The sequence below is a fragment of the Hibiscus syriacus genome, unplaced genomic scaffold (assembly GCF_006381635.1).
Source record: "Hibiscus syriacus cultivar Baekdansim isolate YM2019G1 unplaced genomic scaffold, ASM638163v2 tig00002840_pilon, whole genome shotgun sequence".
Taxonomy (NCBI): Eukaryota; Viridiplantae; Streptophyta; class Magnoliopsida; order Malvales; family Malvaceae; genus Hibiscus; species Hibiscus syriacus.
This window is the reverse complement of record NW_024061947.1, coordinates 10,240,627-10,308,548: the sequence shown is the minus strand read 5'-3', so window position 1 is coordinate 10,308,548 and position 67,922 is coordinate 10,240,627. Positions and strand designations below refer to the sequence as shown.

General features: G+C 32.4%; 1 long non-coding RNA gene across 3 annotated transcripts; it reads left to right on the top strand.

Annotated features, from left to right (window-relative positions):
- Positions 1–22,825: 22,825 nt before the first annotated feature.
- Positions 22,826–36,763, top strand: LOC120153872. Of its 3 annotated transcripts, none has more exons than XR_005518828.1 (3): positions 22,826–23,000; positions 23,342–23,400; positions 36,541–36,763. It is a non-coding gene; the product is annotated as an uncharacterized LOC120153872 (long non-coding RNA). The 3 variants fall into 3 exon arrangements; XR_005518826.1 differs by lacking the exon at positions 36,541–36,763 and adding an exon at positions 31,412–31,487; XR_005518829.1 differs by lacking the exon at positions 36,541–36,763 and adding an exon at positions 23,483–23,640.
- The last annotated feature ends 31,159 nt before the right edge of the window (positions 36,764–67,922 follow it).

The following is a 67,922-nucleotide window of genomic DNA, read 5'->3' as shown; positions in this document are numbered from 1 at the left end:
ATAAGTATAGGAATTAATATGAATGGTCTATATGATTGCATGGGAATGTGAAATAGGTTATATGATAAGTGGCCATACATGTTAATAGTATAAGTGATCAATTATAAGAATTTATATAATAGATTTATATGACTACAGGAGAAAGGTGATGAGTTAAATAAGATTAGACTATAGAGTAATATGAGAATAATATATTAGTGAAGGGAATTGAGTATAAATGATGATACCAAACCATAAGATAAGTATTTACTTATAGGATAATATGATATTATATGAATATAATATATAACTTTATGAGGAAGAATTGGGTGTTATATGATTTAGGTATGAAAATGATCTATGCGTAAGTATATTACGTGATTATGTGACTATGTGTGAAATAGAGTAAACTAGGTAAGTATAAGATATGTAAATATGGCTATGGAACAAAGTATGTAATAATACAATGTTATTTGATTTATGATTTTGATATGCATGGATACATGAAATGGATATAGGTTATTATATATGTTACATGATTATATGCATGTGTGATATATGCTATGAGACATGCCCAATGTGAAATGAAATAAGCCAAGTGACTATATGAAATATGTGAGATATGAATAAAAAATCATATGAGAAGTGAAAAGAATTACATGAAAATAGACTAAGTGATTACATGTATATGTGAAAGAAGCTATGAGATTATATGAACATGTGATATGATATGGAATACATGGTTACACATACATATGGTATGTGACAGAAGAGAAATGACAAGTAATGTGAACTGTTAAATGACAATGCCCATGTTATGTGTCATGAGAGCCAGGGGTATAGTTGGCATGCCAAGAGTCGAGGGTCTATGTGGTCATTCGGGACATATATGTATTCTTTGGAACATGTGTGAAGTCTGGTGAGACACATACTTGATCCCTAGTATATATATATGATTCTTAAGGAATGATATGTGGTCCTTCGGGACATTGTGGTCCTTCGGGACATATATGTATTCTTTGGAACATGTGTGAAGTCTGGTGAGACACATACTTGATCCTTGGCATATGTATATGATTCTTAAGGAATGATATGTGGTCCTTCGGGACATTGTGGTCCTTCGGGACATATATGTATTCTTTGGAACATGTGTGAAGTCTGGTGAGACGCATACTTGATCCCTAGTATATGTATATGATTCTTAAGGAATGATATGTGGTCCTTATGGACATTATTATATGGCACTACGGTGCAATTCTACGCGGCACTACGGTGCAATTCTATGTGGCACTTCGGTGCAATTCTATGAGCTGTGGTGACAGCATTAGTGCACAACCTCCATAAACTCACATATCTATAGTTCTCACATATGTACATGGGCTAATCCAGAGATATGAAAAAATATATGTTAGTGGTATGATAAATGTTATAGAAATGATATGATGTTGAGTGTGTATAGTGTTTGATTGAAAAGGTTAAGCATAAAAGTATGTGATTACATGATAAACTGTTAATGATGAGTTATGTGTATGTATGTATTTACTGTAATTAATCTGATATGATTTTATATGATACGAAGAAAGCATGTAATTTGGTATAACATGATAGAACAGAACATGCATGTATTAATATATGTTATAAAGTGCATTATAAGTTTTTATGTCTCACTAAGTCTTCGACTTAGCGTGTGATTGTTTCACACGTAGGTTTCGAGAAGAGTAAAGAGTAATGCGGAGCAAGACAGGTCAGTTCTCCTTACCAAATGTCAGATCAGAAAATATATGTACTGTTTATAGAGTGTAGTTGGCATGTAGTCTAAAGATATAAATTGTATGAACTCTGATATATTTTGTAAACGTTTTGAATAAGTTAAATGTTATCAAAGTTTTTAAATTACTCACTATTTTATACGAATAAATGTTTGAAAAGTCAATGTGACACTTCGGACTCGTATCCGGGTCGGATACGGGTTGGGGGTGTTACACCTTCTCTCTAGGATTCCCTCACCGGAGGGAATCCGATCACCGGCCGGCAGCCGTCTGCCGCCGCCGGCCACCATACATGGTTTACGACCACCAAATGCCCCCAAATTAAAGATCTGAGTATCTTAAAAATGATTCCGACCCCCGTTTTCCCTAAAGATCTTCATATTTTAGTAGATCTACAGAAATACCTTCGGTATTTTGACTTTAACGGTGGCGCGTATGGATGCGTGGGATCTCTGGTGGCGTCACAACTTCCTCGGTAAGGTTTTCTCGTTTTTTTATCTTGGTATTTTAGTGGTATTTTGTGGCCGTGTTCTCTGGCTTGCTTCGTCTGTTCCGTTCTACTCCATTTTTTTTATTTTGCAGGTTATGGTGGCTTTTATAGCCACCACCGAGGCTCTCGTCAGACCGGTCCCAAGAGGGATTTTCTGGTGAGTCACTATAGCTATGGTGGTGACTCACCATAGAGCTTTGACGAGGACAGGCAATTGGCCTCTAGATTCTTCGGAGAAGCATCGGTGTGGCACTGTCGGAGTGTCGGCAACGGCTGGATGAGGCATCTGGCAGAGGTGGCGCCGCGTGGCCCTAGGGTATCATACCCTAGGGTTTTCATCTGGAGGGTTCTGGATCGTTGGATCTTGCCAGATCCAACGGCTGCTGATGTTAGCGGCTCAGATATAAACCCTAATCGAGTTTAAGGGTTCTTTTGGGCTTCTGGATCTGGGACGGTCACTGTTGGGCTTTAGGTTTATTATAAAATGGGCTTCAGGGTTTGTATTTTTTATTTAATAATAATATATAATAATAATAATAATAATAATGTATATTCTTATTAATAATAATAATAAAAAATAATAATAATAAAAGCAATATGAAAAATTAGTGTCTACAGCTGCCCCTCTTTGTTCATTCTTGTGTTAACAAGAATAGAGTGAAGACGAAAAAAACAATAATTTTCATTTGGCTTCTTTTGAGTAGGATGAAAATGTTGAAAACATTTTGCCCAGAGGTCTTATGAATGGCCCTGAGGTCTTATCATCTTGCACTGTAGGTCTTACAAATGACCCGGAGGCTTTGAAAATATCAAAAAACTCCCGAAGGCTTTTTGAAAACATCCTGTACTATAGGTCTTATGGATGGCCCTGAGGTCTTATCATCTTGCACTGTAGGTCTTACAGATGACTCGAAGGCTTTGAAAATATCAAAAAGCTCCCGAAGGCTTTTTGAAAACATCATGTACTGTAGGTCTTATCATCTTGCACTGTAGGTCTTACAGATGACCCAGAGGCTTTAAAAATCAAAAAGCTCCTAAAGGCTTTTTGAAAACATCCTGCACTGTAGGTCTTATGGATGACCTGGAGGTTTTAAAAACATCATGCACTGTAGGTCTTACAGATGACCTGGAGGCTTTAAATATCAAAAAGCTCCCGAAGGCTTTTTGAAAACATCATGCACTGTAGGTTTTATGGATGACCCTGAGGTCTTATCATCTTGCACTGTAGGTCTTACAGATGACCCGGAGGCTTTAAAAATCAAAAAGCTCCCGAAGGCTTTTTGAAAACATCCTGCACTGTAGGTCTTATGGATGACCCGGAGGTTTTAAAAACATCATGCACTGTAGGTCTTACAGATGTGGGAAATAGTTTACTAAGTAAGAAACTATGGAAATCATTTTCTTACTATTCAATAATTTCATTTTTAGAAAAGATTAAATGAGAAATTTTGGAAATCGTTTTCTTATTGAAATAACTTGTTGATTGGGTAACATGCCCCATTTTAAAAGAATGTTTCATTTGTAGATTACGTCCATATATTCTTTAGATGTTTACGTGATTCTTGTATTTGAGGTTTTGAATTCTACCTGCTTCTTGTAAGGTATTGTTCATCATGAATCTTCTTTTTCATATGAAGATCTGCAAAACCTTATGTTTGAATACAATTAAATGTAGCAATGTAATGCATTTTCTGTTACGCAAATGATGTTCTTATGAATGCATGAATGTTGATGCAATCTTTATTTGACTTCAAAGTGGCGAACTCGGTCTTCCTTCACATGATCATTTATTTCCAAGGTTACCTTTGGATACCAGTGTAGCAACTTATGCTATATTTCTGAAGAATCATATGATCAATCTTGTATCTTTGTGGATTCTTCATTTTCATGAAAGTATTAGAAGAAATGTTTCATTTATGGAACTCTTGTCGTAATCAGAATTATGACATTGATGCCCCATCTTTGTCTTTGATAACATCGGCTTTCTTTGCTTGGACTTGTGTAAAAATCCAATAAATCTTTCATCTTTGAAAAGAGAATCTATCATCTTTGAAGAGAGAATCTATCATATTTGAATATAAAATCTATCATCTTTGAAGAATGTAGAAGTATATATGCTAAACTCAGCAGAGATTAATTAAGAGAGTAGAGTCTGTTCTGATTTGACTCTTGAAACACATCACAGGGAGGATTTATCCTAATTCATTTCATGTCTCCACATATAATCAAATCTTGAATAAGGCAACTTGGACCATATCATGTCGAGATGCTTAACAACAACCTGTCGTTCAACCTTAGTTGGCTCCACTAGTTTCTTGTTGTTAAAATTTTCAGCTTCCCTTCTGTGGAAAGAAATCTTCATCATATCTCACTTCTAACCTTGGGGTTGAAGAAAACAAACTTTATCTTGCATCAATAAATGAAAATCATATGATCACAACATTGGTTCAACATCAGAATAACTAGTTCATAAAACATTTGACAACACATTCATCATCTCATGTGGTTTCTGCTCAGATGCTAGTAAAACATTTGACAATACATTCATTCTTTCTTGTGGCTTCTGCCCAGATGTTCGTAAAACATTTGACAATACATTCATCCTTTCCTGTGGATTCTGCCCAGATTTCTCAATCATTGAAGCTCCTTGCATAGTGTTCAAAGCTTTTGTATGATGTCATAAGACCATTTGAGAACAAAACTCAGTGGGAATACAAGTGAGATGTTGGCGTATTTCATGACCAAAAAGTTGGTCAAATTTGCAAAATATGCTAGTGCTGAATTGAATAAGAGATACCAACTGATCTTGATATCATCTCGAGCAAGGGTGATATTGATCACATTTTCTTCCATAATGAGTGTTGTAGGACGTAGAAACACATCCGCTATAGGAGCCATGTACAGAAAGAGGTTCATGGAATTCTTGCTGTTGTAGATGAAACGTACATGATAAACCAAATAGATGAAAACTAAGTTCATCATGACTGGCAATGATAACCTCAGTAACAACGGGAATAATAGTAATATACGTAAGATGAGCCACTTTCTTCAATGTCATCAAGTAAGTGAAAACGGATGTGAAAAACGTCTTTGTAGCCTCAACAGCATGATTGAAACTAACTGTCAGGAATCTCAATGAAATATTTTCAATCATCACCGACACACAAAAAACAAAATTCAAAGTCGAGATCTTGAGGAACTCAACCCTGGATCGAATGGTCTGCATGGGGACCAAATTCAAAGAAAACGCTGTCATGTGACACATGGTTAAGAAGATTGGATATTTGAAACCATACTTGCTGAGTAAATATTTGTTCAACAACAGAACCCTAATGCAACTATCTGATGAACAAAGCAATTATGTATAGTCAGTTTGACTATCACTGCTTCACCATTTTCATTTTTCATACCTTTTTGCCTCATTAGAAATATTTTCTCAAATCAATGATCTTATCACAAGATGATATGGTTCTTCAGCATGCCTCAACATTTGCTGATATAAGCGTTCAAAATGCGTCAACATTCCTGATTCTGATTGAAATGAGCTTTCAGTATGCCCCAATATTTGCTTCTTGTTGATGTGAGCTTTCAAAATGCCTCAACTTTTCTTCCATACTGATGTGAGCCTTCAAAATGGCCCACATGGATCTGTCTGAAGTGGCCTTAAAAATGCCTCAACATTTGCTAATACAGATGTTCAAAATACGGTCAACATTACTTCTTGCTGAGATGAGCCTCCAAGAATGCCTCCAAGAATGCCCAAATATTCATATTACTATGAGCCTTCAAAATGCATTCAAAATTGTCTTCTTGCTGATATGAGTCTTCAAGAATGCTCAAATATTCATACTGTTTTGAGCCTTCAAAATGCCCTACATGGATCATTTTTGTCTTAAATGGGCTTTCGAGATGCCCCGATATTGTATTTCTGGTTAACTCTCAACATCTGTTTGACTTGAATATCATGACCCTCACGAGGTCCAATTTTGTCAATGCACTGTGGTGGGTACTTGTGGCTTTATTCATGCCCCAAATCTGTTTATCTTGAATACTCTTATTCTGGTGTCACTAAACAACATTTGTTAAGTAACTTGAGGAATTCTCTTCATGTCGTCACAAACTTAAGTAATAATCAATCATTCTGAAGGAAATGTCTGAGATATTTGCCTCTTCTAAATGAGGTGACCATTTTTTGGATCTGGAGGGATCTAGTCGAACAGAGCGGTATAAATCGCTTGGTAATTCATTCCAGACCGACACAATGACTTATCGTCTTTTAGTTTTAAGAGACATGTTCCCCTGATACATCAATGTCCTGTTTCTTTTTTCTGGGATCAGTGATACAGAGATTGCCCTTTATCAGCTCAGTATACATTTGAAAGAAGATGTGCAAGAACTGAATGATGATCGGTTGGAGTAATTGATGAGTAGATTTGGCAAATTCGACCTTGTTGTCGGTGGCATCCCGTGTAGCAACCTTACTGGAACATCATCGGGATGAACTAAAAGATTTTTGTTGGCATCTTTTCTTGCAATGGCTGATACAACAACTTTCTTTTCTATTTCTCCAAGATACACATCGCTATATCCCACTCTTCCCAAACCATGGAAAGGTTTAATAGATGGTAAAACAAGTTATCTCTATTTTTGGAATCTTGTAACCAATGTTTCCTAATATGAAGGATCTATAAGTGTAGAATATGTTCCAATGTCTTATTCTGTCCCTATAAGTTCTCAAATTCAAGTTCATTAATCTTCTGAAGGATATAATGGATATAATCCTGACAAGGAAAATGATCGACATAGAAGAAGCAGCAATGATTTATCAAGACTTGAGCCAGCATCACGGTATAATCAGAGTGCAGGTGGTAGACTTGTTCATTCCCATAATACACCTAATGAGACTTATAGCTCTGTGATGTAATCTTCTAGAGAACATGGATTGATGGCTGGGGAAAATAATTTGTCTGGTGATGCTTATCGCCCTCAACTTAAGATAAGTGATAATTTTTCTTGATGAATTGCTAATGATGTCATAGGAGAGCATCATATGTTCAATTCTCCAAACTTTCTGGCTTCTTTGACCACTTACTTTCAAGAAAGTGAAATGCTTCATCATTCTGGCCTCGTTCATTCTTTTTCTTCAATAGAGGTAGAATAGGAAACAACTTGCTTCAAGGACCTTTCTCATTTGAGACTGTCCTGTTTGAAAATGTTTTTCATCCTTTCTTTATCAAAGAATGAAAGAATTTTTTTTAAGTATTGCCTCTTACAGGTTCACAATAGAATCAACTCATAAAAAATGAGTTTAATGAACATCAAATAAATCAACTATACTTTTAAATCAAATAAATATAGTCCTATGGCAAGTGTCAAAATTATTGACTGATTTAAGGTGTAGGTTGATTCTGGTAAAGTAAGGTCTCTCAGGTTGGTCCATGATATATGTATCTTTGAACTTTCACTAACTTGAGGAAATGGTGGTTATGCTCATCTCATAGAGATACTTCTTGGTTCTAGAATCTCAATAACATCTTTGGGATGTGTAGTGCTTCATTAAGAGCTTAAGATCGTCTCTTATGTCGTTGTTGCACCATTCAATATTCGAGCCACCTTTTTAGGTTTTGAACTCGAATCCTCCTTTGGTTTCAAGATGTTATTTAAAAATTTATATCTTGAACCCCCTTTTATCATTTTTCATATCATGCATTAAAGATTTAAAAAAACAATTTTTACAAATAAAAAACAATCCTGAGAGGTGGAATGAAATATGAAGATATTCTCTTTCACATAGAAATCCATGTATGATTATAATGGATTTTTCAGGTACGTAACGTAGGCCAGGGCTCATGGTTACGAAAGAAAGGGATAAAAAGGCTCAAACAAGTGTTTAATGGTAATTAAACCAAAGATCAATTCATTCTGATGTCTTCAATCTTTCCTTGCTTGACTTGGATCTGCTTTGCTGGGGTTTTTTCCATAAGATTCATTCATTTGTAGCATTTCTTGCGGTTCTTGTTGAATATGAATCTTTGAACTTTATTGCACTTAATCAACCTTGTAACTTGAGGCTTAATGAGTCACCCATCTTGATTCAATTTTTCATTTTTCCTTTTTTTTAGTATAGGACTTTAATTGCTTTGAGCACCTCTTTTTCCTCTTGCATTTCAAAAATTCTTTCGTTATTCTTGAATTGATTGATCTTCAAGCACTTTGCATTTGATATACCTTGTAGTTCAAAACTCTCTTTATTTTATGAAGATTTGCCTTCATAATTGACAATCTTCATTCTTGTGAGCAGATATCCTTCACCTTGCCCCCCAATATGGAGGGTGATCATTGGTTAAGGTTGAATCATAAGAAAATATTATAGGCTCAAAAGGAGACAACAAGGGATATATATATATATATATATATATAAATATATTTGAAAGGATAAATGAAACAATGCCGTTCGTCATCTCATACACAGAAGCCTTTGTAAAAAGAGGTATCCCCAAGGGGATGAATATTCAAGATTAATCTTTATTTATATGAAAATAATGTAATTAATGCATGATATAATTATTCAATCTCTCTTTTTTTTTCCTTCTTGCTTTAAGTATGCCCCAATCACTCGCAATTATCTTCGATAAGTTGATCCATGATGCCTCATTTCGTCTCTTCTTGTAGGAAGATTCACGAATAATTTGAAAGTTTGGTTCTTTTGAGGTCTTTTGGTTTATAATGGTTTTGTATCTGGAAGGACAAAAATGTAACTTTTGGAGTCATGTATATAGTGAAAGGTAATGAACCAATCAACTCTGTCCAAGAAAGTAAACATTTGGATTTGGTGTCTCAAAAACAGGTAGAGATATGACTTCAGAGTCTCAGATATTTGTATTGTCAAGATTTGGTTTTAGTAAGGGTCAAGTAATTGGCATGGGATGTGATATGGAATGTATAATTTTACCACTTGCCAAAGATCTATAATTCTTGAAAAAGGATATTTAATCTACTTGATACTAAAAAATTTCAAGATTAAAATTTGATTCCTTGCTCATAACCATAAAAGCAACAAAAATTATTTATCACAATAAGACAGAGAAAGGAACAAAAACATGTTCAAAAAAGATGCTGAAAAGAAAAAGTACTACAGTGGTAGATAACAACTTTCACTTGTTTATTTAGCTTGCATCATTACTCCTATAATGTCGGGTGTGTAATCGAACCAGGGTCCTTGTCCTCATTTACCCCATTTCTTGATAATCTCTTGTGTCAAGACTCCTTTGTCAATGAGCATCTCTATTTGTTTTAAAAATAGCCTACAATTGCCCGTGGAATGCCCAAATACCCCAAGTGGAAATCACAAACACTATCTTGATCATAACTATGAGCAGAAGGGTTTGGTGGCATTTTCATTGGTCTTGGTGTGATGTATTGACCTTTAATTAAATGAGGGTATAAGTCTGAAATAGAAGTTTGGAACACTTCTAAAGTATTTCTTGATTGTGTGACTTTCTTTGTTCGATCCGAACAACTATTTGCTCTTTTTCTTTTGTAATTACGGGGACTCTGGATGCTACATTCATTCACATCATCAGCTTTCACTTTTTGATCCGTCGGGCTCTTGGATGTGACTTTTGAGTTTCCTTTGTTGATCACATTTTCAATTAATTCTCCATTTATCAATAAATTTTCGAATTCCTTCGTCGGATTTGCCAGAATTAACCCGAAGAAAGGAGCATGAATAGAATCATGAAACATATGTGATATCTCTTCTTCTAACATGGGAGGTTGAACTTGCACTGCTACTCCTCTCCATCTCAAGGCATATTCTTTAAACCCTTCATTGGCTTTCATCCTTACTCGTTGAAGATCCATACGTATAGGAGCTAAGCCTTTAACTTACCGATATTATCCCAAAAATGCATCAGCTAAATCAACCCATCTCTTGATCTGTTCTTGAGTTAAATGATTGTACCATACTACTGTTGGTCCAATGAGGCTATCATGGAAGGAGTGAATTAACAAATCATCAGAATTTAAATATCCTTCCATTTTTTTGCAAAACATTCTCAAGTGGATTAGGGGACAACTGGTGCCATCATATTTCTCAAAATCAGGCATTTTGAATTCATAGGGAATAACCAAATCTGGAACCAAGCTGAGCTCTCTTGCTTCTAATTCTTTGTGGGAGGCATTAACACCTTTCATATTTCTGATTTCTTCATCAATCCTCTTGAATCTCTCATCATATTGTGAATAATTAATGAGGTTATTCTTTAGATTCGAGTGGGATGCCCCAGGGTTTGTTATCATTCTCGACTCTTCAATCTGATATCATGGTTGCTCTTTATTAGTTATATCTTCTTTATCAGATGCTATCCTCTGAATAATTTGATTTGATCCATCTGGTACTGAATCCGATGCTTATTTCCTTGTATCTTGGGGTAACCCTGTCAATTGTTCTGGCCACTGATCTTGTAGTCCTTCATAAGATTGCTCCATTGTTTTCATGATGATGGTAAAGTAAAAAGAATGAATGATCTTGGTTTTACTGTTACAAAACCTTTTAAGAATTATTTACATGTTTTTTATAATTAATGCATATAACAATACTTAAATAAATAAAAAATGTAATGTAAATGCGAAAATGCAAAAATAAGAATGCAAACTGTGCAATGCAAAGATGTAAACATAAAAGTATGAATACAAAATGAAAATGCAAAGATGTGAAATGAAAAATGCATGTGTGAAAAGGTGTTATTCAAGAGTGATCATCTTAGAAAAGATTTCATTGAACACAAAAGTTTTCGTGCATCAAACAAAACTTTTACATGTAGGGGATAACTTTCACTCCTAAGTTCAACAAAACTTTACATTTAGGGGATAACTTTCCCATTTTCTTCTCTAAAACCAAGTTAGTCTATCAGTTTATGTGCCATATTGCTTGTCTGAACTGTAGCTTCTTCCATGACATTCTCTTTTTCCTTCATCTTCTTGTGTCAATTCTCAGAGTTGCTAATTTTCTCTTGTAAGAGAACCTTTGTGTTCAAGAAGTTTTTGGACAAGATCTTCATATATGTTGCAGTTATTTTTCAGTTTGGTGACCCCTGTTATCCACTCTTATGGGGTGTTTCCTATGCCATCATTTTGAAAGGCTTGACTGACCTTCTGGAAATCTTCATGCATGGTTTCCATTTTGGTGCTCAATTTATCGTTTTCAATCTTTAAATGACATATTTGAGCCTCATACCTCAGCAAATCTTCTTCCTTCTGGACGCCCATACTGATACTCTTACCTTTGAATACTTTTGATATTAATCTAGCAGGACCTTCAGTTACCAAACTAGGTCGATCATTTATCATAAATTGTAAGGTTACATGATCCAAAAGACTTTGGACTTAACGTTTGAAGGCAAGAAAATTCTCAATGGTATGTCCTTGAGCTCCGACATGATATTCACAATAAACGTTGATGTCATACCAATTAAGATACGGCAGTTGGAACAGTTTTATGTAGTATGGAGCCACTTCTCACGCTTCAAGTAGCTTCTCATATAACTCTTTATATGATAAAGGGATATCATCAAAATGAGAACCACCTTTTGTCTTAGATTGAACCTGAGTTTTAGACGTCAGGATCAGACTAAACTTCGACGATTTCATATTACATGATTTTTTCTCATCTTTGGGAGCTTTTACAGTTGTCACCATTTCTTTAGTATCTCCAGACGATTTGTGAATACGAATGATGACTGTCTGTAATTTCTCAAATTGGTTAAGATCCGACGTTCCTTGTATATCTGAGATTACAGGGTTATGTTCATTGAGCTCTCTCTCTTTTTGTGCAGGAATCTCTTTTCCTTTGGCCAAAACAGATATTCTATCCATCATCTTGGATATCTGCTCTCTTATTTCTCGTATCTCCTTTTGCTCTTCAATGGGCATACGATCTTTGGGTGCATAACTCTCTTCTATCCTCGGAGTTCTCTCAGGATGTCATTCCTTGGCTCTATCATATTTTGCTTGATCATAAAGCTTTTTGCCCATTTATGAATTCTTTCCAATTTGATGAACAATCTTTCAAATCAATACCTTTTGGTTATGCCATGATGATGCAATGCAAGCAAAAGAAATTAATGTAACCAAGTTAGAGAAAAATAAAAATGAGAAAGGAAAAAAATAAATTGGTTAGTACCAATTAATGGAAAGAAAAGATCCTATCTATCATGATATATCTTAACCTCATGCTTTCTAGTTCCATGCTTTGTTTGGAAAAATTAACCTAACCGCATGTTTTCTAGTTCGCATGCATTTATTCAGAAGAAAAAATAAAATCAAATAAATTAAAAGCTAAAGCTTATTTCTCCTTTGTGTACACCTACGGACATGATTTCAGTATTGTCTTAGATCTTGTGAATTTCTAGGGTTCATTATATGCAAGGTTTCAGTTCTAAGAGTAAAGGTACTCGAACTGTCCTTGTTGGTGCCCCTTGGGCTACCAACCCTCAATCCTATTTCATTATAGACTTAAATGGATCGAGTTCAATTCGAGGGGACACATTTCTCTATGCCTGACACGGAGAACAAATTCTCACGAAGATATAGAGCATATGAACCCCGAAAGCTACTCGCTAGGTCTGACACGGAGAATAAATTCTCACGAAGATGTCGCTTTCACTCCCACTTAAAAGGGACAAATCTCATTATGGAGATTATATTTATGCAATGTAAGTGTTGTGTGTGAGGAGAAATTTTTCAAACCTTTGACAAACAATTAAAGAATGAAATTTAATACTTGAAAATAAAACAAAATAAAGAATATATATATATATATATATATATATATATATATAATTAGTATAAAAACTATAAGTATAAAAAAATTTGAAAGAAAAGAATTATAAATTAAATAAATATGAATTTTTAATTTCTAATTGATAGAGACAATTTATAATTGATTTTAAAGCTTGACCAGGTCCCAGTGGAGTCGTCAAGCTGTCGTAATCAATTTTCGCCCGGACATGAAATTTTACTTGGCGGGAAAATTAAAATGAATAAATAAATGATTTTGATTTAAAATAAAATATTTTGGGAGTAGCCATTGACCCTTTGGGTTAGGTAGGTCAAATACCTAAAAATACTATTTTAAAATAGTTTTTAAGAAAACATAATTTAAAAGATAAACTGATCTGCGTATAACCAAAAATTTTTAGTAAAGAAGGGATTCTTGGTCGATTACGTTTAGGGAAGGATTATCACCCCTATAACACCAAAAATTGGTACTCATTAATTATAAATTGTCTCTATTATTGGAAATTTAAAAATTCAAAAATACATTTAATTCATAATCCTGTTATTTCAAATTTGTTAATATAATTTTAAGAAAATATATTAATATATATATATATATATTTATAAATAATATATTTATTTACTTAGAAATGTCAGAAAATGACTTCTAGGTGCTTTAAGACACCACATTTCTTAATATTAATAAATAAATAAATATTAATAAAACATTTCTCTAAAAATAATTAAAATACATTAATATATAATTTATAAAAACAAGATATTTATTTATCTAAAAATATCAGAAAAGGACTTTTAGGTGCTTTAAGACAACCCAATAAATAAATATTAATAAAACATTTCTCTAAAAATAATTAAAATAAATTAATATATAATTTATAAAAATAGGATATTTATTTATTTAAGAATATCAGAAAACGACTTCTAGGTGCTTTAAGACAGTTTATTTCTTAATATTAAAAAATAAATAAATATTAAAATATGATTATTTTTCTTAAAAGTAATTTATATAAAATTAAATTTATAAATAGAATTTTTATTTAATATATAAAAAATAAGTAAATAAATATTATTTTTATATATATGTTTATATGACTACATAATAATAATAACAATAATAATTAAATATATAAACATATAAAATTAAAATATAAATAAACAATGACTAAAATAAATAAAATTAAAACTATAGTATTAAAATATAAAAAGTAATAAAACTTGTAAGATAAATGAAAGTATTTGAAATTAGTGACTAAATTATAATATATTAAAATTAAATGCCCTAATTCATAATTAGCTATTTAAAATTTTAGTGGCTAAACATGTTATTTTACCTATTATTAATTTAGTGACTAAAATAAACACATATTAAATTTGAACCTCAAATTAAAATAAATTAAAACATGTATTTCGGGATAAAAATATTAATTAACAAAATTACAAGGACTAATTATAATATTTACATAAAAAATATATAAATAAGTCAGTGACTAAATTATTAAATAAATAAAATTAAGAGGCCAAATTAAAATAATTTTAAATTTGAATTCAGTGACTAGAATGTAATGTTATAAATTTATAATGGCTTCGGAAAGAGTTTTACCCTTATCAAATTACACACAGCCCCCTCCCCAAAACGGCATTGTTCGGGGAGGGGTATTTAAACCCTAAACTACACGGCCTTAAAGCCATTTTTTTTCATTTTTTCATTTCTTCTTTCCCCCCCTCTCTCTCTCTAAAATCGAGAGAAGGAATTCTCTCTGTCTTCTCTCTAGGATTTCGACCCCCGTTTTCCCTAAAGATCTCCGTATTTTAGTAGATCTATAGAAATACCTTCGGTATTTCGACTTCAACGGTGGCGCGTATGGATGCGTGGGATCTCTGGTGGCGTCACAGCTTCCTCGGTAAGGTTCTCTTGTTCTTTTATCTCGGTCTTTTAGTGGTATTTTGTGGTTGTGTTCTCTGGCTTGCTTCGTCTGTTCCGTTCTACTCCCTTTTTTTTATTTTGTAGGTTATGGTGGCTTTTATAGCCACCACCGAGGCTCTTGTCAGACCAGTCCGAAGAGGGATTTTTCTGGTGAGTCATCATAGCTATGGTGGTGACTCACCGTAGAGCTTTGACAAGGACGGGCAGCTGGCCTCTGGATTCTTCGGAGAAGCATCGACGTGGCATTATCGGAGTGTCGGCAACGGCTGGATGAGGCATCTGACAGAGGTGTCGCCGCGTGGCCCTAGGGTATGATACCCTAGGGTTTTCTTCTGGAGGGTTCTAGACCGTTAGATCTTGCCAGATCCAACGGCTGCTGACGTTGGCGGCTGAGACATAAACCTTAATTGGGTTTAGCATTTCTTTTGGGCTTCTAGATCTGGGACGGTCACTATTGGGCTTCAAGTTTATTGTAAAATGGGCTTCAGGGTTTGTATTTTTTTATTTAATATAATAATAATAATAATAATAATAATAATAATAATAATGTATAATAATAATAATAATAATAATAATAATAATAATAATAATAATAATAAAAACAAACTGAAAAATTAGTGTCTACAATACATATATGACCAATGATTAGCATTCACTTTGAATTTCAAACTTCAACCATCCTCACAAATTTTAAAAGTCTTCTCATAGTTCTATCTTTATTTTTTATCTAAGAATAATTTTATTTTGAAAAATTAATATTTAAAAGTATTCATCGTAATTCACTTCTCTTTCTTAGAAACTAACTCAATATAATTTCATCTAAGAATATTTGTTTAAAATGCAATAATAGCGGTGCATAACTACACCAGCAGCAAGTGATGTGGTGGATCATTTATTAGAAGAGACAAAAAGTGTTGATTACACAAAGTGTGAGTGACTAAGATTTGTTCCAGGAGTAACAAATATCACCTCCTTCATGAACCTTGCATGATCCCGTGGGTCTTACGTCCCACTCGCATCGTGTACAACCATTATCCCTGTGCTGATCGTAAATGTCGAACCAAAGCAACGTTCCATTCGTAGAATTGGCGATAGGAAATAACGTGGACGCCAAGGTCATTGTTCTTCGACTTGCAGTGTAAGGTAAGATCCGTCCCGGCTTGTATATCATTATAGATAAACACATTCGTTCTGGGACGAAGAAAGAAATTACCAGCTACGTTCGAAACAGAAAGCAGCATTAAAGAAATGATAAACAAGTTGATCGGAGATGGATTCATGTTTGCTTCTGATGCTCAACATAATGGCGGATGAATGATTTTATATTGTAAACGGGCTACTCACATTTCTGCAATATCAATTAAAATATTTTAGAACAAAATTTCAGAGTTGAAATGATGATCGGAGAGACAAGTCTGATTTATTCCTTTAAAAGCCGATTTATTTCTTTAACAAGTCCAATTTACTCTCCTTTAACAGTTTCCAAAAGTAATAACTTTTATAATACATTTTTAAAAGCATATTTTATTAGATTTATTTTTTCAATAATCTGAATTCATTGGTATTTAATTATTTCTTTAAAGAAAAAATATATAGGAGACTATGTAAAATTTATTTTATACAATTTACTTATTTTAATTCATTTGTTTCGTTGAGCAAGCGTAATTGATTGGTTGATCAAGCTGTTTATCTTTGTCCTCTTACATTCTTTAACGTCATAGGCTGTAGATCTCCCCTTCCTTCTCCTCTTCCCTTTTCCTCTCCTCTAGGTTAGATTAAAATTAGATTCAAAATTTGTAAAAAAGAATCCACCTGCCTTATTAACATTAAACTGACCTAATTTCTATGAAGCCTTACTTGAAGAAAAATTCATTAAATCAACACAAAACGAGATACTCTTTAACCATAATTTAACTCTTTATTAATTACATTTCCTCCTCCATACAATTATCATAAGTTATTATCCCTTAAAGCATTCTCCAAATGAATGTTTGATTATAAGAACGGATAAAACAATAAACAAAATTAAAAAAAACTCTCAATATGTTCCCCCCACTAAACAAGAAAGTACAACAAAGTTCTATCACAACACATTGTTTTCGCTCAATCCTAAGACTAATATTTATGAAGACGGCCAACGATAGGAGTAAGATAACATTCACTTTGAATTTAAAAGGTGAATAGTATAAAGAGTAATAACAAAATTTTACCTTTTGACAAACTAGTTTATCTTACCAACAATTTTAATTATTATCGATGTCAATATTTATCACAACAAAAAGTAAAATTTTAAGTGACAAACAACTTTATTGTCACAAGAAATATCAAATAATAGTGATCACTTTATATGTCGTTAGTGTCATATCATTTATCGCCAAGAAAATAATTGGCACCAATTTGCGTATTCTAATAGTGTCAGAATCTATGTGACGGTGAAATTTATGTCACAATTATATAGTGAGAATTTAATTGTGAGAAAAATTTAATCATCAAAGCTATTACTATAACAATGACGAAATAAAAATATATCACAATTATTTTTATTAATAGTGTCATACAAATTTTTTGTCACAAAAAGTTTAATATTTATAACAAAATTACTAATAATCACTATCAATTCACCAATAAAAACCTTTACCGTTGTAGTGATAATTGTGACGTGATAAGACTGTCACAAGTATACCGTTATAAAATGGAAAACTTACTAATGAAAAAATGCTAATGTCACACTTATAAATAATAACAGTGACCACTTACTATGTTATAATTATTATATCATTTCCTATTAAAAAATTTGATGTCAATTCAAGTGTTTTATTAGTGACCAAATAAAAGTATAACATAACTATTCACTTCAATAGTGATAAAAATAACTGTCATAACAAATCACCACCTAAGACTAGTGACAAACAATTGTCATCAAACAAAAAATGCTCGTTTGAAAGTTCCAAAGGTGAATTGATTATTCCTCTAGTATATCATATGCTTGGATGATGGTATTCGGTACTTCTGTGTTTAGATGAATGAAGGCATTAGAATTGGTTGTAGATGTCAGAGGCCAGTGATTATGATTTCAGTAGTATGCTATTAGACTATTGTTTATTAGTAGTGTTTCATTGTTTAGTGTTCTAGTTGCTTCTGGTTTTTTCAGTGTTAGTGGGTGAATCAGTTTCATTGATGATGTGTGTAAAAAATAGTTGGATTGTTGTATTGACAAGCATGATGCACTCTTTTTCCTCCAAATAAGTTTAGGGAGGTTTTTTAACCAGACTCATGTTTTTCATTTAGCTTTATATGTTATATTGTCGATTAATAACATACAAAATTACCCTTTTCAAAAAATGAAAAAAAACAATTATCGTCACAAATCACTATTTGAGACTACCATAAATGTTTTCGTCACAATTATAAGGCTTAATACCAAAATAAGTGTCAACTATACCGCTTTTTTCAAATAGGTGCCTAAACTCTTGTTTAGGTGCCTAACGTTACAACCGTTACCCGTTTAGGTGCCCGGGCTATCAACGACGTTAATTTATCCCGTTAGGTGACACGTGTCACAATCAGGTGATTTTGAAATTTATTTTTTAAATAAAATATTAAAAATATTATGATATTTATAAAAACATACTAACTTTCTTATATTATAAAACAACCCCAAAATCGCAAATACTAACCTTAATCCGCAGTCGCCGCCCTTTCTTGCCACGACCACTACCAACGACGTAGTCCCTGCCATCCTCCTACTCATACACAGGCGTATTTTTTGTCTATTGGCCTTCAGAATCTCGTGGAATCACCATTTTAATCTTAGGGTTCAGGTGGTTTAAAACGTTGATTCATCGTCGATAGTCTGTTAATCGGTCATGATTTCATAGGGGTTTTGGTCACCGGGGGGAGCAGAGGTCGGGGGGAGCGGAGGTCGGGTGGAGTTTCGTCCATGGCAAAAGGTAGCAATCGACGTGGGTTTAGGGGTTGAAATGAATGTTTTCAAAGTTTTGGGTTTATTTCAAAATTAGTGTTTTCTGTTTTTTAAAAAATATATAATTTTATTTTTTTAATTTTAAATAAAATTTTTAAAATCACCAGATTGTGACACGTGTAATTTAACAGGAAAATTAACATCGTTACTGGCCCAAGCACCTAAATGGGTAACAATAGTAACGTTAGACACCTGGATGAGACGAAAATTAGTTTAGGCACCTGTTTGGGAAAGACGGTATAGTTTGGACACTTATTTTGGTATTAAGCACAATTATAAATAATAAAAGTGACTACTTAATTGTCACTATTACAATTTTTCTCAATAAAATAAGTTGATGCCAATTTGAGCATTCTATTAGCGACTGATTGATAATGACAACATTATTTGGTCTCAATAAAACATTATTAGTGACGAATTACTTGTGATGAACTTTAAAATTATCACAATTATTATATAAAGAGTGACCAAATAGAAATAAGTCACAATTACTAATTCCAAAAGTGAGAAAAATAATTTTCGTCTTAAAGAACATACTTTCTATGATAAAATTATTTAATGTCATAATTAAATGGTCACTAAAAATCTTAATTCTTGTAGTGAAGTATGTTGAGGGCCATAAGGGAGAGATTTGTGCTTTAACCCAGTCGTTGCAACTTGCTCAGATTATTCAGACTTAATCACAGAGAAATTGTACTAGAATTGGTGATGGAATCTGGAAAAAATATTGGCTGTGGAGTGGAGGTGGAGTCGGACACACAAGTTGTGTTATCATGGGTGAATAACTCTAAGTTGAAGCCGTGGATGTTCTGAAAATTTTCAGAGATTTCGACATAGTTGTAAACCAGATGGAAAAGTTATGTTTTAGTCATGCGCCTCGATAGTGTAATAATATGACAGATTCTTTAGTAAAGGTTGGGATGAGGAAAGAAACAATGCCCAAAGCATGGTATTGAATTCTTGAGATATTTTATGAGTGGTTAGACATGTTTTTATTGTTTTGTTGGTGTCTTTGCTTTCATCTTATTGCTGTATTATCTGTTTTGTGGTTCTAAGGGTCATTGTTGTTCTGCTCTTTGTACTAGGCGTGAGATGTCTGTGTTGCAACGACAATTTTGAAACTCAATTACGTTTTGCTTGTATTGGATTATGGACTTTGTCCATACTATGAATAAAATTGATATTGGTGTGCAAAAAAATACTTATTTTTCTTAAAATATTATTCAGTATATTTTTAAACATAAATAATATTAATCCCGTCACTTTTAAGGGCTTCCAAAACACTGGCCATAATAACAATCATATTCACACCTTAAAGTGAACTTTCAAAATTATTCAGTCACTCACCATGTTTTCTAACAATCACCGAAAATTCTTTGTACCAGCTTTAGCATTAGCCTAGCTTTGTATGAACATTAAAGTGAAACAGAACATCAAGTTAGCATTAATAGCTTCATTGAGGATTAATTAGTTTAATTATAGACTCGAACTCAAAGTCAAATAGATTGATGGATATTAATTTTTTTTCTCAGCAATAATAATTTTATTAAAAAACCTAAATTAAGAGTCTCGTTAAAAATCTCCCTAAACCTAAATGGAAGAAAATAGTACTCTTAATTAGGGGAAGGTACACCACCGAGACACACTTTCGAACCAAAAGCAACAAAATGACACTGCATCCATACAAAACACATCCCAGTAGATTACAGACATCATAACCCAAAGCCTAAAAGCACTTATTGAGCTAAGCTAGCATAGCAACCATATAACTATCAGTCCTGCTTTTAACATATTATGTAAACCACCCATAGAACTGATCCTCTCGGAATGATCACGAGCGCATAGGAAAAGAGAAAGCAGAAAATCGCCTTGAAAGCACCTGAATAAAACGAACTTCCTTCGTATAGCAACACCTCTCCACGAAAAAGCTTAGCATCATTCCAACTTGCATTCTTGTTTCGTAAATTGATTTGCAAAACCAATACCCACTATAGGAACTAAATCAAACTTCACTCCTGAAGATTGCATTAATAACTTATCGATCACATTGAAACAGACCCACCACCTCCAAGGACTCGGACAAAATTTCAATCCACTTTAACAACGCAAAAGTCCCACCTACCTCCAACACATATCAGCAGACTAATCGAAACTATCACATCATTTGTTCTAAATACAATACTCCTATGATACCCCAACCTAAACTAACACCATTAAGACTCCCCTACCAAAGTAGTTCAGAAGATACCAACATTAGACTATGAACCCAGCTCCACTCTAAATCCCATAAATCTTTTTATGCAAATTCACATCACAAAACAAGTAACAAACACAATGGAACTGAAGAGGAAACCCAGAGGTGCCTTCAAGAACACAAACATAAAATCAAAACTTGCTAGAATGAATTTTTGTGAATTGTGGACCATAACCAGCGACCAAATTAGAATTTATGTTTCAATTGGAGAGGAGAAACACAGTAAACTTCCTAAAGCACTGTTTTAAATGACTTCATTAGGGTACCCGTAAAGCACTGTTGCAATACTCCACCAGCACCGATTGACAAAGGGGACAATAGAATAAGATATTTCTAGAAGAATCAATTTGTAGCAATTCAAAAATCGACAAACTCTCCTACTCAAAGACATGATCCTTCCTTCGCAAGAAGATAAAACAAAATAAAGCCGTCTAAAACGATGTCAACCGTCTCTCCATGATAAACACAAGAACAAACCTTAACAACTTTTGATTAAAAAAACTGTTAATTGGCAATGCCCTTTGAAACAAGATGCAACTCCACCAAAACAGTCAACAGGAAAAAAGATTGATTCAGAGCTGCAGGAGAAAAAAACTAACCTTGATCTCTTAACCCCAATAAACACCGATAAAAACAAACAAAATAGGGAGACAACAACCAGAATTGCCCAAAGAAAAGCAGCGCCTACACATCCCCCTCCTCCTTTAAACGAGCTTATTATATAATTCTAGCAGAGCCAAATCCTTAATAACCTCAAGTTCATTTCCAACTATCTGAATCCCCAGCTTCTTACTCAGTTCTAGCGTCTCTACTGTCTCCCTCTTCACCGCTTGCCACCTAATTTTGATATCAGAATCTTACATGGATATTAATATAAAGGAGTTGATTAATTCTTTTTCTAATATTGTTCATGTGGTGGCTTATTTACTTGAAGAGATAAAAAGTCACCACAGCAAAACTGTTATACAGCAGTGTTTTTAGCGGTGTTTTGAGGGTAAACATCACTAACTTTAAATATATAGCGGCTTTTACATTCCAAACGCCACAAAATGGTAACTGTAACTATGTTTTTATACAAACGCTGTAATAGGGTTCATCTATAATGACATTTCTTCAACAAACGTCGCAACAAAGTAGTAATTTAGCGGCTTTTTACAAAAAACACCGCAATAGGATTAATCTATAGTGGCGTGTTTTCAACAAAAACCGCAACAGAGTAGTACGTTTGCGGAGTTTTTATACAAACACTGTAATAGAGTTTATTTATAGTGGTGTTTTCTCAACAAACGCCGCAACGGAATAATACTTTAGCTGTGTTTGTTGAAAAAATGTTGAAATAGAGTTTATCTATAGTGACAATTTTTCAAAAAATGCCGTAACAGAGTAGTACGTAAGCGGCGTTTTTATTCAAACTTTGCAATAGGATTCATCTATAATGATCTTTTTTCAACAAACACCGCAATAAAATAATATATTAGTGGTGTTTTTATACAAACAACGTAATAAAGTTAATCTATAGTGATATTTTCTTAACAAACGCTGCAATAGAGTTCATGACGTTTGTTATAAAAATGCCGTGGCTTTTTTTACTGTAAACGCTATGAAAGGATAAATATATCTCCCCTTTTCTCCTAACCGATCCCTAATTCGTTTGAACCTCTTCTTCCCTATCTTCCCTCTTTTTCCTGTAAACTGTCATTATTGCTTTGCCTTTCGATTGTTGCTTTGTTGCCGTCGTTCCCCGATGAAGCCCAAATCTACCATTGAATCTAACATTTTCAGCCGTCACTTTGCTTCCTTTGGTAAAACCTGCAGTGCCCTATCTCTTTTTTCGGCTTACGATTTCAAATCTCAGCTTGGATTTAATATTATTCTATTTGAGTGAAATTTAGGTTCTACGTACATGGAGAAAATAGAGAGCTGTTTAATTGTAAAACTAATTCAAATAAACATGGAAGGATTCAAGCTTCTGTAAAATATATTAAAAAATCATTTTTCTATCATTTTTAAAAAATGTGTATCCTTTATCAGTGATGATAGATTCTCAAAACTTGTTCACTTATTAGAATCAATGTTTTTTTTCTTCTATTGTTGTTGAAAGTTCTCTGTATAACTTGAGAATTTTTGGTATGTCTGGATACAGACTGTTGAAGGGCAAAAGAAAAAACTGGAGGAAAGTGAACAATTGCTAAACCAAAGGAGGTTAGTTATTGGTCAAATTGTGTTTTCTGCAAATTTTCTACTTGTTGAATGTGTGTTCATTTGATATTCTTCTGATTCTAAGGATCTGATAGCCAATTACCGAAGCTCTGTGGAAGACTTTGTGAAGACTGAGCCATAGATGCTTCTCACTTTACTAGGCACAAGTAAAAAATGAATAGTGAACAATATGATAAATATTTTCAATAATGGTCGCAGTTTGTGCTGTTTACTTTTAACATATAAGTTTAATGTCCAATTTGAGTGAGGCTTTTTCATAAAAAATCTTGATTAAGATAAGCAATTTTGCATTGCCTTTTTGTAGTTTGTCACTGTCTAAAATAAGTAAAAAATTGCACAGATAAATAGAATGATATGGTTTTGTGAAACCATAAATATATGGCTCGAATTCTTAGTCAATCCTTTGACTTAGGATTAGCAGTAGAATGTCACCTATGTTGTTATAGAGTTTAAGATATCAAGATTAAGTGAGGATAAGTAGTTTGAGAATGGATATTATATGGGTAACAATTATGTGCAGACCATTATATATCTCACGCAAGCACAAGAAAGCAAAATGAATCAAACCTCAAACACGTTTTTGGGTAATAGAATAGGAAATCTGGACCTTGTTGAGTAGTTTTTCTCTATCTGAGAGCCTATCTGTTATCAAACTTTACTATTAAGATCGAGTCTATTCTTCTAGAGGTTTACACTCTATCATGTTGCATCGATAATGCAACTTTGGCCTCTTGGAAATCTATACGCTGATGTTACATTGTTTACATCTCAAACATTGTATTGTTATTATACCAGTCATCTACAGTGCAAATTTCTTTAAGAGCGTTAGTTTTAAAGAGAACAAATATGAATTCTTATTCTATTGTCTTTGAAAACTCTTGTAGCAGATTGTGAAGTTGTTCACTGTTGTTCTAGAGCTGTTGAATTAGATTCGTATGTTTTTTCACTTAAGATGTTCTTCCACTCTTGTATAAATACTCCTCTGCTGCATAAAGATAAACAAATGCACTAAATTATTTAAGCGATGAATAAAATGAGGAAATACTCAGGTTCATTGATCCTTAATTCATTGCCAAATAAAAAAAAGAAAGAATAATATAAAATTAAAATAAATAGTAGATGAAGTTGAAGAAGGTGTATGTAGCCTTTAAAATCAGACAAAACCCACCACAATAACCCAACTTTTTTTTTTGGAATAAAGAAAGTGAAATAATCTGGTGTTTGTTTACACATCGAAGTAAGAAGATACCTTGTTGATTAGGCCGGTTCATTTCATTTGTAGGCTTTCCATTTCAATTCTCATTTTGATTTTATATACTATAAAAATATATACGAATTAAGAAAGTGAAAGAATATGGTGTTCTTGTTCTTCTCGTCCTCCTCTTTCTTTGTACCTTATACAATTTTTGTTTAGCTTCTGCTCAAATGTCTAAGTATTTCTTTGTACCTTAAACAGTCTTTGTTTAGCTTCTGCTCAAATGTCTAAGCATTCTAAATCATGACTTCTAACTCTTTACATGAATATTGAAAAATGCAATAGAAATTTGTCTTGTAGTATTCTGAAGCTATAACAGTAGGTAAAATAATGTTTTTATTCCCTTATGTATATGGGTAAAAATAACATTTGAAATTGATATTCCAGAAATTAAAATGGATAAGAGTTGGAAGGATTTGTCAAAGGTAAGCGACAAATATCGAAATGGAGTCGAAATTTTTCTAAATTTACCTTTTTTTGAATGCAAATGAAGAGAATATGATTCTTTGCCGTTGTAAGAAGTGTGCTACCATTAATTGACACATTCGTGAAGTTGTCTATGAGTATCTAGTTGCTTTTGGCTTTGTTCGGGGCTATAGAAAATGGATATTTCATGGAGAGTTTACATTTCATAGATATTCTTCCACGAGTTATTCGATTATCCTTCTAGTTCTCACCATCGATCTGTTAGAGAAGATGACTAGGAAGGTATGTTGCAAGATGCATTTAATATGCACAGTCATCATCAATCTGTTAGAGAAAATGATTGTGACAATGATGTTAATGATTTCACTGAGATGAGAAGAAGTGGATGTGCTGAAGAGCCAAATGGAGAAGCGACAAAGTTTTACAAGTTGCTTAATGAAATGAATGAACTTTATGAGGGATCAAAATATTCAAAGCTCTCTTTTTGCATTCATCTTTTCCACTTAAAATAATTGGGAGGGTGGAATGGTAACTCATTTATGCAATTATTAGAGTTTCTGGGAGAAATGTTTCATTTTGCAAAAATCCCTCAATCATGCAAAGATATGAAGAAAATGATAAAAGATTTTGGTCTTGGTTATGAGAAAATTCATAGTTGTCCGAATGATTGTATATTGGATTGGGGTGATAAAAAAATCAGGAGTCTTGTCATGTATGCGGAAAATCTCGATGGATGATTAGGGACACATAAAATATGAGTGAGGATGAAGTTGAAGCACGATCAAGAAAGAAACCAACAAAGATTCTGCGATATTTTCCTCTAATACCTAGGCTTCAAAGACTTTTTATGTCCTCAAAGTTTGATGAGTCTATGAAGTGGCATCATGATGGAAGAACTGATGACATATTAATACGACATCCTGTGGATTGTTTAGCTTGGAAGTCATTTTACAACAAGTTTCTAAGTTTTTCTAGAGATCCTCGAAATGTCAGGCTCGATCTAGCTCTGATCGGTTTAATCATTTCAAAATCATGAGTACTTTGTATAGTACTTGGCCTGCTATACTTGTTTCATACAATTTGACTCCGTGGATTTGCATGAAACAATAATCTTTTATCTTATCCATGATAATCCTTGGCGAGAAAGGTCCCAGAAATGATATTGATATTTATATATAGCCTCTTATTAAAGAGCTGAAACAGTTATGGGTAGGGGTCGAAACATATGATGTGTTGAAGAAGGAGAACTTTAATTTACGTGCAACTTTATTATGGACAATTAATGATTTCCCTGCTTATGTAAATTTATCTGGTTGGAGTACAAAAGGTCATTACACTTGTCCTTGTTGTGCTGCACAAACATGTTTGAAGTGGTTGTATAATGGAAATAAGTTCTCTTATATGGGACATTATCGGTGGTTAGCTAAAAATCATAGATTTAGAAGTCAAGAGAATATGTTTGATGGTATTAAATAGTTCCAAAAAGCTCCTAAGCAAACAATCGTGTCTGATATCTTCTCCATGTTGAAACATATCAAGTTTACTTATGGAAGGATGAATCAACCACCGAATACACGATCAAAGAAAAGGCAAAACAGGTGGATGATTGTGATGTTGACCAATAAAGTGATGATGACTCTGATGAAGATGATGATCCAAATAAGGTAGATTTGTGGAAAAAGAGGAGTATTTTCTTTGAGTTGCCTTATTGGAAGGATTACATTTTGAGACATAATCTTAATGTCATGCACATTGAGAAGAATGTTTGTGAGAATATTATCAGACTATTCTCAATGTCGACAGAAAATCTAAAGATAATCTAAAATGTTGACTTGACTTAGTCAACATCAAAATTCAGCATGATCTTTATCTGTAGTTACATCCTAATGTAAAATATTTCTTATCGCATTCTATTTTTGCGATGTCGAAGAAAGAAAAAGAAGTGTTTTACACAGTGTTGAAGGATATAAAGGTCCCATATGAGTATGCATCAAATATATCTTGATGTGTCAGTGTAACAACCCAAAAATCGGGTTAGTGACTAAAATGAAAGTTTTTGAAATTTGATGATCAATTTTGGAAAAATTGAAAAGTTTATGGACTTAATTGGAAAATCTTGATATTTGATTTAGTAGCAAAGTTTGAAAGATGAGAGGGTATAATGGTCTTTTCATAAGAAAGATTTTTATTTTTCCTTTTATGAGATATAAAATACGTGGAGATAAAAAGAAATGAAAGAGAATTCTGGAGACTTGATTGGCTTTCTTCTTCTTCTTCTCCTCCCGTGGCTCCATTGGTAAGGTAAGATAGTCTCAAGTGAATGTTTCCATTCATTTTTTAAGTTGGTTTTAATTATTGAGATGATAAAAAAGCTTAAGATAGCTTAAGGGAATTATTGCTTAAGGGAATTATTGTGATCATGCATGAACAATTATTGCTATCACATCATACCCAAACATATATCCATTCATATATCAAATCCGCACATTCATATAATTATCTTCTTTCCTATCATTATCATATTATTACCATTCATATTTATATTCCCTTGTTTATATGATCAATTATGTTCATATCCTATATCTAATTACATATACAATAATCACTAACACACATATATCATATCATATAATTCATATCACAAAACACACACATATATATATATATATCACATACATTGTATTCAATGTTATCTCTTATTAGCCCATGTACAAATGCACTAATACTTTTTATCATATAAACCTATACTAAACATTTCTATACCCATCATGGTACACATATATCAGTTCACAATCGAACGCACATCATATAATATCAATTGATTTATTTACTCTCTTTAAAGTCTATGTATTAGCCCATGTATACTTTTGAGAACTTAAGGTATGTGAGTACATTGAGGTTGTGCACCACTATGATGTCACCACAGCTCGTATAAATGTCCCGAAGGACCTATATAGAGGTCATAAAAAACCTCGACAACTATCCATAAGTCCCGAAGAACCTAGGTAAACTGTCCATATGTCTTGAAAGACATATGTAATTCTGTCCATATGTTCCGTAGAACATAGATAAACCCTCAACTCTTGGCATGCCAACTATACCCCTAGCTCTCATATCAAATAACATGGGCATTATCTTTTATACATTTCATATCACTTGTTCTTTCACATAGATCTCTATCACATTTCATATGATCACATATTTCTTTCTCTTCTGTCACATACCATATGTATGTGTAAACATATATCACATATGCATATAACTCATAACTCTTTTATTTTATATCATGTAATATCCTTACAGAGTATCATATATTCTTATCATGTATTTCATGTCACATGTTTTTGCTTTCATATAGTCACATAGCTCATGTCAATTAATCACTTATGTTCACATATCACATTCATATAACACTTATATTACATATTCCTATAATTACTTATATTAATATCACATATATCATAATTGTATGTATTTATGTAGATCATTTCATATGAATTATATCATTTCTCATTTGTGCATGTAAACTCGCATGTTATATCATGTAACCTATAAGAACATATATCCATTTCTATGTACTAATGCACACATAATAATCACATAACATTTTAGAAGTTACTTCTTACTATAGTAACTCCGTCACTGGCTCATTGCAAGCCAATGTTCGTTCAATAATATAAGTACAATTAAAATTGCACTCACCTTGGCCTCATTAAGTTCCAATCTACTTTTATGATTTCCTCTCTTTCGATCGAATCTTAACTTGATAATCGTTCCGTAACTTGTTCGTGCTTGATATCTATATAATCATACATTGATACATATCAATATCCAATTGATATATTCTAATCTATCATTTATTAGACCAAAAGAAAGGTATAATTCTGTTTTCCCTTGAAGTGCATCGGTACATTCTACAGTGTATCGATGCATTCTTTAACATGTGCATCGATGCACTATCCATGCATCGGTACACAATTCACCTTCGATGTTCTAATCTTAAGGGGGTACATCGATGCACTCCTTATGCATCGATGCACTGATTGCATTCGATGTTTATTTATTTGAGAGTGCATCGATACACATTGAAGATGAATCGATGCACACAACCCAGAAATTACATTTTGAGCCCGAACCCAGAAATTACATTTTGAGCCCGAAAATTCTTACTTTGTCCTCAAATTCTACTTATTAATCCCTCCTTTTACCATAAAACGTATCTATACATATGTAAACCTTTTTATAACATTATAACACTTCATTATCTCTCATAATTCACTATAATTCTTGAATCAAAGAATTTCATCAATTTTTTCATGTGTTCTTAATTCAATTCTATCACCTCTAACTTCTTAATTAACCATTTGAAAAGTCAAATTTAACCTCCAACTTCAATTACTAACTCTTTTCCAAGATTTCAATTTGAAACCTCTTATTTTCAATCTCTCATAACTTGATAATCTTTGAGTTTTAATCCATCTTAAGCTTTTCTTAATCCTTTCTATCACTCTAAGAATCAAAACCAACTTTAAAACAAAAGAATTAATCAACTTGGAACCAACTTACCTTTTCCATGGAGCTTACGAGAAGAGAAGAGGAAGAAGATAAAACAATCTCCAGAATTTTCTTTCATTTCTCTCTATTACCACGTGTTGCTCTCCTATATAAATGGAGAAATAAAATCCTTCCTTAGAAAAGACCATTTTATCCTTATTACTTTCAAACTTTTTTTATTAAATCAAACATCAACACTTTTCATTTAAATCCTTAAACTTTTAATCTTTTCTGAGATTGGTCACTAAATTTTAGAATCTTTCAATTTAGTCATTAACCCCGATTTTGGGATATTACAATGCTTGAACTAGTGAGACTAATGTGAGTGCATACTAGGATGAAATATGATTTTATGGAAATTAAACTTGTGATAAGTCTATCTTCGACATTTTAAATATATGATAATATGAATAGAATAATGATTATGATTGTATTGTGTGAATATGTCTTGCATGCATTATATGTTATGTGATCTATGAGAAATGACATGAGATATATAAGTAAAGGTATATGTGATATGGTCTAGGTAAGTATATGAAAATGTGATATAAACAATATGAACATGAGATAGGCAAGTACCCGATTGTGTGATAATCTATGTGAACTAGTATAATGGAATTATATGATTAAATAAAAAGTGAGATAAGATAAGTAGTATTGACCTATAGGATAATATGATAATAGTATAAAAATTAGGAGACATGAACATAATTGATGATGCGAACCTATAAGATAAGCTATATGGGGAAGATTTATATGTTTAAATGAAACTATGATATAAGAGTTACAGAGTGAAAAACTATGAAGCCCTATGCAAAGGTTATAGGAATCACGTGAAACTGAACTAAGTAAATAGATTAAATTAGTATATAATGATGTGATATATGTTATTGTATAGGGTACATGATCTGTATGAATTCATGGTAGTATGATAAAATATGTGAACTGGTATAAAGGATCTATGTGATTATATAAGAATATTATATAAGTTATATGATATGAACATAAAGGATTATATGAACCTGTGATATGTGATTAGATATGCTACCTGATATATGTGAACATAAGAAAACAGAGTATAAGATATGATATAAGTGATGTCACGAGAAATGACATGAGCTCTATGAGTATATTTATATATGTTAATTTGATTGAATATGTGAATATGTGATAACAAGAGAAAGAGATATAAGTTACGAGACTATACGAATATGTTACATGAGCTATGTGATAAGAATATATGAGATTATATGTTTATGTGATATGAGTTATAATAATTGTGAGAAATGATAATGCCCATGTTATGTGATATGAGAGCTAGGGGTACAATTGGTATGCCAAGAGTCGAGGGTTATATGTGGTCCTTCGGGACATCTACAAGGTCATTCGGAACAATTTTATATGCCCTTAGTGGGACATGGGCTATAAAAGATATAAAATAAATATACTATATGTGATGTTTTGTGCGTTTCTTTGTGAAAGGTGTTATATGAGGTGTAAATGTTAAGTATAAGATTATATGATAAAAAGGGATTAATGATAATGATAAAAATGTTACGGATGATTTATGTACATGTATACATGAGGTTATATGTAATATTTATAGTTGTATATGGTATGATTGTATAATATGTTATATGGTTTTGTATGATATTATTTTATGAAATATACATGCATTATTAAATAGTTAAAGTTTTTAGTATTCGTTTATATGCCTCACTAAGTCTGTGACTTAGCGTGTGAGTGTTTCACACGTAGGTTCAGAGAAGCAAAAGATGCAAGGTTAAACAATTCAGGTCAGCTCCTTCTTTCCGAAGATCAAATTAGAGTAAAGAACTTAAATAGTATATATTTGATTATCATGAATGTAATTGGCATGTAATTTAAGATTTTAACTGAATATGCTCTGATCGGGTTTGTAAAATTTTGTTTAAATTTATGTAAATAATGTTGTTTTATTTAATATAAGTTAATTTTTTTACGATTTTGTACAAGTATATAATTTGAAAAGTCAATGTGATACATCAGACTCGTATCCGGGTTGGGTACGGGTTGGGGGTATTATATTTAATGGTATCAGAGCTAAGTTTTAGCCGATTCTAGGCTTAAATCGAAGTCGAAGGAGTTTTAAAATGTGTATATGCCAACAACAAGAAAGATTTCTGATCTGATAATGTAAAGAGTGTGTTGTCTTGTTTTTAGAATAAGATTGTTATATATTATAGTATATATCTGATCATGAGAATTTTAAAGTGAAACGAAAAGTGATAGACCTGATAGTGGTAGCAATTCACTTGCCCTGGCCATGCAGGATGAAGAGTATACACCTCATGAAGTGCCTTATAAGATCAAATATTGTTTTGAGAAAGTTGAAACCATGTTAGAAAAATGTTAGAGGGTCTTCACTACTTTGAAGTGGAGAAGTTAGATAGAGTAGTTTCGTTACTACGTGGATAAGTTAGAGTATGGTGGACAAATGGCACAATGAGAACGTTAAAAGATTAAGTGACATGATTAGAGTTTGTAGAAGAGTTCAAGAATAAGTACATCGGTGACAAGGTTATAAAACAAATAAATCCAGAGTTTATGAGTTTGAACAGGGGAATAATACTGTGTATGAGTAAGAGTGTGGGTTTGATAAGTTGAGTAAATTGTTGTTGAGTTAATTCCGGATTGGAAAGGAATTATGTGATTGGTTATTAAGGATTATGCCTAAATTAAAAGAATGCTAATGGTTTTGAAACTGTTCTTTTTTCAAGAAGTGGTTAATCATGCTAAAGCTCTAAAGAGAGCTCAGAATAAGAGGTTTGCAGAACAAAAATCTCAGATGATTAAGATAAATGTGCTTCATAGAGTTTAACACCATCAAAGAGAGGCAGAGATTTTAATTTTCAACTTTAGACTAGGTCTGAATTAGCTGTATCCTCTATCAAAAGATCAAATGGGATGAGAATCAGACAAGCTCAATTAATAGAATATGATACCAGAGATTTATAAGGAGCTAATAATGGGTAAGTGATAAGAAGTCAAGTTTAAGGATAAACTTCGAGGAATTGGATTAAAAAGTTCTGATAGACATTATGTAAATTACGATAAAAGAAGTATTTAAATGGATAAAGTGAGTATTTGAATATGGTATTTGATGACTCAAGTGGAGAAAATGCAAGTATAAGTAATGATAAGGAATAAGGTTATGTGAAAAAACTGTTGATTATCAAGGTTATGAAGAAAAAGATATAATCTATGTTGAAAGAAGATTTTGGATTTGTGAAAGAATAAAGAGCTAAGGAAATTAAATGAGAGAGTTTAAAGGATCCAATATGATAAGGGTTACGATGAAGTATATATTATAAGTTTGATTTAGAAGTAAGAAAATTTTTGATTCTAAGTGGGAATGATAAAGAGTTGTTATGAATTTTATATAAGAATTTCTTTGGAAAATAAATTTGGACTTTTATGATGAAATGGATTAGGTTAGCACCCCCTTTAGAAAGTGGATATTCATTGAACACGCATGTGAGGTTATGAAAGAGGTTAAGGTAATAAAAGTTAAGGATCGAAAGAAAATGTCAGTTTAGGCTAATCTAGTATGATATGGATTTAAATATGAGTGTGTATCTTGGCTATGTATAAGTGATGTAGTCAAATACATAAATATTTATTTATATGTATGAAGGAAGCTTAAAATATATTCGAAAGATTATATTTTCTCTGATTAAGTTGTTAAAGATAAGCATTGTTACTTTTAGGATGATAAAAAATATAAGTATGGTAAATTGGATAAAGATGGTATAAGAATAAAGGTTTGGTTGATGTTTCAAAGCAATGAGAGAGTAATGGAATAAGTCAAATGACTCATAATTTTGAGTTGGCAATAATTTGGGTACAGTATTGATTGAACATTATTACTTACATGATGAGTGAGATTACATTTATAAGGATTTCTAAATATTGAAAGTAGGTGTAAAAGAATGTTGGAATATGAAGTTACAGCTCAAGAATAAGATAATTTCATTAGTTACAGTTTTGTAGAGAAATCATAAAGTAGTGAAAGTAACAGGAGAATATGAATAAGATGTATGTGGATAGTTCTCCATTTATTTGTGCAGTGAAAATTCGAGGGTGAATTTTCTTAAATGGGGAGAATTGTAACATCCAAAAAATCGGGTTAGTGACTAAAATGAAAGTTTTTGAAATTTGGGGATCAATTTTGAAAAATTGAAAAGTTTAAGGACTTAATTGGAAAATCTTGATGTTGGATTTAGTAGAAAAGTTTGAAAAATGAGATGGTATAATGGTCTTTTCATAATAAAGATTTTTATCTTTCTTTTTATGGGATATAAAACACGTGGAGATGAAAAGAAATGAAAGAGAATTCCGGAGACTTGGTTGGCTTTCTTCTTTTTCTCTTCCCGTGGCTCCATTGGTAAGTTAAGATGGTCTCAAGTGAATGTTTGCTTTCATTTTTAAGTTGGTTTTAATTATTGAGATGATAAAAAAGCTTAAAAAAGCTTAAAACTCAAAGATGAATAAGTTATGAAAGATTGAAGGTAAAGAGATTTTAAGGGAATTATTGAGAAATAATAAGTAAATAAGTTTTGATGTGAAATTTGACTTTTCATAAGCTGGAATAAGAAATTTAAAGTGTTAGAAATGAATTTGGATCATGTTGATAAATTAGTATGATTATTGAATTTAAGTATACTAGATATATTTTGGATGTTGGGATGTGTTAAAATGAGATAAGTTGATTTGAATAAGTATAGTTGAGTTTAAAGGCTTGAAAGAAGAGTAATAAGAACAATTTAACTAAGTATAGTGGATTTTCAGGTTAAAATAAGTAAGTTATAGGCATGAGGTATCGATACTGTTCATCCAGTACCGATACTTCAAAGCCAAATAAGTAGAATTTGAGCTTGGGGTATCGATACTGAATGAACAATATCGATACCATAAAGAAAAATTGGATGAAATCTTTTTGAAGTATCGATACCTAAAGAGTGGTATCGGTAATGGTTGAAGGGGTATCAATACCAAGTGTTTAGTATCGACACCAATATCAAGTTATATTTACAGAATGTCAAAATGATATCGGTACCTAGGAGGGGTATCTATACTATAAGAGGGTAGTATCGATACTATAGTAAGAGTACCGACACTATTAAGTTTGAAATGCTAAATTAAGTGGTTATTTCAGCCCTAAGTTATATGGATTAATTATAAGTGATTTGAATTTCGATATTCATATTGACTATATGAATTATGTAGATATTGAACTAAAGCAAGTATCGGATGAGTCAAGTATCGGATGAGTCAACGAGATACGGTCGATCAAGAAGATATAAGTTTATTGCTTGGACTAGTGAGACTAAGGTGACTACATACTAGGATGAAATATGATTTTATGGAAATTAAACTTGTGATTAGTCTATCTTTGATATTTTAAATATATGATAGTATGAATAGAATAATGATTATGATTGTACTGTGTGAATATGTCTTGTATGCATTATATGTTATGTGATCTATGAGAAATGACATGAGATATATAAGTAAAGATATATGTGATATGGTCTAGGTAAGTATATGAAAATGTGATATAAACAATATGAACATGAGCTAGGCAAGTACCTAATTGTGTGATAATCTATGTGAACTAGTATAATGGAATTATATGATTAAATAAAAAGTGAGATAAGATAAGTAGTATTGATCTATAGGATAATACGAGAATAGTATATAAATTAGGTGACATGAACATAATTGATGATGCGAACCTATAAGATAAGCTATATGGGGAAGATTTATATGTATAAATGAAACTATGATATAGGAGTTATAGAGTGAACAACTATGAAGCCCTATGAAAAGTTTATAGAAATCATGTGAAACTAAACTAAGTAAATAGATTAAATTAGTATATAATGATGTGATATATGTTATTGTATAGGTTACATGATCTATATGAATTCATGGTAGTATGATAAACCATGTGAACTGGTATAAAGGATCTATGTGATTATATAAGAATATTATATAAGTTATATGATATGGATAAAAAGGATTATATGAACCTGCGATATGTGATTAAATATGCTACCTGATATATGTGAACATAAGAAAACAAGGTATAAGATATATGATATGATATAAGTGATGTCATGAGAAATGATATGAGCTCTATGAGTATATGTATATATGTTGATTTGATTGAATATGTGAATCTGTAATAACAAGAGAAAGATATATAAGTTACGAGACTATACAAAAACGTTACATGGTCTATGTGACAAGAAGTTATGAGATTATATGCTTATGTGATATGAGTTATAAGAATTGTGATAAATGTTATGTGATATGAGAGCTAGAGGTATAGTTGGCATGCCAAGAGTGGAGAGTTATATGTGGTCCTTCGGGACATATATGTTATATGTGGTCCTTCGGGACAATTTTATATTCTCCTAGTGGGACCTTATACGAGTTGTGGTGACAGCATATGTGCACAACCTCAATTTACTCATATGTCTTTAGTTCTCGCAAGTGTACATGGGATATAAAAGATATAACATAAATACACTATAGGTGATGTTATGTGTGTTTCTTTGTGAAAGGTGTTATATGAGGCCTAAATGTTAAGTACAAGATTATATGATAAAAAGGGATTAATGACAATGACAAAAATGTTACGGATGATTTATGTACATGTATACATGAGGTTATATGTAATATTTATAGTTGTATATGGTATGATTATATAATATGTTATATGGTTTTGTATGATATTATTTTATGAAATATACATGCATTATTAAATAGTTAAACTTTTTAGTATTCATTTATATGCCTCACTAAGTCTGTGACTTAGCGTTTGAGTATTTCACACGTAGGTTTAGAGAAGCAAGAGATATAAGGTTAAAAACCTCAGGCCAGCTCCTCCTTTTTGAAGATCAGATCAGAGTAAAGAACTTAAATAGTATATATTTGATTTTCATGAATGTAGTTGGCATGTAATTTAAGATTTTAATCGAATATGCTTTGATTGGGTTTGTAAACTTTTGTTTAAATTTATGTAAATAATGTTGTTTTATTTAATATAAGTTGAAATTTTTACGATTTTGTACAAGTATATGATTTGAAAAGTCAATGTGACACCTCATACTCGTATCCGGGTCGAGTACGGGTTGGGGGTGTTACAGTCATTGTTAAAGATTGAAGACTTTATTCCTTAAAGTCACATGATTATCACATATTGATGCAAGATTTACTGCCAGTAGCTTTACGCGGTTGTATGGTGAGTAAGATGACGTCCTGTATCATTGAACTTTATAATATAATAAAATCTATGTGTGAGAAAGTTCTTATGGTTGAAGAACTTGAGAAACTACAAGATCGAGCCGCCTTAACTTTACACAACTTGAAGAAGATATTTCCACCTTCATTCTTCACAATTATGGTGCACCTACTAATTCATCTTTCTCACGTGGACCAGTTTTCTATCGATGGATGTATCATATAGAGAAGTGTTAATTGACTTATATGTATTAAATGACTAGAAATTATACCTTTTCATCATAACTATTTACATACTATTTTCTTTTGTGTCTAGGTTTTTGTGCAAGTTAAAGTCTTATTGTCGTAATAAGCGTTTTCTAGAAGGATCAATTGTTGAAGGGTATTTAGTAGAGGAATGTATGACTTTTTGCTCTAGACATTTGGAAGATGTTGAAATAAGATTGAATAAACCAAATAGAAATGATGTGTTCAATACTAATGGATTAGATGAGACTTATTTGTTTGGAAGTTATGGTTAACCACTCGGCAAAGTTGAAATTGCACATTTAGATTATAAGTCTTGGGTATAAGCACACCGATATGTTCTTTTCCATCACGATTCAATAGATACCTTTCGCACGTAAGTTTTACAAACTAAATCCTAATGTATTTACTTAATCTTTTATATTTCTCATTCTTTAACGACATAATATACTTTATAGTGAGTTTAAAGAAGTCTTGAGATCTCCTGCATGATCCCGAAGATTACATTAGCAAGAGATACATAATTTATTCACAAAAAGTTTTCATGAATGCTAAGGGCAGACAGTAAGCAACTAAATCATTGCACATAGTTATAAATAATATATAACTCTTGTTTTAATATATCAACATAAATTCTAATTAATTCACGTTTCATGTCTAATAGGTTTGGAATGGAAGATAAGTTAATGAAGATGTTAAATAGCTTTCTCAAGGTTCGAATAGAATTGTTAAAAGATATCGCGCCTTCCTCATTTATGGGTTCAGGTTCCACACGAAATCTCATGAAAGATTAAAGAGGACAAAAAATTGTGGAGTAGTTGTTACTTCTTCAACTTCAAGTTATGCTAATGTCAGGGACAATAATCCTTTGGAGGGAGATGTAGAATATTATGGAATTCTTACAGATATTATTGAGTTAGATTATTATGGAAAACGAAAGTTTGTGTTGTTTCGCTGTGACTGGGTTGATGTAAACACTACTCGAGGCATAAAAAGAGATAAATTTGGTTTTACAATGGTGAATTTCTCTCGATTAATTCACACTGGTCAACAATTGATGGATGAACCATATGTATTTTCTTCTTAAGTTAAACAGGGTTTTTACTGTTGTAATCTAATGGACGAGGGTTGGTATGTTGTGCTCCGTAATATCCCCAGAGACTTGATAGACATCAGGGATGGAAGTAGAGATGACATTAAAACAAGATCAGGAGCTTTACCTTTTGTAGTACAAAACTTAGATGAAACTATCACTAATACTATACAATTTCAATGGGTTCGGGAAGACATGGATGAAGATATTTATGAGAATTGATATGACATAACAATGTAGTAAGATTTTATATCTTAATTTAATAATTTATAATATTATAACTTATAACATGTTGTCCTTCAATATATTCAATAATAGTAATATTTTCACTAAAATTGTTGTTTGTTTATTACATATGTAACACCCCCAACCCATATCCGACCCGGATATGAGTCCGAAGTGTCACATTGACTTTTCAAACATTTATTCGTATAAAATAGTGAGTAATTTAAAAACTTTGATAACATTTAACTTATTCAAAACGTTTACAAAATATATCAGAGTTCATACAATTTATGTCTTTAGACTACATGCCAACTACACTCTATATACAGTACCTATATTTTCTGATCTGACATTTGGTAAGGAAAACTGACCTGTCTTGCTCCACATTACTCTTTACTCTTCTCGAAACCTACGTGTGAAACAATCACACGCTAAGTCGAAGACTTAGTGAGGCATAACAACTTATAATGCACTTTATAACATATATCGATACATGAATGTTCTGTTCTATCATGTTATTGCAATTCCATGCATTTTTCATATCGTATAAAATCATATCAGATTAATTACAGTAAATACATACATACACATAATTCATCATTAACAGTTTATCATGTAATCACATACTTTTTCAATCAAACACTATACATACACAACATCATATCATTTCTATAGCATTTATCATACCACTAACATATATTTGTTCATATCTCTGGATTAGCCCCTGTACATATGTGAGAACTATCGATATGTGAGTCTATAGAGATTGTGTACTAATACTGTCACCATAGCTCGTATAATTGCACCGAAGTGCCGCGTAGAATTGCACCGTAGTGCCATATAATGATGTCCATAAGGACCACATAGAATTCCTTAAGAATCATATACATATGCTAGGGATCAAGTATGTGTCTCTCAAGACTTCATACATGTTCCACAGAATATATATATATCCCGAAGGACCGCGTAGAATTGCACCGTAGTGCCATATAATAATGTCCATAAGGACCACATAGAATTCCTTAAGAATCATATACATATGCTAGGGATCATATATGTGTCTTTCAAGACTTCACACATGTTCCAAAGAATATACATATGTCCCGAAGGACCGCGTAGACCCTCGACTCTTGGCATGCCAACTATACCCCTAGCTCTCATGACACATAACATGGGCGTTATCATTTATTTCATTTCAAATATTCACATAAACTTGTAATTCACTTTCCCATATCACGTATCACATAGCTTCTTTTCATATTATCACATAGTCACGTAGTTCACTTACACGTAGATCATTTCCATATAATTCACATGTCACATATATCATGTTTTCATATAATTTCTATCATTTCTCACCCAATCACCTTTATTCATGTAAACATACTTATCATATCTTGTTCACATAAGATCATATACTTCATATAATATATAGAAACACCTAGAACACTTTCACGTAGCTTATAGTCATAGGTCTTATCTCATAACATATACTTGTTTTCACATATATATTTCATATCATTTCTTATACCATCACATAATTCATTTAACATACATAACATATTATGTAACATTATAATAGAAATACCTATAAGTCATATCACTTAGAGCACATATATACTTATAGTCACATTGCTTATATCTTAATCTTATGCCTTCTCTTAGACATATATATTCACATGTTCAGGTAATCCACCATTTCATCACATAATTATGTATTCATATAACTCATTTCATTTCATTTCATTTCATATCTATCTATATATATATATATATATCCTCAAGATTTATCCTAATATAAATCATATAGCACTCTTATAATTCATATTCATATTCATCTAGGGCAGACTTATAAACATATCTCACTTCTATTATTTCTTTATATATATATAATCTAATCTGTTTACTTAATTCAATTTCATATAACTCCTATAATCTTCTCATATAACTTCATAAATTTCTATCATACAACTCATGTGTTATAGTTTTATTTAAACATATGAATCTTTCCCATCTAGCTTATCTTATATGTTCATCTTATCATTTATGTTCAAATCTCCTAGTTAGAGTACTATTTTCAATTCATCCTATAGATCAATATTATCCAGCTTATTTCACTTATCATATAATAATAATTATATTTTACTATGATCACATAGTTTATATCTCATATAATTCATAACCTTTCTTATGTAATTACTTATACTTTATCATCTAACACATAAAAGAACAGATCAATCCATATAATCAAGCATACATACATGCATATTCCACTCATGCCTTTAATCATGAATTCATGTGTAACACTTTAGGAAATAGACTCATCGCAAGTCTTATTCCCATCGCACATCGTATACTATTGAATATGCACTCACCTTGCCTCACTAGTCAATTCCAATCTCTTATCTTTCCCCTTGATCGATCTTACTTGCCAAACGTTCCGGAATTGCTTTATGCGTAGAATCTACATAAATGTACATTTTGAGGCAATCATTAGATACCTACACCTTGTAATTGGATACTAGCAACTTAAACGAACTTATTAAACCCATATTCACAATTTCCTTTAGGGGGAATCGGTTCCCTACTATGGGGGTATCGATTCCCTAATGACATTATGGAAATGTTGTTCGTTTGAAGGGGTATCGGTTCCCCTTGAATGGGTACCGATTCCCCTTGCCCAGAAATCATATTTTCATCCCGAAAATTACTTCATTTTCTCTCAAACACTTCATATATCATCCCCTTTTCATTCTTAACTCTAGTACACATACTTAAACCAATCTATATTCATTTATTTCATCTTAAACCTCAAAATCCTATCTTCCATATGAGATTCAAAAATCATATCAAATTTTCAATGTGTTCTAATTTCAATTCTAACACTTCATACTTCTTAATTGGATTGATGACAAGTCAAATTCATCCATAAAACTTCAACAACCATACCATATCAAAATTTCATCTTAAAACTCATATTGCAAATTCCTTCATAATTCCTTTTATCTTATTGTTTAAATCCCATATAAGCTTTCCTTAAGCTTATTTAATACCCAAAGAATCAAAACTAAGCTTAAAACTTAAGAATTAACCAACTGAAATTAAACTTACCTTTGCCTTGCTCTCCCACGTATGAAGAAGAAGAAAGGAGCAGAGAACTCTGGATGCTTCTCAAATTTCCCACGTTTATATTACCTTAAAAAATTATAAAAATCTTTCTGGTCAAATGACCATAATACCCTTAATTTCCTTTAATAATTACCAAATAACCTTCAATATATATTCAAATAATCATTTGAATTCTTTCATTCTTCTACTTTAGTCACCAAATTCTGAAACTTTACAATTTGGTCACTAACCCGGTATTGCGGATGTTATAAATCTCCCCTCCTTTTAAGAAAATTCGTCCTCGAATTTTCACTGCACATCTTAATAAGAACATATCTTCTAATGTTTTTATGTTGCTTCCCTAACTTATTCTTTCTTGTCATCATCAGCAACTTACTTTTCAATCCTTTAGTTTTCCGACTATCTTTTTCGTTTATACATTCATTCTCTGTTGCTTATCATATCAACAATAACCAGTAATACCAATCCATTGTTGTCTTTTCTCTCATTCGATTATGCATCTTTCCTTTGACCTTTCTAAAATTCAATATAAGGTCACTCATCATGTTGACAGTAACATCCATCTCTATATCATAAATCCATCTATTTCTTCATAACTTTCTAATTACCTTATAACCATACCAAACTTGTATTTCGTCATCATTTGACCAAAACACAACTTTAAATATTCTTCAATGTGATTAAACATATACTTTAAGGAGTCAAACAATATTTTCACATCACCTTGCACACTTGTCTTATTTCTATATCAAAATTGTCCTCTGTACTTCCATATTTATCGTATCTAATCCTTTAAATCAATCCCTTTCATTTCTTTATTCCTTATTCCTTATACATAAATCATATATTTCCTTTCATGTTCACATACTCTTGTCTTATCACTTATACTCATCTTTATGTACCAATCTTCATTGCATCCTCATTACTCTAATAACCCATTTCTTATACATAACTTCATTCTTTATCATTCTTATACTTGTATTTTTCTTCCTGAAGGTTCCATGCAAATACTTATCTCAGTTTCTACATCATAGCTATCTGCTCAGAATATACAACCATATTCAAATTCACATCATAATCAATTAACTCAACTTTATCTTTTCCTTCAATCTTATAACTCTATCACCTTTACTCTGACAGCTAGTCAATAACATATGTTCAATCTAGGGTACAAACCCTAATCAACCAAACACATACATCCTTTCAAATCGAAATTATTTTAAAATTCGCTTACTCAACTTATCAATTTCACCTCTATTCTCATACATCCTGAAATTTCTTTTGCTCAAACTCAACATTCTGACTTCCGGTGTCTTATAATCTGATCATCGATATACACATTCTCAAACTCTTCTTATCAATCCTCAGCTTTACTTAAATATACAAATTCTTACTTCCTTTTCCTTTACTATACCACATTACTATATTCCAAATATGCAACTATATCCAGATCCATTGCAGATCTGGTTATCATATTCTGATAATATCTTATAATCTTATAATTCTAGTACATTCCCATCGCATATTCTTGTTAGCCAACGCTAACTTTTCCGTCTTAACTGCAAACCCTTATCATATAAACGCCCTGGCTTATACACAATGTTATCCCTTCATTTCGAACTCATAAGCTCTGACTTATACATCTTATACGCTTGTCACTGATGCACTTATCCTTGAGTTCTTCTATACGTAATCATCACGTCATTAGATCTTTTTAACATTCTTATGGTGACACTCGTTCACCATCTTCTATCTTATTCACATAATAGCAAAACTACTCTACATCGTTTTTCCGATTCCAAACGATGAAAATTTTCTATCATTATTCAGATATGATTTCAGCTTTCTGAAATCAACTTTTGATCTTACTAGGCATTTCCTGAGGTGTCCGCTCTTCATCCTGCCTGGCCAGGGCAGGTGAATAGCTATCACAATCAGGAATATCACCTTTCACTTACTTCGAAATTATCACGATCGGATTTCTACTGTATTAAACTATTCTTATTCTATTAGCAAGACAACTTATTCCTTACACTATCAGATCAGAAATTTTTCAATCTATGTTGGCATGTACACCTTTTATGACACTTTGAACTTCGGTTTATGCCGAGAATCGGCTAAACCATAGCTCTGATACCATTAAATGTAACACCCCCAACCCGTATCCGACCCGGATACGAGTCCGAAGTGTCACATTGACTTTTCAAACATTTATTCGTATAAAATAGTGAGTAATTTAAAAACTTTGATAGCATTTAACTTATTCAAAACGTTTACAAAATATATCAGAGTTCATACAATTTATGTCTTTAGACTACATGCCAACTACACTCTATATACAGTACCTATATTTTCTGATCTGACATTTGGTAAGGAAAACTGACCTGTCTTGCTCCACATTACTCTTTACTCTTCTCGAAACCTACGTGTGAAACAATCACACGCTAAGTCGAAGACTTAGTGAGGCATAACAACTTATAATGCACTTTATAACATATATCGATACATGCATGTTCTGTTCTATCATGTTATTGCAATTCCATGCATTTTTCATATCGTATAAAATCATATCAGATTAATTACAGTAAATACATACATACACATAATTCATCATTAACAGTTTATCATGTAATCACATACTTTTTCAATCAAACACTATACACACACAACATCATATCATTTCTATAGCATTTATCATACCACTAACATATATTTGTTCATATCTCTGGATTAGCCCCTGTACATATGTGAGAACTATCGATATGTGAGTCTATAGAGGTTGTGCACTAATGTTGTCACCACAGCTCGTATAATTGCACCGAAGTGCCGCGTAGAATTGCACCGTAGTGCCATATAATGATGTCCATAAGGACCACAAAGAATTCCTTAAGAATCATATACATATGCTAGGGATCAAGTTTGTGTCTCTCAAGACTTCACACATGTTCCACAGAATATATATATATATCCCGAAGGACCGCGTAGAATTGCACCGTAGTGCCATATAATAATGTCCATAAGGACCACATAGAATTCCTTAAGAATCATATACATATGCTAGGGATCATATATGTGTCTTTCAAGACTTCACACATGTTCCAAAGAATATACATATGTCCCGAAGGACCGCGTAGACCCTCGACTTTTGGCATGCCAACTATACCCCTAGCTCTCATGACACATAACATGGGCGTTATCATTTATTTCATTTCAAATATTCACATAAACTTGTAATTCACTTTCCCATATCACGTATCACATAGCTTCTTTTCATATTATCACATAGTCACGTAGTTCACTTACACGTAGATCATTTCCATATAATTCACATGTCACATATATCATGTTTTCATATAATTTCTATCATTTCTCACCCAATCACCTTTATTCATGTAAACATACTTATCATATCTTGTTCACATAAGATCATATACTTCATATAATATATAGAAACACCTAGAACACTTTCACGTAGCTTATAGTCATAGGTCTTATCTCATAACATATACTTGTTTTCACATATATATTTCATATCATTTCTTATACCATCACATAATTCATTTAACATACATAACATATTATGTAACATTATAATAGAAATACCTATAAGTCATATCACTTAGAGCACATATATACTTATAGTCACATTGCTTATATCTTAATCTTATGCCTTCTCTTAGACATATATATTCACATGTTCAGGTAATCCACCATTTCATCACATAATTATGTATTCATATAACTCATTTCATTTCATTTCATTTCATATCTATCTATATATATATATATCCTCAAGATTTATCCTAATATAAATCATATAGCACTCTTATAATTCATATTCATGTTCATCTAGGGCAGACTTATAAACATATCTCACTTCTATTATTTCTTTATATATATAATCTAATCTGTTTACTTAATTCAATTTCATATAACTCCTATAATCTTCTCATATAACTTCATAAATTTCTATCATACAACCCATGTGTTATAGTTTTATTTAAACATATGAATCTTTCCCATCTAGCTTATCTTATATGTTCATCTTATCATTTATGTTCAAATCTCCTAGTTAGAGTACTATTTTCACTTCATCCAATAGATCAATATTATCCAGCTTATTTCACTTATCATATAATAATAATTATATTTTACTATGATCACATAGTTTATATCTCATATAATTCATAACCTTTCTTATGTAATTACTTATACTTTATCATCTAACACATAAAAGAACAGATCAATCCATATAATCAAGCATACATACATGCATATTCCACTCATGCCTTTAATCATGAATTCATGTGTAACACTTTAGGAAATAGACTCATCGCAAGTCTTATTCCCATCGCACATCGTATACTATTGAATATGCACTCACATGGCCTCACTAGTCAATTCCAATCTCTTATCTTTCCCCTTGATCGATCTTACTTGCCAAACGTTCCGGAATTGCTTTATGCGTAGAATCTACATAAATGTACATTTTGAGGCAATCATTAGATACCTACACCTTGTAATTGGATACTAGCAACTTAAACGAACTTATTAAACCCATATTCACAATTTCCTTTAGGGGGAATCGGTTCCCTACTATGGGGGTATCGATTCCCTAATGACATTCTGGAAATGTTGTTCGTTTGAAGGGGTATCGGTTCCCCTTGAATGGGTACCGATTCCCCTTGCCCAGAAATCATATTTTCATCCCGAAAATTACTTCATTTTCTCTCAAACACTTCATATATCATCCCCTTTTCATTCTTAACTCTAGTACACATACTTAAACCAATCTATATTCATTTATTTCATCTTAAACCTCAAAATCCTATCTTCCATATGAGATTCAAAAATCATACCAAATTTTCAATGTGTTCTAATTCCAATTCTAACACTTCATACTTCTTAATTGGATTGATGACAAGTCAAATTCATCCATAAAACTTCAACAACCATACCATATCAAAATTTCATCTTAAAACTCATATTGCAAATTCCTTCATAATTCCTTTATCTTATTGTTTAAATCCCATATAAGCTTTCCTTAAGCTTATTTAATACCCAAAGAATCAAAACTAAGCTTAAAACTTAAGAATTAACCAACTGAAATTAAACTTACCTTTGCCTTGCTCTCCCACGTATGAAGAAGAAGAAAGGAGCAGAGAACTCTGGATGCTTCTCAAATTTCCCACGTTTATATTACCTTAAAAAAATTATAAAAATCTTTCTGGTCAAATGACCATAATACCCTTAATTTCCTTTAATAATTACCAAATAACCTTCAATATATATTCAAATAATCATTGAATTCTTTCATTCTTCTACTTTAGTCACCAAATTCTGAAACTTTACAATTTGGTCACTAACCCGGTATTGCGGATGTTACAACATATATCATGCCCAGGAGAAAATTAAGTGATTTGCGGATTGTTCAAGCTTCTCAAGAGGAGCAAGAAACAAATAATGAGGAATCGACTGGTGTTGGCTCTTCAGAAGTTCCTATTATTGTTGAAGAAGCTGACGAAATTGAAGGTAACGTTCGACATTTTCTTTAATTACTGGTTCATTTTTGAAAACTTATATTGAATTATTTCTTAATTAGTTGAAAATGGTGGAACACACAAGACTAGAGGACATATAACGTTTAAGGAATTGTACCAACTTTCTCTTAGAAACCGTGTGAAAGTTTCAAGAAATGATGTCAGTTAACCTATTGGCCTAGAAACACGTCTTTTATCCGGTCACTTAGGCATGGTTGCACTTAATGCTAATCTTTTACCGATTAATTATGAGTCATAGCGTGAAATGCCAAATAGTAACAAAAATCAGGCTTTGGATTTTGTTAAGGTAATAATGTCATTATAATAGATAATTCATAATAGTTTAGTAGTAATTTATATTTACTTTGAACACTTATGATATTTGTAGGAGAAATTTTCTTTAGAGGTCTCAAACGATTATTTGAAGCAAGCGTTAGGGAAGAGATGGAGAGACCACAAGAGTTCTTTAAAAAAGAAATACTTCAAGAATGACCTCAGCCTTGAAGAGAAGTTGCAATTTTGTCCCACCTTATTTATATTATTAATTAATTTTTTGCAAGACTTAATTTTTATTATAAATTGTAGGAAAATACGTCTGGTTGTAAAGTTGGACAAATAAAGCTCTTCGACATGACACATACAAAAAAGGATGACACTCCTACGACTGATGAAGCTGCAGAAATTATGGTACATTATTAGACACAAGATTTGAATTATTTTATATTTATATATATAGTATGAAATTCTTATTTAAAATAATTATTGAATTGATTATTAGGAAAAATTGATAGATAAAAGGGTGGAGTATAAAGCTACAGCTTCAAGTCATGGTATTGTTAATACAGATAACATAGAAATTCCAATTATTAATGAAATTTTGGGTCCTGAAAGATATGGTCGAGTTCGCTATCAAGGATCATTCGTTACTCCAACCAAATATTTTGGATCTAGTTCATCTAAGTACATGTCATCACAGAGTCAATCTTCCCAATTAGAAGTTAGTCGTTTAAAAAAACAGTTGGTTGAAATGGATCAAAAAGTTGCTCAAATGAAAGACGAAAATGAAGCGATGAAAACAGAGAGATAATCAACATATCAAAAAAATGTGAAGACTTTGAAAATTGACTTGAATCTATGATGCATATGATACGAAAAAATCAACTCCAGAGTCCACCATCTTAGGTGTAATTTTAGATATATGCTTTGTTTATTATAGTTAACAATGTTGAACTACATTATATTTTACGTTAATGTAAATTTTGATTTATTATTATGGAATTCATATTGGTTGTGTTATGGATTTCAAGTTTGTTGTTATGGATTTCAAGTTTGTTGTTATGGATGTCAAGTTTATTTGATAATGCTATAGGTTAAAAATTTAAATTTGGGTAACAAAAGAGTAGAAAACAACATCTGCAAAATTTGTGTTAATTAGCTGCGTTTGTTATACAAACGCCGCTACATACATACTCAATACCGGCGTTTTAGAGAAAAATGCCACTAAAGTTCTAGATCTTTTACGGCATTTATAAAGAAAACACCACTATAGTCATAGTCAATAGCGGCGTTTTACATTCACAAACGCCACTATATGTCATGACCTTTACCGGTATTTTGGGAACAAATGACAGTATATGTAAGAACATTTAGTGGTGTTTGTTTAAAAATGCCACAAAAAGATATATAGCGGCTTTTTTCAACAACGACTCTAAATATCATAACCTTTAGTGGTGTTTGTGGAAAAAACGTCGCTAAAAAACATAACCTTTAGCGGTGTTTGTGGACGACAAACGCTACTACCTTTTGCGGCATTGGTTTTAGTGGCGCTTTTGATGGCATTTTTTCATTGCCACAAGGGTTTTTAGCGGTGCTTAAAAACGTCGCTATATGACTAAAAAAGTCATTAAAAACTTGTTTTTGTTGTAGTAAGTGTTTTTTACAGAAAATGGGAGTAACTAAGATTTGTTCCAGAGGTAACAATGATCATTTCCTTTAATATGTCTGTATGGTCCCCTGGGCTTTACATTCCACACGCAATGCCTACAGCGATGGCTATACTTAACCTGATTGTAAATGTCCAACCAATGCAATTTTCCATTCCATTGTATGTCGTAGAAAAAGAAGGTGCTCCGGTATAAGAAGCCTTTGATGAATCAGTACTCGAAGAATCGGAGAAAAAGAACAACGCGGACTCCGAGGTCATCATTCTTCAATTTTCAATGATTGATGAGAACCGTCATGGGTTGTATATCGTTGTAGATGACCACCTTCATTTTTTAAAATATAAAAGAAACCAACTATGCTCGAAACAGAAAGCAACATTAGAGACAAGAGGAACCAGTTAATCGAAGATGGATTCATGTTTACTTCTGATTTTCAACACAATGGCACTTGAATGATTTTTAACCGAAGATATGAAATATCAATTAAGATGATTTCATAACAAAATTTTAGAGTTGAAAAGATGATCGGGGAGGGGAGAGAATCATCTAATCAACTTAACAACTCCCATTTTTTTCTTTAAAAAACTATTACATTCAGAGTTTTTAAAATATCCTAATTCTTATAGGCCATTACAAACCTCATCCCATTCCATTGATTACTCGCCACCCACTCTTTTAATGGCAGATAGAGAAAATATTGAATCTTTTTTTCATAAAAGTGACCAAATCCCCCTCCTCAACTATTTTTTGTATGATATCTTAACTAATTAAATTAACATCTTGTTTTTCATTCGTCGTATCTCTAACAAAATTCCAAATGATTTATATGAATAAATATTTTCTGCCCACATCGTATGCCCCTATATGTGCCCCACCTATTATATTGTAACATATATATTAATGATTTATTAGTAAATTAACATAAGTCCATCGTTATCTTTATTAGGTGTCTGTCATGAATTCCTGAATCAATAGGCTTTACGCTCATCATTTGAAAAATTCAATGTTAATTTCTTCTTAACCTTTTTGGTGGTTTTGGTATATCGCGTACCCCACGGGCGGAGCACTCATAGGAGGGCTAAACTTGGTAAACCTAGGATCCTCTGGAAGAACTTACATGGAGCGACAACTGATGACTTTAGGAGTAAGGTTTTGTCTAATATTAGTTTTGAAACTACAAACTCAAAAAATGCAGATATGTTATGGAAAAATATGGCAAATTCCATCAGAGATGTTGGCAAAAATACCCTTGGGTTGTCGACGGGGAAGGCCAAGGAACATAAAGAATCGTGGTGGTGGAACGACGAAGTCCAAACTAAGGTGAAGACAAAACAAACTTGCTTCAAGGAGTTTCTACAATGCAATGACGACGAAGAAAGGTCGAGAGCTAAACAAAGATACCAAGAGGCAAAGCGGGAAGCCAAGAAAACGGTAGCTAAAGCAAAAGATAAGGCATACGAGGAAATGTACAAGAGATTAGACACCAAGGAAGGACAAAATGGCATCTTCAGACTTGCAAAATCTAGGGAGATTAGGAAAAAGGATCTAGGTAACATTAGGTTTATTAAGGACAACAATGGTGTTCTTTTAGCGAAAGATCACGATATTAAGAGGGTTTGGGGTAGTTACTTCTTTAGCTTATTTAATGACGGTGCCTCTCCATGTAGAGATAGTATCGCTGATGGGTTAACCGACTATCATACTACGGCCAATGACTGCCCTACAAGTAGGATTGGGTTTGAGGAAGTCAAAATGGCTCTTAGAAAGATGGGAAGGGACAAAGCTGTCGGTCCTGATCAAATTCCTATCACTGTGTGGTTGGCCCTAGGAGAAGAGGGAGTTAAGTGGTTGACCAACATCTTTAATATTATTCTAGAGACTGCCAAGATGCCAGAGGAATGGAGAGTCTACGGTGATACCAATCTATAAAAATAAAGGAGATCCCCAACGTTGTGGTAACTACAGAGGTATTAAACTCCTCAGCCATACCATGAAGCTATGGGAAAGGGTGATAGAGGCTAGGTTGAGACAAGTTACTAGGGTTTCGGAAAACCAATTTGGCTTTATGCCAGGCAGGTCTACCACGGAGGCGATTCATCTACTTCGACGGCTTATGGAGAAATATAGGGAAAAGTCTAGAGATCTTCACATGGCGTTCATTGACCTTGAGAAGGCTTATGATAGTGTTCCCCGCGATACGATCTGGAAGACTTTGGAAACGAGACGGATCCCAACTGCGTATATCCGGGCGATTCGTGATATGTACTGTAGATCTACTACTTACGTCAGGACTACAGTTGGCGACACCGATGCATTCCCGGTGGAAATCGGACTCCACCAGGGGTCGGCTCTTAGCCCTTACATCTTCGCCTTGATCATGGACGACATCTATTGTGCGACACCAGACGGTGTACCATGGTGTATGCTTTTCGCTGACGACATTGTCTTAGTTGCTGAAACAAAATCTGAGTTGAATAGTAGACTGGCTACCTGGAAGACTGCTTTGGAAGAAAAAGGTTTAAGGATCAATATTGAAAAGACAGAGTATTTATGTTCAAACTTCAATGGGAACCAAAACGATGAAGATGTAGAAGTATGCATAGAAGGGCACGTTCTCCCCTCAAAGGATTGTTTCAAGTACCTAGGGTCTATGATACATAAAGATGGGGGTGTAGATGATGACGTTACACACCGTATAAAGGCGGGATGGCTAAAGTGGAGGGCCGCTACTGGAGTTCTGTGTGACAAGAAGGTCCCTCTAAAACTTAAGGGAAAATTTTATAGAATGGCAATAAGACCAGCGCTGTTGTATGGATCAGAATGTTGGGCAACCAAGAAGGATCACGTAAGGAGGATTGAGGCCGCAGAAATGAGAATGCTTCGATGGACATGTGGTAAGACTCTGAGGGATATGACGACAAACTCTGCTATTAGGATGTCCTTGGGGGTGGTGTCTGTTTCCGAAAAATTGAGGGAGGGAAGACTACGGTGGTTTGGGCATGTCCTTAGGCGACTACCGTCGGATGCGGTAAGGAGGGTAGAGTCGATTACAGTCGACGGTGCCAGAAGGAAAGGACGACCAAGGCGAAAGTGGGAAGACTGCTTGAGATCTGATTTGAGGGATTTAGCCCTTACCGAAGACATGACCTCTGATAGGAAAATATGGAGGCTAAAGACTAGGGTAGTCGAGTAGTGTGGGTCACATCTATAGGGTGTATCATCTCTGTCTTCTTTTAATGTCTTTGTAGTATTTTCCATGACTTATACTTTTTATACGTTTCTGTTATTGGTATTTATGAAGGATTAGAACTGGGCTTGCTAACGTTGACTTCTGTGTATCATTCTCTTCATGTTTCCTCTTTTAAATTTAGCCGGATCTTATCTTATGTTTATGTCTATATGCAGAGATTCTTTTCGCAGGGATAATTATGCAGGGATTAATTCCTGTTACAGACGCACATATGATTTTAATGACTGCATATGAATACTGTTTAGCTATGTATTTATGTATTTATTTATACATGCATTGCATTTTATCTAAATTTTTAATTTTCTGACTGCCGGAGGTCTTCCACGGAAGTTACTCTCAACCTGGCGTTGGGGGTAGCCTACTACCCTACCTCCCCCTTACCCCATACATATGGGAATTGGGTTTTGTTGTTGTTGTTGTTGTTGTTGTTTGTGGTATAACCAGGTTTTCTTAAACCCTATCGTACTCAACAGTGGGTTTTGTACCTTTGTTTCATAGACACATGCATATTCTTATAGACTTGGTTATTATGCCACATATTAGATAGTTTATGAGTCTTATAATAACATAATAATGTATGACATTTTGATAAATATCAACACATAAATTTTTAGACACATTGGGTGTTTGCCTGACTAAGTAATGAGCTCTCAATGCAGGTCCCACTATAGAGCTAGGGAAGCATATTTTTCATACAAACTTCCATAAAAAATAGCAAACCACCAAAATCAGTGGTTGCTTAAAGCATAAAGTCTCCAACAAAAGCTGAGCATACCACCCTTAAACGAATGGAATCTGACAACAAAGACTCCAAAATAAAAATACAAACAAGGGAAGAAACAACACGGATACAAGACAATAACAACAAATTGCCCACAAAAAGAAACAACACCCTAGCTAGAACTACATCAAACTACTAAGACAAATATTGAACCATGCTTTGTATTTTGATATACAAAAAATGACTAATTTTTAAAGAAATTTTAAGGTTATTTTTTATTTGATTTTCAAGTTTATATTTGATTAAATTGTTTGAATATTGAAATTCACTTTAAGGTGAAAACTATGTTTTTACTCCTTACTCTTTTTGAAAATTAAAGTTACATTCTCGAATAATTTTAAAACACCTTTACAAAGGGTTTTGGACTTTAATTGAGTCAAAAATTGATTTTAACCCTACAATATTGATACTGTTAAAGCAATACCGATATCAGTATTGATATTATTATTTTAAAATAGGTACTAGTATTGATACTCTGGATGGAGTATTGATACTCCCTTTATGGTTTTGATAAAAATGAAATACAATAGCCATTTTTTGTACAGATACTGTGCAAGTATCGGTACCAGTATCGATACTCTCATTAGAGTATGGATACTCATTTCTTACCAACGACTAGTTTTTTTGTAATTAATTTAGATAGTACCGATACTCCAAGCCTAAGTATTGATACTTAAGGTATCTAGGCAGCATTTATTACGGGAAACTTTATCCCGACGTCTCTATTAACTCCCACAATAATCCAAACGGCTAGAATTGAATAAGGTGACATAAAAACAAGATTTCAATCCATATGTGAAGACAAGAAATAAAAAAGAAAGCCAAAGCAATCACATTGAGCCAAAATCAAAGTTAACATTCTTGAATATTCTTTTTGCTTTCAAATAACACTATTGTACTCATTTGTTTTTATTTTGTTTAGTGTTCTTATTTGTTCTTGAATTCTGCAAACAGTTCCTAGGGAGGTTTACTAAGTTTGCAAATTTGTAATTTTTTCTTTGAGAGGGTGTTCTGAAGAATTTGGGGTATAATTCTTGAGGGAGTTGTAAGGTTATACCTACTCCTCAAAGATTGATACAAATTAGTGAATTTTTGAAAATCCTTAGTGTGGATAGCTAAGGTAGTGGATGTACACTTTGGTTTAGAAAGTTGAACCACTATAAAATTCTTTTGTTCAATTTTCTATTTACTATTTTTAAGCTTCCACCAAAAATTTTAATTGGCAATTCACCCCCTCTTGACTTTTTCATCCTCTTGACTGACTCAAAAATTGGTATCATAGCTAATCTCATTGGAAGACTTAGCATTCTTGTGAGAAGATTCTAAGAAGAAGTTAATCATTTCATCATCAATTATTTCTCTATCCACTTCCGAAATTTTTGGTGAGTTTAAATCCATTTCAAAGCCTCCATATTTTAATGGTGATAACTATTCTTATGGGAAGAATAAAATGATGTTATTCATTCAAGCTACCGATTAGTCAATGCGGGATGTCATTACCGACAGAGCATCTATTCTTTCTAAAATACAAGGAGAGTTTGTGGTACCTAAGGTCAAGTCAAAATGGTCCGATAAAGATCGAAGACTCGATCAACTCAACACTAATGCCATGCACATCATATTTTGTGTGTTATGCCCTGATGAATATAGTAGGGTGTCTTCAAGATCAAATACAAAAGAAGTATGAGACAAGATAGAATTCACACATGAGGGTACGCCTCAAGTAAAGAAATCGAAGATTGGGATTCTCACTATCAATTATGAGAATTTCAAAATGAAGGATGATGAAGAAATTAAAACCATGTTGGATTGCTTTACAGCCATCAACAACAATTTAAAGAATATTGGGAATGTCTATCCCAATGAAAAGTGGTAAGGAAGATGGTTGTCTCCTTGCATATATCTTAGGAAGGCAAAGTAACATCAATCAAAGAGACCAAAGACTTGGAGTTGTACACCCTTTATGAGCTCATCGAATCATTACTCACTCACTGAGGAAGTAAAACTCCAAAAGAAAAATGAAGAAGAAGAGAAGAAGAAGGTGGGGAAGAAGAAAGTTGGAATTGCTCTCAAGTCCACCAAGGAAGAGAGTGATTCTAGTGAGGAAGAGGATGAAAAAATGGCAATGTTTACCAAAAGATTTAGAAGATTCATGAAGTCCAACAAAATAAGAAGATTTCAAAGAAAAAAGGGCTTCAAGAATGAATCTAAACAGAAGGACCCCATCATTTATTATGAGTGCAAGAAACCATGACACATCAAGTTTGAGTGTCCTCAATTGAAGAAGAATGGGTCATACAAGAAGGAACAAAATGCATATATAGCTACATGGAGTAATGAAAAATGATTCGATGGGACGAACAAGAAGTAGCGAACTTGTGTCTTATGGCCATCGAGGGAGAAACTAAGGTAACCCCTGGTTCATCCAATTTAAATCACTATTCTTTTGATGAACTACAATAGGCCTATGATAAATTAGCCTTAGAATTTAAAATCATGATTTCAAATAATAACAAAAATATTTCAAAAATTAAAATTAAAATGATCTCTTATCTAAGCCCAATAATGAACCTGAAAGTAAGATGAAAGATATGGAAGTCAAACTTAATGAGTTTGAAAAGAAAAATCATGATTTGCATAACTTCTTTTCTAAAGTTCATGATGATAATAAAAAAGAGCTTGATGGTCTAAAATCTTATTTTAACAAGTTGGATCAAATAGATTTCAAAAAGATCAAATTTTTAAATCCAACTATGTTAAGAATAACTTTAGACATTACAAATATAGAGGTCCACAAAAAACATCTAATGGGAAAGTTGTTATGAGAATATGGGTCCCCAAAGGGATCATTGCTATTAAGGACAAGGATATCCTAAAAATGAAATTCTAAGGGAACAAGTTTATTGGGAACTAATACCTATGGACCCAAAAGAATTTTGGTACCAAAAATAAAAAATTAATCTATGTTTGTAGATGGAGGATCATTGCTACAAGACATAAAACGTAAGCACAAATTCATGGTACCTTGATAGTGGATGCTCAAGACATATGACCAGTGACAAGAACCATTTCAAAGTGCTCAAGCCTAAAAGTGGAAGAGTAATAACTTTTGGCGATAACTCCAAAGGCCACATAGAAGGAATCGATTCAATTAGTAACAATTCTTCCATTTTAATTGAAAATGTGTTATATGTCAATGGTTTGAAGCATAATCTACTTAGTATAAGTCAATTGTGTGATAAAGGATGCAATGTCATATTTTGAGTCTAATAATTGTAAAATTGTTGACATTGCGTCAAACATGATTATACTTGTTGGTCATAGAATATGAAACATTTACATGGTGCATTTAGATGATATTGTTTCCTCAAATGTATGCCTAATTACTAAAGATGAAAATGATTCATTGTTATGGCATAGAAAACTTGGGCATACTAGCATAAATATATTAGATAAGCTTGTTAGAGGTGATCTAGTTAGAGGTTACCAAAGCTAAAATTTAATTTAGACAAAATTTGTGATGGTTGTGCTAAGGGTAAGTATAAAAGAGTTTCCTTTAAATCCATTAATGATGTTTCCTCTGTAGAGTGTTGTAATTGATTCATATTGATTTATTTGGGCCTATTAGGACTGGTAGCTTGGGTGGAAAACAATATGCCTTTGTACTTGTTGATGATTATTCTAGATACATATGAGTTCTATTTTTAAGCACTAAAGATGAAGCTTTAGACAAATTCATCACATTTTAAAAAATAAACGAAAATGAAAAAGGTTACTCTATTTCTAGTGTTAGGAGTGACCATGGAACCGAATTTGAAAATCTTGGTTTTGACAAATTTTGTAGCTCTAATGGAATTAGCCATAATTGTTTGGCCCTTAGAACCCCTCAACAAAATGGAGTTGTTGAAAAGGAAAAATAGAACTTTAGACGAAATGACTAGAACCATGCTTTGTGAAAATAATTTGCAAAAATATTTTTGGGTGAAAGTCATAAACACCATTTGGTATATTGTAAATAGAGTAATTATTAAGCCTATTTTGAAGAAAACTTCATATGAACTTTTTAAAAATAAAAAGCCTAACATTAGCTATTTTTATCCTCTTGGGTGTAAGTGTTTTTGTTTTAAACAATGGAAAGGACAATCTTAGCAAATTTGATGATAAAAGTGATGAACGAATATTCCTTGGATATTCTATGAATCCTAAAGATTTTAAAAGTCTTTAATAAAAGAACTCTAGTTGTAGAAGAATCTATTCATGTTGTTTTCAATGATAACCCCTTTTCAAGGAAGAATTCTTGTATTGTTGATGATGAAGGTATTATGATATCAAATGAAATTGGTGAACCATAACCTAAATAGGGCATAAAAGAACAAACACAAAATGCTCTTGAGGAGCTAACTCTAGGAGAAAGGGAAGTCTACTACCCATAGGAATACAACTATGTCAATGATGTTGATATTTCGTGTGATCCATCCAAAGGGGTAACTACTAGACCCTCTCTGATAAATATTTGTAATTATGTTGCATTTGTCTTATGCATAGAGTCTAAGAATATCAAATAAGCATTAAATGATGAATATTGGATATTGGCTATGCAAGAAGAATTAAATCAATTTGAGAGGAGTCAAGTATGAACATTAGTTGAAAGGCCTACTGATAAACCTATTGTAGGTACAAAATGGGAATTTAGGAATAAAGTAGATGAAAGTGGTAACATAGTGAGAAACAAGACTATACTCAAGAAGAAGGATTAGATTTTGATGAAACTTATGCTTTTGTAGCCACGATAGAGGCAATTAGAATGTTATTAGCATTTGAATATTATCATGACTTTACTTTATATCAAATGGATGTTAAAAATAATTTTCTAAATGGTTTTATAAAAGAAGAAATGTATGTGGAACAACCTCCCGGTTTTGAGGATTCAAAATTTCTAAATCATATTTTTAAATTGACAAAAGATTTATATGGTTTAAAACAAGCTCCTAGAGCTTGGTACGAAAGATGTCAAAATTTCTTGTTGAAAAATGTTTTTTTTTAAAAGGGAAGGTTGACACTACATTATTTATAAAAAGTAAGGTAAATATTTATTAGTAGTTCAAATTTATGTTAATGATATTACTTTTGGATCTACTAATGATAATCTTTTCTAAGAGTTTGTTAAGTTGATGCAAGGTGAGTTTGAGATAAGCATGATAAAGACCTCTTATTTTTCTTGGGACTCCAAATCAAGAAAAGAAAATATGCATCTTCATCAATCATGCTAAGTATATCAAATACATGCCAAAAAAGTTTGGATTAGAGGATGTGAAACCTTAAGCCACTCCTATGAGCTCATCTACAAAGCTTGACAAGGATGAAGAACGTAAGTGTGTTGATGTTAAACTTTATAGGTCTATGATTGGATCATTGATTTATCTTACTACAAGTAGACCATACATTATATTTAGTGTTTGCTTATGTGCTAGATTTCAATCATGCCCTAAGGAATCACATTTACAAACCATTAAAATAATCTTTAGATACATTTGAGACACTCCTAGTAAATGACTTTGGTATTCTAGAGACTCTAACTTTAGCTTGCATGCCTTCTCAGGCACATGTTATAGTGTATGTAAATTGGATAGGAAAAATACCTCCGGTACTTGCCAATTCCTAGGTAGTATGTTGATTTCATGGTTTTCAAAGAAACAAAAATAGTGTAACATTATCAACCATCGAAGTAGAATACATTTTGGTCGGTAATTATTGTGCTCAAGTTTTATGGATAAAACAATAACTTATCGACTATGAAATTGATGTAGGTATGATGCTACGTATGATGCTATAGCAATTACACAAGTATGCGTATCGTTCAAGTAATAAAGTATAAGCTATAAAAGCTTTGGATGCGAACCACAGAAAGCGTATGTGCCACAATAGAGTTGTTATGACGAATATAAAAAAGGTGTGTTGTGAAAATAAGAAAATAACATAATGATAGAAAAAAGATAAAATCAGAATGATAAAAGCAGGAATGCTATAACGAGTTGTGGAGCAATCAGACCAATGGACCAAAGAATGTTATTGCTATCAAGTAACTACAGAATGCTAATACTTTGGTAATACAATTATAAGTTTTATAGCGATTAACATTTTATTCCTATCTCAAGAATTAAATACTCAACCAAATGGAATTAACTATCATCAATACCATATATTAAATAGTTAACAAAGCATAACAATCTGCATCATACATCTCTATATGATTTAGTTTACTCTCATAAACACTGATGTTGGAACGAAGATAGCATGCAATCTCAATAAATTTTATCTCTAAAAACAAACAAGATAAACATACATGAATATATCATTTATCTCTAAAAATATTCATTAAAATCCAACTAATAAAAATATTGTTTAAAGAAAAATCAAAAGGTAAGCATTTCATCGAACTCCTTATGTTCAAATCTGAATAGCAACAATAAAATTAAATAATTCAAACTTAGAAAAGTATATCCCTTTCTCAAATCAAGAATACTAAGGAAACCTTGTGTAACACCCCCAACCCGTATCCGATCCGGATACGAGTCTGAAGTGTCACATTGACTTTTCAAACATTTATTCGTATAAAATAGTGAGTAATTTAAAAACTTTGATAACATTTAACTTATTCAAAACGTTTACAAAATATATATCAGAGTTCATACAATTTATGTCTTTAGACTACATGCCAACTACACTCTATATACAGTACATATATTTTCTGATCTGACATTTGGTAAGGAAAACTGACATGTCTTGCTCCGCATTACTCTTTACTCTTCTCGAAACCTACGTGTGAAACAATCACACGCTAAGTCGAAGACTTAGTGAGGCATAACGACTTATAATGCACTTCATAACATATATCAATACATGCATGTTCTGTTCTATCATGTTATACAAATTCCATGCATTCTTCGTATCATATAAAATCATATCAGATTAATTACAGTAAATACATACATACACATAATTCATCATTAACAGTTTATCATGTAATCACATACTTTTATTGTTAACCTTTTCAATCAAACACTGTACACACACAACATCATATGGTTCACGTAACACATTTCAAACCACTTATAAACCCATCGTATACATATCACATTCAGTATGCTTGTTTAATCACTTTATTAGCCCATGTACACTAGTGAGAACTTAAGGTATGTGAGTACATTGAGGTTGTGCACACATATGCTGTCACCACAGCTCGATCAATGTCCCGAAGGACCAGTCCATAGATTCCGAAGAACCTAGGTAATCAGTCCATATGTCCCGAAGAACATAGGTAAACAGTCCATATGTCCCGAAGAACATAAGTAAACAGTCCATATGTCCCGAAGAACATAGGTAAACCCTCGACCCTTGGCATGCCAACTATACCCCTAGCTCTCATATCACATAACATGGGCATTATCATTTATAACAGTTCACATTACTTATTCATATGCTTTCTCTTATAAACACATATCTTTTCTTTTCAGTCACGTATCACATGTACGTGTAATCATTGATCTCATAATCACATGTTCCTTCTTTTCTGTCACATACCACATGTATGTGTAAACATATATCTAATATCATATGTTGCATGTAATCACATAGATCTTATCTCATAACATATACTTGTTTTCACATATATATATTTCATATCATTTCTTATACCATCACATAATCCATTTAACATACATAACATATCATGTAACATTATAATAGAAATACCTATAAGTCATATCACTTAGAGCACATAAAAGAACATATCAATTCATATAATCAAGCATACATACATGCATATTCAACTCATGCCTTTAATCATGAATTCATGTGTAACACTTCAGGAAATAGACTCATCGCAAGTCTTATTTCTATCGCACATCATATACTATTGAATATGCACTCACCTGGCCTCACTAGTCAATTCCAATCTCTTATATTTCTCCTTGATCGATCTTACTTGTCAATGATTCCGGAACTTGGTTAGGCTCTGAATCTACATAATTATACATTTTAAGACAAATCATTAGATACCTACACCTTGTAATTGGATACTAGCAACTTAAACGAACTTATTAAACCAATATGCACATTTTTCCTTTAGGGGGAATCGGTTCCTTATTAAGGGGGTATCGATTCCCTAATGATATTCTGGAAATGTTGTTCGTTTGAAGGGGTATCGGTTCCCCTTGAATGGGTACCGATTCCCCTTGCCCAGAAATCATATTTTCAACCTAAAAATTACTTCATTTCCTCTCAAACACTTCATATATTATCCCCTTTTCATTCTTAACTCTAGTACACATACTTAAACCAATCTATATTCATTTATTTCATCTTAAACCTCAAAAATCCTATCTTCCATATGGGATTCCAAAATCATACCAAATTTTCAATGTGTTCTAATTCCAATTCTAACACTTCATACTTCTTAATTAGATTGATGACAAGTCAAATTCATCCATAAAACTTCAACAACCATACCATATCAAAAATTTCATCTTAAAAACTCATATTGCAAATTCCTTCATAATTCCTTTATCTTATTGTTTAAATCACATATAAGCTTTCCTTAAGCTTATTTAATACCCAAAGAATCAAAACCAAACTTAAAACTCAAGAATTAACCAACTGAAATTAAACTTACCTTTTGTAGCTAGCCCCACGTGAAGAAGAGAAAGCAAGAAGAAGAAAGCTTCCAGATAGCTCTCTTCCCACGTTTTTCACTCTTATAAAAGGGGGAAGAATATCTTTTAAAGGAAAAGACCATAATACCCTTAATTTCCTTTAATAATTACTAAATAACCTTCAATATATATTCAAATAATCATTGAATTATTTCATTCTTATACTTTAGTCACCAAATTCTGAAACTTTACAATTTGGTCACTAACCCGGTATTGCAGATGTTACACCTTGAAGCCCGATCAATTGTCGCTGCTACACGGCTGCTTCACGCTACTGGTACACTCCATGGTGAAAGGCTTAGGTGGCCATGGATAAGGTAGAATCGAAAAATAAAATGCGTCTAAGGTATTTCCAAGATGGGAAAAGTGTGTAGAAAAAGTTATATTTATAGCCCTTCATAATTAAACTAATCCACCAATAGGAAAATCCCCTTTTTAATGATATTTTCTTTTTAAATTCAAATTCCAGCCATTAAATATCGCATTTTTATTACTTCTTGAAATTTATCTAACAACCTTGTGACTCAGCAATGCTACAGAATATTTGTGGTAATCCAATCCAACATCAACGTACAATAACGGCTATAAAATTAACAATGTCACAACATCAGTTTTGTAGCAAAAACATTAAAATCAACATAGCTACCAACAACTCACTCCCACTATGCAAATGATGTAAAATATGCTAAAATCAATATAAATATGATTCTAAAAATGCTAAAGTGACAGCTTAACCTAAGTAAAAAAAGATATAAAATATAACTCTTTTGGAGAGTTACCACACCCCCAAACCTAAGTGTCGACACTCATTTTCGTTCCGATATTATTATTATTATTATTATTCTTAGTATTAGTATTAATATTTTTATTATTTGAGCAGAACCCATTACAACAGGCCCAATCGGGCCAAACAAATTTTTTAATTAAAACCTGGAGCCCAACGAAACCGACCCAATCCCTTACAACCTGAGCCCAACTACCAAACCCAAAACTCGAGCCTGAGCACAAAACCCTAGGCTCTCTTCTCTTCTCTTGGCGCTGCAAAAGTCATATCCATTGGATCTGGGAGAGATCCAACAACCTCGATCACCCCAGATAAAGCTCTGCCACCGTCATTTCCACCAGTTTGCTATAACCGCCGGTTCTACCAACCACGTGCAAGGCAACCCTGACACACCAACCTTTACAACAAACAACAAATCCACACGCAAACCATTGTAATAATTTCATTTTATTCAAAAAAGTAAGAAAGAGAAATCTGTAACATGCCTATCATTATCTTTATTAGGTGTCTGTCATAAATTCCTCAATCAATAAGCTTTACGCTCATCCTTTGACGAATTCAAAGCCAATTTATTATTAACTCTTTTGGTTAGTGGTATAACTAGGTTTTCCTAAACCCCATAGAACTCAAGAGTGTGTGTTGTACCTTGGTTTCATAGACTCACGCCTTTTATTATTGACTTTGTTATTATGCCAGAAATTAGGTAGTTTATGAGTCTCATAATAACATAATAATGCACGACTTTATGATAAAAATCTCAAAAAATAAATTTTAGACACATTTGTCTTTTGTCTGGTTAAGTTATGAGCTCTTAACGCATGTCCCACTATAGAGTTAGGAAAATATATTTTTCATACAAACTTCCACTCTTAAATTAAATTAATCTGACCAACAAAGACTCTAAAATCAAAATACAAATAAAGGAAGAAACAACATGTATACAATACAACAACAACAGATTGCCCAAAAAAGAAACAACATCCTAGCTAGAACCGTATCAAACTGCTGAGACAAAGTACTTCAAAAACAGCCACGTCAAACCTTCATCTATAAAGTACTGACAAGACCTTCTAGAACTATTGTTTCTGCTGACTGAACCTTATAGAAACTACCACATCGGACTGTGTCGTGCCCAAGATCATGCATATAATTCTATCCATAATTCCAGAAAATATAAAATGCAGAACTCATCCCTTTTTATGATGTTTCTGGATAATAAGCTACAGAACAAAATGAATAAAAAACATCTAAAATCTGTGACATGAAATAAAAACGAAGAATATTTATCAACAAAACATGTGCAAATTAAAATATTCATCAATGTCCTTTAAAATTATGTCATGAACAATACTTAGTTTAATGACTTAAACACTCTGATTTTGTGGTGAAACATACCTTGTTTATTCTATAAACAAGTGCACTGTTGGTTTTATGTCTATTGGATGCTTGTTGTTTTATTTTGGTGGATGTATTATTTGTACTGTGAGATGCCCTTATGGAGGGTGGGTTTTACCAGGTCTTGTTTTGGTTTATGTAAGTGGTATTTTATGGTTTTGTTGTTCCATTTATGGAATATTCTTTTCGTCCAATTAAATTAGGGATGTTTTTAATGAGGCTTATAAGTGAGACTTTGGCTCACAAATTTAATATAATGATCTTTGCCGAGTAAACAATTAATATTAGCTTAATTGAGGGTTACTTAGTTTAGTTATAGACATGAAAGTCAAATAGTCTAATAGAACCTAATATAATGGAGTGGGTACATTTTTTGGGGCATTATTCACACTGTTATAATATTATTTTTAAAAATATTTTTATTATTTCTAGTTTTTAATAGTTTGAATTCATTCGTATTTAATTAAATATAGTCATTAGCCTAACTTTGTTTGAACATCAAAATGAAATTGAACATCAAGTTAGCATTAGCTTAACTGAGGATTAATTAGTTTAATTAAATACTCGAACTCAAAGTCAAATATATTGATAGATATTAATATAAAGGAGTTGATACATTCTTTTTTTAACATTGTTCACATTGTGGCATATTTACATGATATAAAAAGTGTTGATTACATAAAGTGGGAGTAACTAAGATTTGTTCTAGGGGTAACAATGGTCATTTCCATTAATATGCAGGCATGGTTCCCCGGGCTTTTCGTTCCATACTCAATGCTTACAAAGATGGAGATGCATGGCCTTATCGTAAATGTCGAACCAATGCAATTTCCCATTCTATCGCATGTCGTAGGAAAACAAGGGTTTACAATATAAGAAGCCTCTTTTGAAATAGAACTCAAAGAATTGGCGGTAGGGAACAACACGAAAGCTGAGGTCATTGTTCTTCAATTTATAAATTGTGAGAACCGTCTCGGGTTGTATATCGTTATAGATGAACACCTTTGTTTTTTAAAACAAATCGAAAAACCAGTTACGCTCGAAATAGAAAGCAACATTAGAGATAGGAGGAACCAACTAATCAGAGATGGATTCATGTTTGCTTCTGATGCTCAACACAACAACGCTTGAATGGTTTTTAACTAAAGATGTGCAATATCAATTAAGATTATTTCATAACAAAATTTTAAGGATGAAAAGATGAATATGGATGGGAGAGAATCATCTAATCAACTTAACAACTCTCATTTATTTCTTCAAAAAATGTTACATTCAAAGTTTTCAAAATATCCCTCTTCTTATAGGCCATTACAAACATCTTCCAATTCCGTTGATTACTAGTCACCCACTCTTTTAATGGCAGATAGTGAAATTGTTGTATCTTTTTCAGTTTCATAAAAATGACTGAATCCCCCTCCTCAACTAATTTTTGAATGATATCTCAGCTAATTAAATTACCATATTGTTTTTCATTCTTTGTATCCCAAACAAAATTCAAAATGATCTATATGAATAAAATTTTTCCGCCGACATTGAATGGCCCTATATGTGACCCACCTATTATATAGTAATATATGTATTAATGATTTATTAGTAAATTAACATGTCTATCATTATCTTCATTAGGTGTCTTTCATAAATTCTTCAATCAAGAGGCTTTACGCTCATCCTTTGACAAATTGAAAGCCAATTCCTTATTAACCCTTTTGGTTAGTGGTATAACTAGGTTTTCGTAAGCCCCATCGTACTCAAGAGTGTATGTTGTACCTTTGTTTCATAGATACACGCCTTTTATTATTGACTTGGTTATTATGCCACACATTAGGTATAACATCCCAAAATTCGGGTTAGTGACTAAAATGAGAATTTTTGGAATTTGAGGATCAATTTAAGGAAATTGATAAGTTTAAGAATTTAAATAGGACTATTTCAGTATTGGATTAAATTATAATTATGGAATAAGTAAAGGGCATTATGGTAATTAGTTTAAAAATATATTTTCTTTCCCTTATTAAGAATGAAACACGTGGGATGTGAAGAGTGATCTAGAACACTTCTTTTCCTTCTTCATTTCTTCTTCCCGTGGGTTCAAGCTCAAACCTTAAATGTGAGTTTTAATTTTTATGATTAATTATTGAATGTTTAAGTTGGGTTTTATTCCATGAGTGTTATAAAAGCTTAAGGAAAGCTTATATAAGCTTAAAACACCAAAAGGAGAGAATTAGAAAGGAAATTTGATTAAGGGTTGAGAAATAAATTCTTGATATAAAGAGGTTTTTGAAGTTTTAAAGATGGATTTGACTTGTCAATGGGTTAATTAAGAAGTTAAAGGTGATAGAATTGAATTTAGAACACATGGAAAATTTAATGAAATTCTTTGATTCAAGAATTATGGTGGATTATGGGAGATGGTAAAGTTTTATAGTGTTATAAGAAGGTTGATACATGTATAGATAAGTTTTAAGGCATAATGAGGGGTTAATAAGTAGAATTTGAGGTCAAAGTAAGAATTTTCGGGCTCAAAATGTAATTTCTGGATTGTGTGCATCGATGCATCTTCAATGTGCATCGATGCACTCTCAAATAAATAAACATCGAGTACAGTTGGTGCATCGATGCATCCCCTTAAAATGGAAACATCGAATGTAAATTATGTATCGATGCCTGGTAGTGCATCGATGCACATGTTAAAGAATGCATCGATGCACTGAAGAGTGCATCGATGCACTTCAATGGGAAATGAAATAAATCGTTATTCAGTCTATGAAATGATAGATTAAAGTATATTAATTGGATACTGATAGTATCAATACATGATTATGTAGACATCGATCGAAAGCAAAGTTCGGATAGGTCGACAGAGTTTAAGAGGGTTCATTGAGACCAGGTGAGTACATGATAGTAAGTGTATGTTATGTTAAGGAATTAAGACTTGCGATGAGTCCAATTCTGATATTATATGATATAAGTATTAAAGCATAATCATGTAGTGATATGGTGTTAGATGTATAGTATACGAGTAAATGCATATGTTTAATTGTTGAATGCATTTTTTTTGTGAACTATGTAAATGCTTGTATTATGATAATAGGTCATGTGATCATGAAATATATGATAAAATATATATGAAAATAATATGACTCATATGTACTTCTATTATAATGTTATATGATATGTTAGTATAATAAGATAGATTAGATATTGATACATAAGATTATATGCATGTGTAATATATGTTAAAAGATAAGAAATAATATGTTATATGCATATTAGAAAAAGGTATATGTGATGTGACCATGTGTGAAAAGGATGAATAATGTGAATTTCATGGAAATTGCTACGTGAAAGTAAACTACGTGACTATGTGATCATATGAAATGTGATAAAGAGCTATGTGAAAGAACTATGTGATATGAATATGTGAATGTGTAATGAGGTAAAAGATAATGCCCATGTCATGTGTTATGAGAGCTATAGGTATAGTTGGCATGCCAAGAGTCGAGGGTCTACGCGGTCCTTCGAGACATAGTGGTCCTTCGGGTATATGTGTTATATCTGGTCCTTCGGGACATCTACGTGGTCCTTCGGGACAAATTCTACGCGCTCCTAGTGGGATTTATACGAGCTGTAGTGACAGCATAGTGCACAACCTCTATATACTCACGTACCTTAAGTTCTCAATAGTATGCATGGGCTTTGAAAAGAAACCATAATTTAATATAACGATATGTATAAGTGACAAGTTAGGATTATATGATAATAAGGGTAACAAGTGTATATGGGTAATAGTGATATGAGATGTGATATGATTATGTATGATATGATCATAGTAATTATCCATGTATTGTTGTGTTTGAAGTTATATTATATGTTTATGTTCAA